The 60,948-nt window shown below is 41.4% G+C and overlaps 3 protein-coding genes across 7 annotated transcripts; all 3 read right to left on the bottom strand.

Annotated features, from left to right (window-relative positions):
- Positions 1–2,515: 2,515 nt before the first annotated feature.
- HSD17B3 (hydroxysteroid 17-beta dehydrogenase 3) lies at positions 2,516–25,619 on the bottom strand. The gene is made up of 11 exons (XM_076361750.1): positions 25,388–25,619; positions 23,249–23,295; positions 17,072–17,147; positions 10,511–10,618; positions 9,694–9,761; positions 8,486–8,521; positions 6,970–7,004; positions 5,847–5,928; positions 4,139–4,204; positions 3,671–3,820; positions 2,516–2,965 (listed from the first exon to the last, which is right to left on the bottom strand). Exons 1-11 carry the CDS (start codon positions 25,539–25,541, stop codon positions 2,855–2,857), a joined length of 933 nt encoding a protein of 310 aa, XP_076217865.1. The 5' UTR covers positions 25,542–25,619; the 3' UTR covers positions 2,516–2,854.
- A 2,681-nt stretch (positions 25,620–28,300) lies between these two features.
- Positions 28,301–50,776, bottom strand: SLC35D2 (solute carrier family 35 member D2). 4 transcript variants are annotated; one of them, XM_076361749.1, is made up of 13 exons: positions 50,733–50,776; positions 47,613–47,646; positions 45,900–45,986; positions 43,060–43,127; positions 40,982–41,053; positions 38,969–39,037; positions 37,836–37,938; positions 36,360–36,452; positions 36,139–36,193; positions 33,862–33,929; positions 33,058–33,136; positions 31,132–31,214; positions 28,301–30,511 (listed from the first exon to the last, which is right to left on the bottom strand). In XM_076361749.1, the coding sequence occupies exons 2-13, from the start codon at positions 47,631–47,633 to the stop codon at positions 30,440–30,442; spliced, it is 870 nt and encodes a 289-aa protein (XP_076217864.1). In that variant the 5' UTR covers positions 47,634–47,646; positions 50,733–50,776; the 3' UTR covers positions 28,301–30,439. The 4 variants fall into 4 exon arrangements, with proteins under 4 accessions (XP_076217864.1, XP_076217860.1, XP_076217861.1 ...); XM_076361745.1 differs by lacking the exon at positions 50,733–50,776 and adding an exon at positions 50,096–50,266; XM_076361746.1 differs by lacking the exons at positions 36,139–36,193; positions 50,733–50,776 and adding an exon at positions 50,096–50,266.
- A 300-nt stretch (positions 50,777–51,076) lies between these two features.
- On the bottom strand, positions 51,077–57,920 carry ZNF367 (zinc finger protein 367). Of its 2 annotated transcripts, XR_012997427.1 has the most exons (6): positions 57,548–57,920; positions 56,744–56,894; positions 54,840–54,959; positions 54,290–54,428; positions 52,892–53,726; positions 51,077–52,080 (listed from the first exon to the last, which is right to left on the bottom strand). XR_012997427.1 is itself a non-coding variant. In XM_076362737.1 (5 exons), exons 1-5 carry the CDS (start codon positions 57,890–57,892, stop codon positions 53,489–53,491), a joined length of 993 nt encoding a protein of 330 aa, XP_076218852.1. In that variant the 5' UTR covers positions 57,893–57,920; the 3' UTR covers positions 51,077–53,488. The 2 variants fall into 2 exon arrangements, 1 of the variants encoding a protein (XP_076218852.1); XM_076362737.1 differs by having other exon boundaries at positions 51,077–53,726.
- Positions 57,921–60,948: the final 3,028 nt, after the last annotated feature.

Consider the following 60,948-nt stretch of genomic DNA (forward strand, 5'->3'; position numbering starts at 1 on the left):
ATCCATGTTTGTTTGCGTTTTCCTGAAAGCACCAAATTCTAGAATCACACCATTATGTATTAATTGGAGCTTATCCTCTTAAATACATATAAAATTAATGTTTGTGGGTTTGTTTGGTTTTTTTGGGGGCAGAGGGCAGAGAAGCAGCATTGAAACTGTAAATTTCAAAGGTTAAAAAAAAAACCAAAACAGAAATATAAAATACTTACAGTATAGTAAAATTTCACCATTTTAGGTGTGAGCCAAACCTTTTTTAATGCTGGGGTTTAGCAATACTGATCTCTAAGTGACCTACTTTTCCATTCCCAATTCTGACATGAAAGAATGTAAGTGTATCAGCAGCTTCACTGAATTCAGTGGAAGGACCTGGGAACCCATGTGAATAAGGTGATTTTTTATGACTGTTTGCAGACCTGGATCAAATCTGATTTTACTGCGGGAAAGATACATACCATTTTACGTATCATAATTTTCATTATTTCAGTTCAGAGATCTCAGTGCAATTCTTAGTTGTTCTTTTTGAGAATCACAGCAACAAGTATAGGAGGCAAGTGCAGAAAGTTGGGCCCCTATGGTGCTGTATTATAAGCCTATGTGGTGTTGCCTATATATGTCACTAGCTTGAATGCAGCAGACAGGAATTTCTGGAGCCAGTAGGATACCTCCCCATCCTGTGTGGCAAAGATTACAGAGAATCTTCCTCACATTTGGCCAAAACCCACCAACATATACTTAATTTTATTAATAAGGTCTTTGCTATCTTAATGCAGCTTTACAAAAAAAACTTTTTGGAATGCAGAAGTAAAATAAACCTGCAAAATGAGAAGATGCATTAAAATTCCTGATTTTTAACAAACAGAAGTATATCTGAATAAATAGACTAGACCAGACTAGACTAGACGAGTTCAGTTGGAAGGGACCTACAACGATCATCTAGTCCAACTACCGGACCACTTCAGGGCTGACCAAAAGTTAAAGCATATTATGAAGGGCATTGTTCAAATGCCTTTCTTTAAGGCACTGACAGGCATGGGGCATCGACGACCTCTCTCGGAAGCCTGTTCCAGGGTTTGACCACCCTCTCGGTAAAGAAATGCTTCCTAATGTCCAGTCTAAACCTCCCCTGGCGCAGCTTTGAACCATTCCCACGCGCCCTGTCACTGGATCCCAGGGAGAAGAGATCAGCACCTCCCTCTCCACTTCCCCTCCTCAGGAAGCTGTAGAGATCAATGAGGTCGCCCCTCAGCCTCCTTCTCTCCAAGCTAGACAAACCCAGAGTCCTCAGCCGCTCCTCACAGGACATGCCTTCCAGCCCTTCCACCAGCTTTGTTGCCCTCCTCTGGACGCATTCAAGGACCTTCACATCCTTCTTAAACTGTGGGGCCCAGAACTGCACACAGTGCTCAAGGTGAGGCCGCACCAACGCTGAATACAGCGGGATAATCACCTCTTTTGACCGGCTGGTTATGCTGTGTTTGATGCACCCCAGGATGCGGTTTGCCCTCTTGGCTGCCAGGGCACACTGCTGGCTCATACTGAGCCTGCTGTCAGCCAGCACCCCCAGACCCCTTTCTGCAGGGCTGCTCTCCAGCCACTCCTCTCCCAGTTTATACTTGTGCCTGGCATTACTCCATCCCAAGTGCTGAACCCAGCATTTGTTCTTGTTAAATTTCATGCCACTGATGACTGCCCAATGCTCCAATCTATCCAGATCCCTCTGCAAGGCCTCTTGTCCCTCAAGAGAGTCAACAGCACCTCCCACTTTGGTATCATCAGCAGACTTGCTAATGGTGCATCCAACTCCTGCATCCAGATCATTGATAAACATGTTGAACAGAACTGGCCCTAGAATTGAGCCCTGAGGAACACCGCTAGTGACTGGTCACCAGCCAGATGTAGCCCCATTCACGACAACCCTTTGAGCCCTGCTGTTCAGCCAGTTCTTCACCCAGCACACCATATATCTGTTCGTCTCAGAGTTGGACAACTTGTCCGGAAAGATGCTGTGAAGGACAGTATCAAAAGCCTTACTAAAATCCAGAAAAACTACATCCACCACCTTCCCTTCATCAACTAGGTGAGTGACCTTATCGTAGAAGGATATCAAATTAGTTAGGCGGGACTTTCCCTTTGTGAACCCATGTTGACTGTGCCTGATGATCGCATTGTTCTTGAAATGCCTTTCAATAGCACCCAGTATGATCTTCATAGATACCTACAATCAAAAGGTTTGCCTTCTGGATTCATCCAGGAATGCAGAATTACTGCTTATCTTTTGCCTACGCTCCTGCTTCCTCCAGCCAATATCAGATATTGCAGAGGATGAAGTCATTCACAGGCTCTGGACAGAAATATGTTTTTTATGGTAGCAGACTTGCGAAGGCCCAGTGTATACTTTACACCCTGAAAGCTTTCTTTTTTTCTTCTTGCAAATTTCCTTGACTTTTCAGAAGAAAACAAAGACACAAAACACTCACTGAAAGCATCAAAATACACTGTGAACAAGTTTGGAAATAAAGCAAATTATTGTTTTATTCATGAACATCAAATAGGCATAAATATTTGTGGCCTCCAAGCTTATGTTAAAATAGTAATGTAAATTTCTTAGAACCTATCTAAGGCCCACGGGAGTCACTGGAACAGCTCTAGCAAATTTTACGGTCTTTGGAAAGGGACAGGAATGAATTTGCTTAATAGATTCATTGGATCAAAGCACTTATCACTCGATAGGTGATTTGGATGGAGCTATGGCTCAAACCGATTTCATTCCTTCCACATTCACACACACAGAGACACAGTAAAATGCATCCTGCTGGGGTTTTCCATCGTACGTCTTCTGAAAAAAATGTGTCTGTTAGGGGTTTCTCCACCTCTTCTTCAGATAACTGGTAAATGCATGCAGGACTGCTTCTTGAAGTCTGTCGCTGTGGAACACCCATAAAGGGATGAACTGCAGGACACATGCCTTCAGAATAATCAAGCAAAAACAATACAAAGGCAAAGAGTTATAGGAACTTCTTGAAAGAAATTAACTGAGTGTTCAGAAAGGTCATAGAAAACAGTAAATGCAAAAGGTTTTACTTTATACTTTCAGTATGTATGTTTCTCTTAGGGGGAAATGTTCATTCCTCTCAGTTTTCAGCAAATCTGTTCTCGTCCCTATACTTTCATGCTCATCGTTAACAGCTGCCATGTATAAATATTTATTCTATTTTGTTAGCTTGGTATCCTAAGGAAATTATGTTTATGTGATAGCACAGTCTGTTAATGTCCTTTCCCTTCCCCACTAATAACTTTTGAATCTGCTGGCCAATTTCTGTAAAGGAGTAGGTGTCGCAGAAATATTCCTAATAGGGTCATGAAAACAGGCAGCTGGAGAAAGGATGAAGACTAACCAGATATCAAACTGAGATCAGCTCAAGGCACAAAAGTGGAGAAAGCCACACTGTGCTGTACCACTGTGCTTTACTTGTGTATTCCTCCCTTCATAGTTCACTGGTGGCGTATTAGCCTTAATAACCTATTCACTGTTTCTCATTTGATGTCCAACCTTAAAGTCTCTGAAATCAGTCAAAAGAACCTGCTGAGCCCAGAGAGCCTTGGTTCAGCCTTTGGGACCCATTTACACACTATCAAATTGTGTGTATTACCAGCAATACTATTCAATTACCAGCATTTCATGGGCTAAACATCCAAAAATCTCATCTCCAAAGGTGACATAATCCAGTGATTCACTAACAAACTCTTCTGCCGTCTTCGTAATAAGACTAGGTTTTTGGTACATTGTCATTGGAGTAGAAACACCGTAAGGAGCCACTACCTAAAATAAGAAATCATAACAACAGTGTAATGTCATCTAACATTTAGATGACTCTGCAGAATCCTACAGCATCTGCCAAGTAGATGGCAATAACAGATATTTGCAATGGATTAAGGCACTGTGTGGAATAACTAATGGTACTACATTGGAATAAGGAAAAAAGCCTATAGCTGCATACAGGGAAGAGAGAAAGCTTTGACAGGGTCACCCAGCACTTCACCAAGGATGGCTACACTATACAGATTTAAGCATCTTTTAGGCATCTATTCTTGAAGAATTTGTTAAAATGAAGGCAAATATAGCAAGATATAGCATCACCTGTATAATAATTCCCTTTGCCTTATATTCTGCTTGTAGTGCTTTGGAGAAAGTGCTTATAAAAGCCTAGAATAAAATAAAACAATATAACATTAGCATAGGAAACTGAGTACTTTCACATATGCCCACAAATACGTGTGAACAAGTCCTTAACAAAAATGGCCAAACATCATACAACTTAAGGCACAGTGCAGTGGTGAAAAACATAGAAATGAACTTTTCAAGACACATTTTCTGCTGGTGCACATGAGCAATGGCAAGATTGACTGTTTATCTGCACCAGAAAAAATGGAGCCTCGTATTGGCCCAAGCCAGACATGAAACAAGTACTACTGCAGACTGGACTGAAAGCTTTGTCACATTTATGAAAATGCAGAGATATAAATGCCTGAGGCCCATTTATTCCAGCTGTTGTTCCATGTGGCTCTCATCTCTGGCTGACACCTACCCTCACAGTTCAAGGCTTACACTGCTGTTTCTCCAGCAATAAGAAGGGGAGTGAAATACAACTCATGCCTTCAGTGTACACCTATTAGCATAGCTTACAAATATGATTTTCAAAGTCATGTATTTGGGAATTTGGGAGTTTTGTAGCTTCAACATTTAGGGTTTATCTTTCTAAGTTTTTCTCCACACCATGAAGAGTACACATATACTAACTTCTTTGTGTAAGAGTTGGGCTTCTTTTAAGACTAATTTTAGGAGTTAGATCTTTAAGAAATATTCAGAAACTTGACAACATTGGATCAATACTCTGTAATTAGAAATAGAAAAGTCCTACTAGGGAGAAAAAATGACAGTGTTTCAAAGACATCATTTGACAGGTCTTACAATTTAAACACCAATAGTGTTGTGATATTACATGAAACACCAATATGCTGACAAGTAAAATAGTTTGCTTTCATGGCATTGCAAAAAAAGTCCATTTAAAAAGAAACAAAGGTAAAACACACCCAAGAATGAAAAAAAAGTCAAAATAATATGAGTGAACCGTATCACTTTGAAATAATGTTATCTAAACTTTTTTAAGGAACTAAAATTGTCTGGTTTGAATGTACTTCAAGTTTTCAGTAAGGAGAAACTTATGTTAAAAAGAGAAAAAGGAAATGGAAAACCAGAATTTTTTACCAAGAATAACTAGCTTTTTCTTACCAAGCTGAACTTTAGCTATGTTCAAGCAAATAATTTTAGAATTTTTAATTTGGAGCAAACCTGAACTAAGTTGCTTTTGGAGTTTCAATAAAAATCATTCACTCCTCATTTTTATGAGCTCTGGGGTTTTAATTCAGAGCAAAATTTCGAAGTGAAATCTATGAAGTCGGGCAACTCACCACCCACCTACCAGGAATTTTACTCTTGGTTCCATAAGCAAAATCAAGCACTTTTGTGCATCTACAGTTTTGAGTAAATGAGGTAAGCCAGCCTGGTAAAAATCATCACTTCCCAGAACGAGGACAGGTTGTGAGCACTGTATAATACTACTTAATCAAAGACAAAGATGTTCTGATGATCAGACATACCTTCAGCTGATTTCATTACACAGCTTCACTGGTTCGTAGTTCTCAGCTAGTGCTCATTTACATCGCTTCATTGTTTCAGTGGAGCAACACTGATTTATGTCCTGAAAAACTGGCCCTATATTGCTGATGCAAACGATTTGGTAAACACTCGATGGGCATTTCTTTATAAAGCAATGCGAATGACTTACCTTAGAAGCTGAGTACATTGTGTACAATGGACAAGGGAAAGTACCCAGACCAGAGGACATATTCAGAATAAGACCTTTTTGTCTGAAATTTAATTTAAACAGTTACATTCAGTTTACATTTGACAGTATTATAGTAAAAGCCTGCACAAGTTGAAAACAACCTTTCTCCCCCAGAAGGCATAGCTCCCCTATTATACTGTAGACTACACTTTCAAAAGACCCAATTTTTATGGTTTAGTTAGGTGCAATTAAGTCTAAAACAGCTAGGAATAATGTCATAAGTGAAATTTAAATGCCTAGTGCAATCAGAACCATGGGAACATTGTACATGCTATTGTACATCTAACAGAGCAAAAACTGCCATCAGAGGAAAGATTTTATGCTCCTAAGTAATTGGTAGGTCCCTTTTGCTCATTAGCTGGCTCATTCTTTTTCCTGCTCCATGCATCGGTTGTTTTAGCTTCCCTATTCACAACTCCCTGTGCAAATCACTAAAAACAAATCATTCAGCAACAACCAGGAAAAAACAAACCAAAACAATTAAACAGTAAGAGCTTATTTTGTTGCCAAAACAAAAAGCATGCACTGCTCTCTAAAATGCAGTAGTTAACGACGTTTTCTAGAAACTCCATCTGAAGACCTTAACTTCTGGTTTAAGGACCCCCATGTCTAAAATACACATTGTATCAAAAGGAGAAAAGGGTTTAATTAAGGGATTAATTGCATAGCTGAATTAATCTCTCTGATGTAGTACAGGTATTTCCAGAGTTTGAAAACTATTATTCCAAGTACAGCTACCAGTCTTAGAAGAATGACAATATATTCAAATGCCATTTCTTGCCTAATTAGACCCATCACATGCCATTTTATTTCTGCAACAACTGCATGTTTTTATTGGACACAGACTTATATTTTATATTTTCTGTCTTGTTCTACAGTTGACTGACAATTTGTGGCAGTTCCTATCATTCATTCACACAACACTAACAGCAACAGAAGAAAATCTTACTAATTGTCATACTGTAAAGTGCAGAAGTTAATCATGAAAAAGCACAGCTACCACTGAATAAACTGGAGGTAGCAGGTAAAACCTACTGAAATTTCTAGAAAAAATTATTTTTACCTTGGTTCCATTTGTTTCAAAATAATTTTTGTCATCTGTAAGACAAATATGTTAAAACCTATATGCATTCTCCCTCTTTCTGGTTGCATTTTTCAGCTGATCTTGTCTTATTCACAAGATTTCACTTGCTCAAGCCCCAGCCATATGTATACAGTTCAAATAGCTAAAATGTGGCACATTCAAAGTTTTGGAAAACATTTTAGAAATGCTAATGGCCTGCAAATCATCCGAATTGTCAAAAAATTCCAAAGGTTAGTCTTCTAAGTAGTGAAAGTCTTCTGCAGTGCTGGCGTCTGTGGGAGCCAGGAATACCTGGTGCTCAGGCATCCCACTGCAAGAAGTGGTGAGCGGGACCCTAGCAGGAATCAAGGCAGGGAGGGGAGGAAAAACCCCAAACAGCTTTAAAGATGATTTGGATGTAACCATGAGGAATGCTGGTTAGGAGCATGATTTCTTCTTTGTGTTTTGGAGAAAGGTGAATGTTCACGAAAGACTGAAAAAGATGTGGTTGCAGCAGTGGGGGAAAGGAATCCCCAGGCCCTGGTGAAGCAGAAGATGTTGATTCTGAGGTATGTGTAAGGTGAGAAATGATAAAGGGAGAACCCTTTTGTACCCAGGCTGAGAGGGTACAAAATGTTTGCCTGTTTTTTATGTGGCATCTATATATAGCATTCAGATATTGCAAATATTTCTCTTCTTTTGACATATAAACAGAATAAAACCTAGGAGCAGAAAGTTCACCAAACTACTTCATGGAAGAATTTGTTTCAATTGACTGATACTACATGATTTATTATTTGAAGTCATTAAGCAGCAGTACAAGTTTGGGATGTAAAGTTTGCTAGCCAAAGAAAGACGAACATCTGCTGATGATTTTCATGTCATGATTAGAAAGACATTAGCCAAGGTTGAGATGAACTACAAAGCTCTTGTTCTGCTTTTGTTCATGTTAACATGCTGCTTGCAAACAGCAGAGCAATACAAATCTTAATCAGAGGTGGAAAGCATGAAATACTAACTGTTCTTGTAAGGGAAGTAGCCAACCAAAATTAACACCAAGAGGTAACAATACAGAACTGGGAGTCAACTCCTTAAGTTTCTGTCCTGCACTGATACAAAAATATTTTTACAGAACAGAATTGTGTCAAAAATGCACATACACTACAAAAAGTCAAACTGTGGATCTTCCTGTCTGGAAAATGTTGATTCTGAAACAAATCTCCCTGTTTACTGAAACCAAAATGTTTTTGCAAAATGTTTCAGCTGCAGTGTAACAATGCGTCGCAACCAAGCAACTCTGTTAAAACATTTCCAGTCAGCCCTGATCAAAATATTTTATAGGCACTAGAAACAGATGGGGTCCTGAAAATAATGCTGACATTCCTGCTGAAAATTACTGTCTGCAGATAAATTAAATGAAAACACACAGGAAAGCTAGTTGGTCATTCTTGTGTGGGACTAATTTTTTCCAATAAAATAATTACAGATGTAACATAGATGCGAGTGTGTCACATACCTTTGTAACAGAAATAATATTGCAGTTGACAAGGTTCTGCAGGAAGCAAGAAAACAGTAAGTTCATCATTAACTTCAGAGAGTTTGTGGCTTATCCAGGTAACAAAGCTAGTAATTCCAACTGAAAAGCTTTCTAGCAAGGCAGTTGCCTTTAGAGCTGCTTTGCTCGACTCTGATTGTCACTGTCCCTATGATGTGGGATACTCAAAGGCAGGTGAGCCCTGATTCATTTTATTTTAAACATGGCATTCAAATCTGCTTTTCCCCGCTTTGACTCTGTGCCCTCTGTTTGGCCCAGCCACATCTTTGTACGTGCCGAAACCCGGAAGGCTGGTGTCCAGGCAGTGAGGGCACCAGCAAACCACGCTGGATGCAAAGAGACAACAAATTACAGAGGTGCCAGGTTGAGACTTAGTGGCTTTCAGTGACAAAGGTAGACTGCCTGTGCAGCAAAAGCACTCCCACACAGAGATATCCTCCCAAGACCAGCAAGCAAACACAAGTCATAGCAGCAGCAGAGGTGCCATCATGCGGCTGCAGCTCTGAGGGAAGCAGCCTGCTTGGGGATCTCTGATTTGTAGTGGATAATGATATATTGACTGAATGGATCCTGAGACAGGTGCTAGCAAGAATTTAGAAACTCTGGGTTTTTTTCATGGCTAATACTATAGAGGTAAATAACAATAAGGCAATGAAAAACTTGATCACATCCTTAATCCTGTCAAACTATTCTACATGTGTAAATTAATTCCCCCCCCAAAGTAAACTGTGTTTAAATGAGGTTTATTTTTTTCATTTTTTTCACATACTTAAGCAATGGTGTTCCAAAGAAAGTAAGTTTTAATAATACTAACAAGAACCTGACACTTCAGCTGTGGCTGTGACCAGGCTGGACCCCATTACATTACATGTGAGCAGTGAGCCAGAGGGGCTGCTGATCCCTGCTACAACCAGGCCAGCAGCGCTCTCCCCTCTATTGCTGAGTGCTTGCTGCAATTTAGCTGAAATCTACTGTTCTTTTTCTCTTGCAAGCTCTTCTGAGCATTAAAAACAAATCAAATTATGCTCCTTCAGGCCCGGTTCTTTTCCCACTCAGCTGAACAGTTATATATGTGCTGATTGTAGCAGGGGCAGAATCTGTCCCTTGTTAAGTGGAATTACAGTTCCTCATTGTTATATTGGAAGTAGAAACCCACAGAGTAATCCTACCTCATCTATGTCTGGTCCATTAAGGAAACGGCACGGAAGAGGATTATGAAGCATTCCAACATTGTTAACTAATCAAAGGAAACATAATGATAAGAACCAAATCTAGACAAAGTGCATAGCTCAGCTAGTTAAACAAATGGCTTCTCCTCGAGACTCAGAAGCTTTTGAGCTCTATGTGAAGAGCAATGCTGTTTAGCATCGAGTCTTGTTCTCACTGAAGTCATCGGTACTGATCAGTACTGACTTCAGGGAACAGAAAAACAGTCTGTTGCTACACTTTGGGGTTTTGTTTGTTTGTTTGTGTTTTGTTGTTGTTGTTTCATTTGTCTCACTATTAAAAGGATGATTTTCTTTACCAAAAAAAAACCCCAACCAACCCCAAACCCGAAAAACAATTTCCAAAAAAAAAATGTTTTCATTGTTGCTGTGTGGATCATACCAATTAGTGTTAGCCACAGGCTCATTTCAGCTTGAATATAAGAATTGCACACAGCTGTAAAACAATCAATAGTGAAAATTAATTCTTTGAGCCCAAACAGGGAAGAAGTCACCCCATAAGCTGGGTGCTGCTTATAAAGTGGCAGAAGAGGCTTCACAGTAAAGAAGCCACTGTACAGAGAAACAGGAAGCCTTTGGAGAACTTTAATTCACTTTTAAAACTTCTTCATGATAACTAATGCTCAGATGCATTAGGCAGCTCTATGCTTGGTTTTAAGTGTCGGCTAACAAGTTGTTACGACACATCATTTATACAATTCTCGGTTTAATACACTGCAGCTGTAAAATACTCTTCAATTAACAGACCTTAGTGACTCACCTAGAACACCAATATCCAAGCCTTGCAGACTTTTTTCGATGTTCTCGTACACTGAATTTTTGGTGAAATCAGCTTGTATAACCTTCACCTTTTGACCTGTGGCCTGCTCTGTAATTAAGAAAAAAAAATAGAAAACCCCTTTGCATCTAACCAGAGAGAGGGAGAGCCGTAATTAAGTAATGAGAGAAACAATCATATGTCTCATTTAGTAATGTCTGCTGTACAGTAAGCAATTGTTTCAACTTTCTTGCTTTAAGAAAGATCAAAACACAAGGAAAACGCTCTCACTGTACCCAGTGATTTTCAAGGAAATGGCCTGGCAAATATAGGATGAATTTATGCCCTGAAATCAATGGAAGTTCCCTCACAAAATCTAAACACCTTCAGTAAGAAAAATACCCCAGAAATAAACAACACAGGACTTCTTCCCCTGGTTGTCATAATATTTATAAATGAACGCTGTCAGCATACGTTACACAAGTGAATGTGGGTGCCAGATCCTCTACATAAGCACAGTTTTGCAGAATTGTTTTAAAGTGTTTTCATGTATAAGATGAATATTTTAACACGCAGAGCTTATCCTTTCATGTAGGAGGAAGGGAAAACAGAGCTGGATGTGATGCAGTATTTTCTGCATTATTTTCAAACAATTCCTCTCCTATTTTGACATTTGCACTCCCGTAGACTGAACCTTCCCCAGGATTTTTCAGGACTAAAAGGCATTTAAGGGATGGTATAGTTTAAATTTTACAAGGTCAATTTACACAGAAGGGAAAGGGAAATTTGTATGATTTTTCCAGTGTCATTGTTATGCAGGAGTGGAGCCCAGCTGTACATTACCATTTTTCTCAGCAGTTGATTTATTGCTGTTCATATTTTCAATGAAGTTTCATGAGGAAAAGAAGTAGAGGATCTTATTTACTCACTTTAAAGGCAATGTTCTCCTTTAAAGGGGCCCAGTAAGGCCTCTTCTAACTAGATGTTCACATTGTAAATTCTTGCTACTAAACCATCTTTCAAGTTTTATGGGCAACCTGAAATCCAGATGAAGTTTGCTGAAAAAGTGACAAGCGAAGCTTGGAAATGTCAGTAGACGATCAGATTGCAGACTCACTGCAAGCAGCAGGAATTCAGGTGCAAGTGGATGGCAGAACGTCTGCTTTCAGTCCTGTTTGGGAAACTGTCTCTGCTTGTTTGGAGCCTGATTCTATCATACAGGTGACAGGGAGCATTGCCTTGAATAGGAATCAGACTCGCTAATTTCTACCCAGAAATCTTGCCTCATCCCTTGTGTACATTCAGGATTTAGGAAGAGGCCTTGCACCAGCTGGAGAGCAAGGCTGACAGAAAGCTGGCTTTAGGTCCATCAGGCCAGTTTGCAACAAAACAGGGCCTGCGTTGGAGAGTGAGATGATGTTGTTCCCTCCTTGCCCCTCACTACACTGCAAGTCTCAACCACTTTACACTACCCAAGTAACACAAGTAGTCTGAGGAAACAGCAGGGGCTCTCACTCCGGATCTGAAACGTGGGCTGCATCTTGTGTGCAATTTTAGAGGACATCTGTCTCCATGACAGAAGAAAGGGGGAAGGAGTGCCCTTTTTCTTGCCCTTTTTCCAAGCTGCAGTTGTGTGTATGAAAGGGACAAAACACCCTTTGAACCTTCAACCTATAAAAGCAACTCTAGCGGCAAATGACCCCCTCGTGGTCCTCGGCCGGGGGAATGGTACAACTATAAAGAAAAGGACATTGTGAGTGTAAATGCAGTGAAGGGAAAGAACAGAGCAACAGCTGGAGCAGGCACCTACAGTGACCTTCTGATTGAAGAACTCTATAAACAAAACGAGATGGTCTTAAAAAGTGTAGTGATGTTGTGGCCATCTTTCTTGCGGGCAATGAGAAGGGCAGCCAAAACCAGAGCAACATAAAAATGAAGATCAAACAAACCATTTGGAATTTCTCTGCATCCCCTTGTCTGTACAGAACTGTACTGCTGCAACCAGCACCGTCAGCCAACAAACAAGTACTCCAGATGGCTTTCCTCTGTCTCATTTAAGAATAAAACAATATATTAAAAAACAATAAAACTATCATGCTGATAAATGAATTATCCAGGGATAGCTCTTCAGAAAATGATAACAATTCTGCAAAGGAGAGAGCCAAAAAATAATTTCCAATGTTTCTTATGTCTCTCTCCCTGTGACAAAGATTTATGACAGTCTTTGAAGACACAAGCCATTCCAACTCTTTTTAAAAGTCCTAAGTATGCCAGAAGCAAAAAGCCTAGGTTTTCAAATATCAGGACAGGTTACTGTCTTTTTTAAAAATGAAGAGAAAACTAATTTAAGGAAAACTAAAAACTTGAACTGAGTTGTTTAATCTGATGTGTTATAAAATGTATCATTAAGAAGGATACATCTAACTCCTTCTGTCCTCAGATCACTTGGGAATCCCACTTGTCAGATAGGATAATGTGCTGCCTTTTGAAATTTACCAAGAGGAGAATAAATCAGGATGAAGCATGAAGTTGGTTAGGACATGCAGTCTGCCAGAAACTCTCCTTTTCTGTTTAGAGAGTTATGAAGATCTTCTGAAAACCTGAGGTAGCAAAACGAATGCCTGAGCGACACAAGAACTGATCTTTGTAGAAAGAGGAGATCCTTTTGAAGTACTATAGCAAAATTTGAATATGGAGAGAGAAGCACTCAGGCTAAGATGGCATTCATATTCAGTGGAAATTTGCAGAGAGGAGAGCAAAATGAGAAGTTATTTTAACAACAGAAAGAGGTTTAAAAAAGATTTAAGGCTGGGGAGAAATATAAAAATTTCTGTTAGATTATAAAGCACAAGTTCTGGCTACATTTTGAAAGTCTTTCGGAGAGATATATCTCCTCAGAAATATAAGATAACTCAGTTTCAGAAATAACAGGAAAATGGAGAAGAAACCAAAAGAATGAGTGTAAAAGCAGAACTGCAAAACATGATAGAAGATACCAGAGACCACAAACACAGTCAACAAAAAAACATGGGAATTGCTAGTAGTTACCAGAGCACTCAGAACATCGGTCAAGGCCCTTAAGTGCTCTGTTATGTAGTAGCGCATACTGGGAAAACAGCCCTGAACGATAATGCTTTACCTCAAGTGATCAGCAAGACACAACAGGCATTTTTAACAGCCTTTGAGGATGAAGGAAAGGTGTGCCAAGTGAGTTGTTTTATGCTAGTCAGTGATCTCAGCTTGTTACCTGCTTAGCTCCCCCAGCTAGTTCTGGAAGGACAAGGGGCGGAGGACACAGTAGACCAGACTGGAAACTAAACCTGCAGCAGAGGGGACAGCTAAATGAATTAGTGCCTTTACAGGTCTTAGTGGGAGCGGAACACATTTGGTTCTTGACAATTCTGTGGGGTGATTTTTATGTTCACTGCTTTATTCTATACTAACAGGCATGATTTCACCAAATACGAATTCATTAACTGCATGCTCAGCTAGTCTAAACTGGTGTAGCTGTATTTCCTACTGCTTTCTGAAAATCGAACACCTTCTCTTTCCTTAAATACAGATTTGTTTCTTCTCAAAAAAACCCAAAAATCAAAACAAATAAAACCCAAAAAACCCTACTCTTGTTGTGAATATTTTTTACGTCTTACAGAAGTGGCTTTTATTTGTTTGGCATTAACAGCTAAACAGTACAGACCCTGGTCATATAAACAGACCCTAAAGTATAACTTTTCAGCCAGGACCTAGCTCCGTCTGTACAGCTTGCTTAGGAAGTGTAGGCAGAAGAAATAAAAAAGGAGTGCAGTTAGTAGCATTCCATCATTTCTAACCTCCTGGTTTTACAGTTTGATCAATGTTTCACAACCACAATACTAAATGTGTTAAATGAGCAGTATACCTGGTGTAATGGTCCTCTCTGTCTGCCCTCCACAAGACTTACTTTGTTATCTTTTATCTCATTCTAAAAGAGCTTTCCTGTCCCGAGTGGATGGAAACCTGGCTTTCAATTCCAGTGCTTCTTTAGAGAAATGTTTTTCTTATGGTGCATTTCTGCCTGCTACAGCTCTGAGAGCTGCTCCCAGGCACACCTGTGGCCCACAGGACTGTTTGAAAGCCAAACACTGAGGACTGTGGAATTATCCGCACTTTAGACTCCTTTCATTTACATTATTTGGTATCCAAACTGAATGTGACAGTATGACTAGGCAAATAATATTGTCAGGTTGAAAAGGGAGGCAAGTTTTTTAATTATGGTGTCCAACTGATTGGAAAAAGATATATGGTGTAGCTGTTAAGAAAAAGGAAATACAAGTAATGTGTCCAGTCCTACAACAAATATACGCAGCCTACAACAAACTTCTTGTCTCTCTCTCTCTGTGCCTTAATCTCCTTGCATGTTAGTTCAGGGTAATGATAACTGCTTGGAGCGAGACACTGCTTGTTTAAGCAGTTTAGAAAGAAAAAGTCAGTGAGAATTGGAAAATTTAGAAAACAGTAAAACCATTCTGGTTAAGTTTTTGCTTCATTTTTAGCTTCTGTTGTTTATTTACTCACATAAAATCACAGTAAGTTTAACTTTTCTTCCTTCCCAATAACTGCTCAGCTTAACTACAGTAAAGCCTGAGTCTGCAAATTGGAATCAGTGGAACGTTTCCAAAGCTTTAACATGAGCCCACATCCAGAGCTCCCTGCTGATTTTAGTGGCCTCCAGATCAGATACTCTGTGTTTTTCATCACTATATCTTCCTCTCCTTCCTTCTGTTTGTGCCATCTAGTTGTTGTTATGTACTCATTTCCAACCTGACACAATAAGTAACACATGAGTCACGCTGAGCTTCAGCCAAAACCCACTGAAAACAATGGAAAGATCTCACTGGGATTTGCCACCAATTTCAGCAAGCTTTGGGAAACCTCTTTATGCCCACAACCCAGCTGAACATGGCACAGAAACCTGATCGGTGTAGGCTGAGCTCCTGGGCTCACACCATCCACCTCCCCACACCTTGGATTACATGGATAGTGCTGCTGCAGTCAGGGAAGCTTCCTCACGTGTGAAAAGTCACGGGTCGCTTTTGCACAAGGCATAGGAGTGTTTGTAGACTATCTTAGCAATACCTTTCAGGACAGGGCAAGTCCTTCTTTATGTGTTGCTGCAGAAGTCAGCACAGTACGGCCTCAGTTAGGAAGGGGGCCCGTGGACAGCCTTATAATAAATCATAGTGCAAAGGAATTTACAGTATGTTATCTTTCTGGGCTCCACCACTTTTTTTCTTTACTTAGCTATGTTAGTCTCGGGAATCTTACTGTTTTCATTCTTTCCTTCTGATTATAATTTACAATGCAAAGAAACTATAAAAACTCCTCAGCCTTTTTTTTCCAGGTTTCTATTATTTTAATTCTTTAACATTTAGCTGCAAAGAAATGCAACAATGACACCAGAGCTGGCCTAATTCCCACAGAAGTTAATTTTTTATGGCTGTTTACTTAAGAGGGGCTAGTGTAGGCCATAGTCACATTGGTCTCATGGATACAGCTGCTTATAGAGACTATTCAGGGAGTTGGTGCTTTCCTCCTCTGATACCCCTTGCTTCCCAAAGGAAAACAAGTCTACCCCTGGAAAAAAAGGGAGGGAAATTGGACAGAAAATTTCAGAGTCCGATCCTTGATTTCGGTTGCTGCAGGTTCAGAAATTACAGCTTTTTTCACCCACTTCAAGTCTGCCACATCCCTGAGACATGCACTGCTCGCTCTGCAGATAAGGATCCTGGAACTGATAACTCTGTTGGAGCCAGCTGCCAAGCCTGCTTAAAGGCAAGTCTTTCTGACAGAGCTGTAGTCTTGGAGGGACACATGCTTAACACAGGAACCTGTGAGTCAAGGAATCTGGTGGATAGAAGCCATGAATAGAAAAAGAGACAGTGGGAAGAGTAACCTTGATTACAGCAATCTTTAACGTTAATGGAGGATATAAACTCACTTGACTCCTAAAGAAATCCTAACTGTCAATCTTAATGTATTTAAACAAGACATTCCCTGCAGTAAATGGCTAATTTCCTTTGAAAGGGAACATTAATCTAAAGACACACTATTTAATTGCTTTATCAAAAGCCAAATGTAACTTGAAAACCTTAAAAAAAGGTACATTGATTTCATTTTTACTCCTCTGCTATGTTCCAAGAACTAGCCTAAAGGTAAGCTTTCTATCCCAAGCATAAACTGTTTCATAGATTCCTCCAACAACTCTATTATTTTATGTCCTTTGTCTGTGTTTACAGATTTTAAGGGCAGCTGAAGCCAGTAAAGAACCCTCATTCACTTTTTTTATCCAACCTATTGCACTGTTTGAATTATAGCACATATTTTTAAAGTCATCCATGACCAGAAGGCTTCAAGCAACACAGTAATACCAGAAATTATTTTTAGTATTAGAGCAACACCTGGGGCTATATCTGTAGCAATATCTGTGGCCCTCCTGTACTAGATACTGTACCGAGGAAATAGACCTCCAGATCCCTGTAAAGTTAGCCTGCTAAACGGGAAGATAAGTTTGAGACAAAGACTTACCAACTTCAGAGGCTACTCTCTGCAGTTTTTCAAGAGTTCTGCTTATCATAACTATATTTAATCCACGTTTTGCCAGCTACAAGAGAGGAATAAAAAAGTTGTTAGCAAACAGTAAGGTGACAAGAATCTTTACAATTTTTCCAGTTTTGCAATAAAAACAATTTTTTTTTTTTAATTGCTTTCATTCACCTGCCACCCGCCTGATGGGAAAACAACAGATATTAAAACCAGGACAAACAATACTCAGGCTTCTTACAGTCTTCCAAAACATCCCCTCCACTGTATAATCTTGGACCCTTACAAGAAAAATATACTGGACAACGATCAAACCCCAATAATATGAACAAAAATAAATAATCGGAGCCAATTTCAAATGAATGAAAGTCTGCAGGGAGTGAAAGCAACGTGACATTTCCCAGAAACATATTTTTATTTCGACTGGGATTTGGGAGGCCAAATATGTTGATGACTTCCTATTCATTTTACAACATCACCTTCCACCCTCACGTTTTTTTATCCTGAGGAAGTAGATTAAGCATATTGAATTGAAGGCTAAAGAGTCTGAAAGGATTTGGACTTTATTCATATTTTTTTAATAGAAATAAAATCTCATGCAGGTCAGATGGATAAATTTTAATTGTTTTTTTATTAGATGCAAACTAAAAAAAAAAAGAAAGAAACCAAGGAAAATAGGTGAAGTCCATGCATAAAAATTCATAATACAGTCACACAAATGTACATCCACAGAGATGTTGGCAACAGTTGAAGTTTATAGCTGCAAACACTATTTAACGCAGCAGTCCGTTTATAGTCAGTTTGGTATTACCACGTGCAGAACAAATGCAGAACAAATAGAGAATGGTTTTCTCCTGTTTTCCCGAGGCCTGCCATTCCCATCAGTTAAAGAGTTTTAGGCAAAGCTTGAGAGAGAAACATGGCCCCAGCTTGTGAAACTAAGTTATTAACAAGCGGAAGCTGAACGGCATTGTGTGCATAAAGAAAGGAAAGATAAAGCTGAAACTAGAAAAATGCCCATGAGAGCAAGGAGGAAGAGAGCTAAATTAGCACAAAAGATAAAGCCAACGTCATCTGAAAGTTCCAGGTTTGCTTAGAAGAAGAAACTAACTGGTGAAGCCCACACACTGAAGACTCATTCATTTCCATAGCTGACTTCCTGCAACACTTTCTCCTTAAACCTATTTGAGGGAAACAGTTTGTTCTGTTGGGCTCTTCTGAAACAATGCAGAGAATGTTAAGGAATAGGGACCTTTGTTCAAAAATTCACTACATCGACAGCACAAGGGGTAGACTGTCTATTAAATGTATCAACCACAACCATTTGCATTTTCAGCACAAAGACCATGCTCACAATTCTGTGCTTTTGGAGACCCTCTCGCATAATTGACGGGTGCTCCAAAGAGACCTGCACAGACTTAGACACTCGGGAGTTTCGAAAGCTTATTTTAAGGGCTTCATTTTAAGTTCTCAGGAAGAGAATTGTAATTGCCTACATACTGGCAGATTTCCCTTTGTCCACAATGAGCTTGACTCAAGCCATTTCCAATCGGAGACATGGTCTCTGTTTCCATGGCCACTTGCTCCTTTCAGCCATTTGGGGGTGTTCAGGCGGGGATTATATTAATTTTTGTGCCTTCAGACCCAAACCCAAATATCAGCCATGTCATACACAGAATAAAAACAAAGTTCTGCTTCACTGGGCTTCTCAATATCATCTCAGCTATGTCTCCTAAAACCTAAGTAAAAAACTATTCCTGTGGCTAAGATTGCATTGTATTTCAGCAAAAAGCACATGTTTGTGGCAATCTTATAAAACTGTTAACCATCAGGTGAGAGGACTCTCCCTTGCTGCTGTATACCAGACTAGCCAGAAGTATAAGGCTACACACCTGACTACTCTTTTTTGCTTCCTCACCCACACAGAAACATGCATCCTTTTCAGAAATAGGTTTTGTAGGACCTTCAAGCAAACAAAAAGAACTGTGTGTAGAAAATAATTTCCCGTCCATCCACAGCAAAGATTAAATCAGGTTTACCACTATCGCATTTCAAATAAAGGTCACTTCTGGTGTAGAAGTCTTTAACACAAAGCATTTTCCTAAAATAAAAAGGCTTTGACGTTAGAGGATGGTATTTCCCCTGACCGTTAAGAATAAGCACTGGCTCCCAGCAGTGTAATGTGAAGCTGCTTGTGTTAGGAAATCCTGACTCCCAGTGGCAAAGGACTAAAATACTCCTGAACCTCTCAGACTGCTAAAATGTAAGATCAGTATTACCAACTCCAGCCATAACTAATAATGACAACTTAGCATTTAGAAATGGGGCTAATAATGAAGAAACGTCAAGCAGGATCTGCACTCTGTAATCTCACAAACTCGTTGTTAAAAATTTAAACCAACGTTAAATTATTATAAAGTCACTCTGCATTTTCTAGCATATTTTTGCAGCTCGGTCTGAGGTGAATTTTTAAAGAATAAAGCTTCATGAAAGGCAAGACACAGGTGTCAGATTCAAACCATGCGTGTAACTTCTACAGTTACACTGACAAATTGGTTATACTCTACACGGATCATTAGATATAATAATTTAAAATCCCTAATAATGCTTTATGGAAACTGTAGCTGCCTACTGTAGATTTCTACCTATTACAAAAGAGACTCTTCTCTCTTCTCCAGGATCGTGCTGATACAGCCTCAGTGCTTCACCCCTTTTCTTTCCTTGCCTGGGGTTCAGACCTGTAAGGTCTCTATGATTCAAATCTTTCAACCCTTTTTGGTCCAGCAGACCAGGACTGAGACAACAGGACAGAAGGATTCTGCAAGCTTTCTGCTAGCTCTGCATCTGTGCAACACAAGAAGAATAGCAGTATTTCCAGGCATAAATCCAGGAGCAAGTGGAGAAATTAGACTACATATGCAAATGGAGCAGGAAAACTCAGATCATATTTAGCTTGTATTATATTGCTGGTAATACTACTCACAATTTCAGGAAACGAAACAAAGGTTTAAGATTTGAGAAACTGTTGCATTAATAAATGAATGCAGTGCCTGTCTCAAAATGGTCTGCTAAAACATTGATTTAGACACAAGCACTGGCCTGACTTATGAGAGTTACGAACTATTGACGATAACAAAAATGGTGACCATGCGAGCCACCAATATCCTGCCCTGACATCAGATGAGAAGTGTGCAGAGGCTAAACCATAAGTCTCAGAGTATGGCATGGCCTCATCCACAAACGCAGTATGTTTGAGGTGCTAAGCCAGTAACTACCTCTGTAGTTACTACAGTAACTACTACAGTAACTACTACAGTAACTACATCTGTAGTTACTACATAAGAAAAAACAGAACAAACAAGACTGCACCAGTACCTGAAATGCTAACAGGTGAGTAGAGATGTGACAGCCTAGCAGCACACTCACAGTTGACTTATTTTTGTTCCTTGTTACAAGTCTGGCGAGTCTAAACCCCATCAGCCCAAGAACTAATGGACCAAATCTAACAGAAACCTGGCTTTTGAAATAAGTATAGCAAACTAGATCCAAAATCCCAGTACTCTGACATCACAGCAGACAATTAAAAGGTCGGGGTCTTTATGCTCAAGAAGGCCAGTTGTTCAAAATCACCCTGATGTGCTAGAAATACAGACAGAGACTTCATGGAAGCCTGGACTTTCATGCAGAAGAGGATAAGCTCAAGTTGTGTGTGTCCTTGCCTCTCAACGCAAGCTCAGAAAACAAAAGGGACGATAGTTTGCTCTGACAAATCTGTGTCCTGGCATCAACATAGTATTCTGAGACTTCACAGTTGCCAGGCTCTTCACACAGCCCTAGTCAGCTCTTGAGCTTAACAGATTTTGCAGAGACCTGTATTTAGCCATAAACCTTGGAAACAAGGGTACTGAACCAGTAAATAGTGTAATCTTTGCCTGGACCTCAGTCTGCTGGGTTTTACCCAATGAACCACCTACTGGGATTTCCACATAAAACACTGAACAGAGAAAGTCACATCACACTAGCCTTCCAAAACACAAGAACTGCTCTCCTTATTCTCCTATACCGTATACTACCAACAAGTGTGGAGCACTTACATTAGTTTGTGATTCGTTATCAGCCCATGCCTGAGCTCAGGATGTCAGAAAGAGATTCATCACCTGGTGTCAGAGCTCAAACTCTAGAAGAACAGACACTGTAGCCATCAAACAAGGCTTGCCTTCACATCAGCTCATAACACCAGAGGGATCTATGCCAGAAGAACATCAGAGAATTTTGTACCCTGACATCAGATCAGCAAGACAGTAGTGCTGAGCCAGAAACTCCAAAAGTACGCAGACATTAAAACAGCAGGGTCAGATTTATTTATCCACAAGCCACACACAAGTGTGTGCTTCGACCTCAGCCAGCAAGATGACGTGCCAAGCTATGAGCTCATGTGGTGTGGGCTTGGGATCTGCCCCACAGAGCAGTAGCTGAGCACAGCTTCAATCAAAGGGACCACCTGGGGAGGAAGGTATGTCTCAGCATGGATAAAGATGGCTCTCAGTCATCCCACAAAAGCCAAAAATAATGAACAAATGTTCCACAAAATCTAGCCAGTTGCAGCCAAGTTTAAAAAAATCCCAAACCCACAGTAGTTGTTTCATTTTTTCTCATGGTGCAAAGCAGCCATTCGCATGCTATAACTGGCCTCTTAAATGGGGTTTACTCTTGCATAACCCGTATAGCACAAAGGAAGCAAAACAATGACAGAGGCTCTGATCTAGACATTCACAGGTGCCTGCAGCCTTCACATGGATAAGATATCACCAGGTGCTCACACACAAAGTTAGTTCAGCAAGCTGCATGTGCATGTGACTACACCCAGAGGCATGGTGTTAAATAAATGTTTAAGCATTTCTGCTGTTTCCTCTCCCTGTCTTGATCCCATCCTATTCCCCCCGACCTAAGTATTCATCAGACCCCTTCCCGTTTGCTCATCACTACAGCAGCTCAGTGAGTAGACAGAAGGCAACATTTTTCCTTTTTTCTCACAGGAGAGCTTGTGAGCTTTATCACAACTACAGGAAATGTTAAACTATAATAGCTGGTATTTGTCTTTGTGCTTCCTATGTTCAATGCACTTTCAAAAGTAGTTATTGTATTGCCACTCCCAGTAAAGCAAATCATGAGGTAGGTGCTTAAACAATGCATACACTTAAAAAGACTAGCTTAAAAATCCTGTAAATTAATTCAAAAGAAACTCATTTTCCTTCTCTGTGAGATATATTTTATAATTTATGAGCAGAAGGCATCACATCTAAACTCTTGCATATTACAGGCTGCTAATTTGCACCTGGTCACCTCAGCTCTGAAGACAACAACTCATGTTTCATTGCTGTTTAGTTTCTAGAAAGGGAGCCAGTTTTGAATGAAGACACCAAAGAGACAATCTACTGTTCAGTCACTATCACTAATAGCAAGGCTGGTACAAGACGGTACAAGGCCACCCTGCCTTCAGCATTGATTATCACGGGTGAATAGAGAGGGACTGCTGTAGTGACTCTGCACAGCAGCAGCTACAGGGTCAGCACAGAGCTCCTCTCTCCTCCTGCAGGCTCCTAGAGCTACCGATTCTTAATTAAACCATTAGGCTTCCTTATAATTTCCATAACTTGTAGTTTATATTAATTTACACAGATTTCTCCTTTATTTGTTGTTTGAGATATATCTTTAAAAATCTGTTTGCAAGTGTAAAGGCTAGAAAATTGTATTTTGTGTGTTAATGCTGGACCACCCCACTGAAAGTCAAAAAGCAGATCAGCTGTGAAACTGGGTAAAAAACAACAACATAGGTGTCTTCCCACCCTGGACAGAAAATACGAAATCTTTTGATTACTCAATGTTTCCATTTTATTTCCTTGGTCTGACAAGACCATTGAAGCATGAATGACTTTCCTCTGAAATGCAGTACCAGTTTTATTTCAGAACTTGATTAATGTTATTCTGCACATACAGAGGAGAAGGACTAGTACGGTGTTTGCCACAGTGGCTTTGAATCCTAGTATAATTTTACTGACTTGCAGAGACTTGCAGGTTTTACTAACTTGCAAGACCCCTTGATGAAGGGGTAACAATTGCCATTTTGTTAAAATAAACTTAAGGGTAAGTAATCTTTCTTACCTCAAAGGAATATGCTTTTCCAAGCCCATCTCCTGCTCCTGTGACCACTGGAGAAAGTAAAAAGAAGAATCAGGATTACATTTGTAAGCTCTGCTTAACTTGTTCTTTCTTGAATTCTTTAATCTTCATCATCCGCGTTTCCTGAACATTGCAGCCTAAATGCTTCTACTAAAGCACAGAAACAATCTTTTTAAAAATTCACTTCCTTCTGACTTTTTAATCTTTTTGTTACTTCATTTAGCACATTTTGTCTTCAAAGCAAATCCCTCCCCACAGTAACCTATCTGATGCAGCAGGTAGTTATTGCTGCCATTTTCAATAGGGAGATGCTCAGCAACAAGTCAATTGCCTAAGAGGTGGTAGAATTTTCTTCCATATACATACTTTTACAAGTTCTGCTTTGCAAGTTTTTCACTTATATGCTGGTGGCAGAATGGTAGGTGATAAGGACTAACTGGTGACCGAAGCTGATATAACACTTTCTCATACAAGAAATCTGTATGTAAGGAAACATCACAGCAAACTTACCACCATCTATAAAACATTCTTCCTTCAGGGCTGTCCTATTCATTTTACCTTTAGATTCAGTGTTACTGGGAAAGTAAACAAGCTTCGGCATTTGTAAAGCACCCTGAACTTTAAATGTTACACAAAAAAATACTAAAGAGGAACTATAGAAAGCAAATCCTTATCACCTTAGAAATAAAGAAGAAATAAATAAAGTAGGAAAGCACTAAAGCAATTCCAAGGTAAACCTGGTAAGCTTTCAGAGCAAAATTGAGAATGAGTCAATATCTAAAAAATGCAGGTTAAGGACTTCTAAATAGCAAGACTCTGGGGAAGCAAGGCGATTTTGAATGGTTAGGTTTGTTGCCAACAGAAGAGCAATTACTCTCTCATTTCACAGAGAAAAGAGACCCCTCAGTGAAGCAGCAGTGGATCTTTAGCTCTCTAGCAGACCTGCAGATGAAAAGCATCAGTCTGCTGGAAAACAAGCTTCCACCTCCCAACTTTAATCGTCATGATTCTCAGGATCTCATGTGCAATGTGATACAGCAAATCATCCAAGCCTTATGAATTTTACTGGGCCCAGAAGACTTTATGTTTATGAAAGGACAGAGGATAAAAGGTCCACCGAAGGAGACAAGTCTCTCAGGCTTCAGTGGAAACAAGGATTTTACACAGAAATTTCCACGCGCTGCCCCTCACCTCACACACAGGACGGAGGTCCCTGCCCCACTTAAATCAAAATGAGACCTACGTATTGCTTCAGAAACAGCTGGTATTCAGGCAGGCCTTCTGCAAAGCAGTGGATTTCATTTCTTATTAATCCACTGTGAGATGTGCTTATTAAACACATACTCAATCCAGACCCATCAAGTCTCTAATGCGGGGGAAAGTAACGAAGCACAAAAGAGTACTGTTCACTTCTTAACAAGATGCCACCATCAGTGACATCTGTAGCCCAGGAACTGTAGTACTGTAGTACTACTACTACTGTAGTACCTGTTCATTCTTGCTTAATACTGATAATCTAGTATCAGTAGGAAGAAGAAGGTGTTTATTAAACATTTCTGTCATTTTATGAGAATGCATAATATCTTTAAAAAAGTACTGCCAAGTTGCAGCCTTTGAAGTTTTTAGGCTAGAGTAGATTCGGCTCGTTAATGATACCGTTAAGGATAGGTCACCAATTCAGAAAAAACAGACTGGAGGAAAGTCACCAGGAACAAAGAAAAGTTGCTTTGAAGAGTGGAAACTATATGCTAGACATAAACTAGTTGCTTCACATATCAGGAAACTGAGGATATAGGCAATGCTATTAAAACTAAAGCATTTGGAGTAGAGAAAAAACATCAGAAGTAGGAATGGGGAGAGAATTCGTATCTATACACCAGGTGCATGAGCTGTTAACAGTTTGACTATTTTTCTATTCTCCCCAAGTATGCAAAAACTTCAGGCTCATAAACCCGAAGTTACTAGGAGAAAACAAAAAGGAATTAAGCAAACCACACCTGGTGGAAACCATGTTTTGTTCTGAAGGGACAGGGTAAGAAAATGCAAGGAAAACCTCTCCCGATTAGTAATGTAACAATCCATCACTCAGTTACAAGAAGAAGGTGAGGAAGTTTCCTTTACCTGCCCATTCTCCCATCGATCGAAAGAAAGTCTGAGGCAAAGCACTCCAGATATGTGGGAAAATATATTTCATAAATCTGATGCATTTTACCAGAGTACAGAAACAGATCAGACCCCCAGTAAGAGTGAGTAGCTGATGCTGGAACGCTTCCATGGTGAGCGAAGGCAGTGAGCTAGTATGAATCAGTCGCTCTCTCCCCGGGAAATGCCTCTTTCCAGCACGCTGCTAGTCACTGAGCACTGGGAGAGAAGTGAGAAGTCTAATCAAATCACGTGATTTTCTTTTACCAAGGAATGTCCAGGGTTTAGATTAGAATAACATCTCTACATTACACCCAGATTTGTAAACTACTGAAAAAATCCAAACTAAACAATGATTTCTGGTGCTTGCTTTAGAGAAAATGTTTCACTCCTTTTCTGGAAACTACCCAAGAACAAAAAGAAAAAAAAAATATTTTTATTGTCATTGTTTAGGATTCACAGAGACTAAAGATGGGTCTAAAACAAAACCCTGGATAAGACTACTCCAAACCTTGGGGATAACACGCATCAGCACTACTTCTCAGAGCGCTGAAGAGTTAAACTCTAGCCCAGACACTGCCAGGGCAAGTTCACACCGAACTTGTGCAGAGGCCAGAAACATAGATTTATCTACAAATTCGAAGACAAAATAATGAAAGGTTACTAAAGTTATCTAATTATTTCTATACGGAAAAAGCAATATTATATAACTTTTCAAAGGGCTTTCTGAAAAGAGGTTAGTATCATTACACCCATTTTACAAATGGTGTGATTATGGCATGAACGAGTGCAGTAATCTATTAACAAGGGAATAGGACTTCCAGCTTTTCTGAACAAAGTATGTTTGAACTAGTATTAAAGTTGAGGACATGTATCAAAACCTTAAGGGGAAAAAACGCTTACAAGAACAGTACCCCACTGCAAGACAAAGATGAAATCAATGAAATTCAGACTTCAAGTGATTAAAAAATTTTAAAAAGTTAACATATGGAATTTCTCAGGGAAGGCACAGAAACAACCTTCAGTCTTCTTCGGAGTGGCAATTTGAAACTACCCATTTTTTAAAGATCAGTATAAACTGGAGAAGAGGAACACTGATGCACTTAAGATAAAGTAAAATAAAATTTGTCTATATATTTTAATGACATTCTTCCACATTTAACACGAATCATCTTGAAAATTTAACCTAAACCTGACACCCAGAAATCTCCAACTGAAGAGCAGCAATATATGTCATGTCACATTATTGACACCTTCAGCCAGAAAACCATAATAACTGTTTCCTATACCATAACACCTCGTTTTATCCCATAAGGCAGGCCAGTCAGATCAAAAAAGATTTGAATATTAAATTTAAAAAAATATTTACATATAATCACAAATTCCCCAAAGAATCACTCACTATTCAAGGAATACTTTAAATTTGAACAAGTTGCACTGTGTTCTTCAGATGCAACAATGATGCTGAATACCTCCTTTAAATGAAAAAGAAAAAAACCACTTCTACTTGATGATGGAGTCCAAGTGCACACTTCCATAGCTGCCAGTCTTTTCTTTTGCACTTCCAGTTCTGCCCATGCTCCCCTGACATTTTCTTTTCCGGAGGCCGGTAACGAGTCTGAGATATGCTTACAGTACTTCATGGGCCTAATACCTGTAAATCAGGCTGAGATACTGAGAGGAAAGATGATAAATTCTTATCAATGTGAAGATTTGTTCATCCAGCCCAGTCTAAGTTTTTTTCCTGAGGTATTGCTTCTCTGACTTTCACAGGAATCACTGCAAGAACCTTGCACATTGCATGGGTAGAAAGCTTCTTTGGGTGACCACTGTACTTTTTCACTATTAACCTCATTCCATTACAGCTAGCCCGCTGCTAAGCAATCCCTATAAAATTAAGAGTATGAATAGATCAATGCACCGTACAATATTCCTTTCCAACAGTTACCGGTTTTAAGTTTCTTTGTATGTTCCCTTGTAAATACACCTTGCCACCTGTAGAACTTAAAAAGTTTTTAAAATATTGGACTGACTTCTGAAAATCAAGTTCTGTAGCTAGTAGCATGTAACCACAAGACACGTCTGTGAGGAAATGTGACTTTCAGAAGTCAATCCAGTATTTCTTAAAACTAGTCTACTTAATAATTCTTTTAAATATGTATTCCGAAGACTAATGTTTTCTCTAACAATTTTTACCATTTTTCCAAAAGAAAGAAAAAAAAATGAAGCTTCACACAGCAAATAAGTCATCTAGTTTTACAACTGTTTTAATATGTCATTAAGCTAATATGAAATCTGTAGAAAAATAAAGTTAGGCCTATCTACAGATGTATACTAAGACAAACCAGTTTTAAATTACTACTTTATTAACTGAAAGACACGACTACCGAGGCTGTGAATGAAGTAGCCATTTCCATAATTGCCTAAATTCTAACATGACAGTTGTGCCTGGTTGAGCCCATATTCCCAGAGTTTCAACCAGCAAATTTACTGCAATCAGTATTATCTCTGCAGATACAGAGGAAAATAGTAAGTGGCTGAAGCTGAATTGCTTTGTGAAAGGATGCAAGCACTTGCAAGTTCTTCTAGATAATACCTACTTTTGGTTATTCCTAAATTTGTATTTTAAATTTTTCTGAGTAATACTATCACTAAGTCTTTGGGAATCAGATCTGTACTTTAGGTGAGAAGTCTAAGTCTGAAGGACTTCAAAAACATGACATGAACAATGAATTAAATAAAATCAGTTCTACTACAGTACAGAACGAACTAATGAAACTACTTCAAGTACAGTAAAGCAGCTGATCGTATAGAAAGCAAGGATTCGTGCTATCCATGTGTGCTTAAAAGCATTTTACGTGTCCATCCACACAAAAACAAAAAAACTTGTTAAAACTATAATCTGCATCTCTTTATTTATAAAAGGTACAGCAAAATAATGAATTAAATGCATACAGTAGCTGTTCCTTTGTGGGAACTACATCTTATTTAGCAGGTGCCATTATGTGTCCACTCGTATTGCAATCAAATGGCTCTCATAATCTTTTCATAATTAATGAAAACCTTCCAATGTATTGTCCCACTGCAGAGAGATGAGGTTCAATAATTAGGATTCTGGAGGTAGAGATGATCTGGAGAAAGAGGAGTCCTATAAAAGAATACACTCCAAAATATCAAAGGCTTTTTAAGGATAAAGGAAATCTTTAAAAACAGAAGATCTCTCTAAAATATTTGCAGTAACCCCTTCTCTTCCCAGCTCTTCAACAGGTAGAAAATGGAAGTCATAGAATCATAGAATCATTAAGGTTGGAAAAGACCTCTAAGATCATCGAGTCCAACCGTCAAGTCACATCTCTTAGCCAGCTATGAGAAACTAGATAGCCCAAACTTCTGTTTCCACTTTGACTGTGACCTTAAATTCTACTTCTAATATCTGCAGTCACTCTTCCTCTTGCCATTCAAATCCAGGCAGGCAGTGGGCAGCCCAGTCATTCCCTGAAGCTTCTGGTGTGAGCTACTCACATGTTTCTTAGATCTAATCCTGTCTGGTCATTCACGTGTTACACACAGAGTAATGCTTTACAGATTTAGCTGTATTTTAATTCAAGCAGGGATAAAACAAGTCATTAGACCACCTTGGTTCCATGTCACGGTCTTCCAAAATCTTCTTTTGATTTGATTATTTTAAAAAATCATGGCTCATGCTTACGGGGAGTTGAAAACTTCAACAAGATTAATTATTGTGCTGTGTTCCAGTGCTGCAATGCTTCTACGGTGTTTTCAAAGATTAACGCTGTATCCTCAGAGACACAGGTAAGCATTATCAACTGTACTTTCAGAGAAGGAAATAAAGATACAGAGCAGTGCCATTATTGTCCCAGATGATAACCCAAACAATCAGATTCCAGACCTTTTTTTTTAACCACTGGACCAGCCTTCCCCACCGTAGCAACCCCTTGGGCTTGTTATGATTCCTTATTCTGAATTTTAAGCATAAACTAGTACCAGATAAGCTTTCACTGCATATATAAGACACAACAAGACACTGATCCTTCCTCTCACTGAAACAAAAGTTAGTCTTCCATATATCAAACGATTTCTCCTCTCGTAGTTTGTATATAGTAGCATCACTTCTCTGCAGCATTAAAAGGTAATTATAGACAAAACATCAGAGGAGGGGACTGTGATATAAAAAGATGAATGTACCTAAACAAAAATCGATTGACGTTTGTTATCTCTCCTAATTACCTGTTTGGTATTGGCTCACACGCACAAAAAATCTTTTTAAATATAAAAAATCTTCTATTTCCTTCTCTCCTTGATCCTGCAGCGAAGTTACGAGGGTTCACTTGTGACAACAGTGACAACTGCAGCAGAATACCATGATGTGACTGAGGATGAGGAAAAGATTGAGAGAGAGAATGCCTACACAATGCATACCAAACACACTAGGCCATATCCTTAATTCTTCAGTCAAAACTTACACAGGGGACAATCTTGGGGCACATCTCCTCTTTGCCCCACACGCTGTACAGTCACTTACACAAGAGCAAATTTGTGTGTGTGAAATTCTGAACCACTAGCACCTTTCATCACTTCACTGACACCAAAGATTGCGTATGGCATAAGGCAATGGTGAATCAAGCCTCATGAGCTTTACAGGCAGTTTTGCCTCAGAGAGTACTGGCAGACATCGAAACAGAACAAACAGCACCAAAGTACAGGTAAATGAAGAAATTTACAACTTGAGATTTGTTCATGGCATTCCTTCCCATAAATTAGCTCGTGGTGTAAAAAAAAGCTAAAATTAAACTTGTCCACATGTAAAAAACATGGTGTGCAAGAATATTTCTGAACCAATGAGTTGCGTGCACATCTGTGGCAATTGAGGTAGATTTTTTTTTTCTTGTTCCAAATATGTTCCAGCATATACTTATTTAAGTTCTCAGCAATGCTAAACAAACTTGTATCTTCAGTCTCTTTCAAGGCAGGCATTTTGGCTAACTCTTTGACTCAGGAAGCGCGTTCTCTTCATCCCCAGGTTGTGTAGGCTTGCTGTTTCCTCTTAAGGTTAAAAATGAGTATCTCAGTCCTCCTGCCATACTAAAGAGAAGAGAATGAACAGAGGTGTCAGAGATACCTGATGTTGTATATACCATTTTATAGGTATGTACCTTTCCTTCCAAAGGATTAAAGAATGCCAGCTAGCATAAATTACGAGTGCCTCAGAGCTATGTAAGCCATCTGAGAGACGAACCCCAAGTAGACAAAGATCAACTACCAGTTGCTCCAACAGATTCATACAAACAGATGTAACAGTTCATCCAAACATAAAAAGTAACAACTCACAAGTCATAACTCACATTCAACGGGCACAACTCATTCAGTCAGTGTTCACTTCCCACACCACTTGGCTTTTACTTGGAAGCCTCACAGCTCAGAACTGCTGCTCATAAAAAAAGAATGAATTCAACTCCACATAGTAAAACTGCAGGCATGTTTCCACAGTTAAGATCTTACCATAGTAAGATTCAATATCTGAAAACAGTTATGAAAAGACATAACTAATTGTAATGAACTTTACATCCTGAGGCAGTGCGTCCTCAGGCCAGTAGTTTCAAAACTGCATCACCCAAGTGGGCCAAATCAAACAAAACATAAAACTGTATCTCACTGAGAAATCTTCAGCTTTAACAAATAAAAGATATTCAAGATCCACTCACCAAATATTTAGCCCTATAAAGTTTAACACGGAGAATATGTAATCTCCACCAATCAACATTCCGATGTAAGCAACGGATATATTCTGAAAGGAAACAAAAGCCGTGCATTTATTGAAGTCAGTTTTCATCTCCAAGAATAGAAATGGTATCAATTAATTTACTTTTCTAAGGAAACAGCTATACTCTGTTGCTGGCCACGCTAAAATCAGTGTTTAAATCAGTTTCATGGGATGTCAGCCTTATGGGTAATGTAACAGCGAAACAGAATAATAAAATCAATATGTTTTCTAAATGCACGCAATGCACTGAGTGACTTTCTGGGGAAAAAAAAGAAAAAAAAAGAAAATTAGCTATTTCATGTTAGGTAAAATGGAGCTATGGCCACCTTCTGAAAATATACTTCTTTTTAATCTTTGGAAGGCTCATTTCAAATCCTATTTCTTAAAAGCACGTTTTGGGTTCTCAAGCATAAAAATTATGCTTTCAAGTTACAATAAAAGCTCTTTACTATTACTTTAAAAGGGTTACCTCCTTACTTTGCCAACTAAAAAAGCATTTGCACTGAAAATGCATTTGGCTCAAGTTCAAGGCAGGCACAGTTTAAAGTTAAAGATTCTAACCCTCACCCCGCCCCCATCAACTTTTGGGAAAATTGTCCCCTATAGACAGAAGAAAAGCTATAGAACTCTGTGATCATTTTACCAACACTTCATTGGTTTCAAATGTTTCAGCAGTTAGCCTGGACAATGACATCATTTCTACCAATTTCTACTGGGGACTACTGCATCATAAAGTGCTTCTCAACTTTAAAGCTGTTCAAAATGTCTCAAAGACTCATTATTACTCAGAAAATAGAAATAGTGTTGCTCTATCTTAATAGTTCAATGCGGACATATAAAATTTGAAAGAATGCTTTCAGGACCACAGAATGAAAACTACTAGATTAATCTTGCCAGCTTTCAAAACAAAAAATGTAGAAAGAGAAGTACCATCTTCTTTTTGCAGATTTTGCCTTGCTGGAGGTATTGTTTTCCTTAGTCACCCATGGAAGGGATCACCCTGAGGACTGTTATTCCAGTGTCTACACTAGTTTGGATTCTGACAGTTGTTTGGCCCACAACTGCACAGATTTTATCTTTTGCTAAAACTCTTACAGCTTACAGCTCTGTGCTTCTCTCCAAACTGGTCTACAAACAGGTGCTGGTGCAGTCAGTGATCTTCCCAGCTCAGACACGCTGGCCTTATCAACACAAAGGAAGTTGCCCTGGTTTTAAATTAAACTGGGTTAGAGAAAACAGACTGTAAGGACACCAAGTTCAGTTTTAAGACAGGCATGTTTTGGTGTTGATCAAATTGACCAGAACTTATACAAACCAAAATGAAATAGTCCATTCAGCTAGAATACAAGTTCTCACACAGAGACAGAAGCAGTTAACCATAAAGCAATGAACTCCTTACTACAGCTTAGCCGTTATTCTGTATCTATGAATGCCCTATTTATCAGCAGCAATGGAAACTAGTTCAGCCCAAAGTGAAAGTGTGTCAGTCTGTATCAGTTTGCAATGGATTTGCACCAGGCTACCTTGACTAATTCACAGGAACTTGATAAGGAACAGAAGCAGATGACAGTACCTGATGAAACATGGTTAAATGTACACCTTTTAATTAAAGTGGTTCAAGTTTCTCATGTAAGAAAAATAAAAATAAATCAGTACTCACATCGCTTTCTAGAGTATACCTGAGCTTCAATGGAAGAAAACAAGGTCACTTTGTTGTATGGATCTCCAAAATGTATGGCACAAGCAGTATCTCAGTATTAGCCCTCATTTTGAGTTTCCAGCTCAAACCATAATCAGGATCACTGCTGAGTCAACACTCTTCCCTGTCTATTTGAGCAATCTCATCTCCCTCTTCTCCATAACTCACCTTGATGGCACCAACTACTGTCGTTGTAAGCGCAGAATTGTAATGACTGCATAGGACAGTAGAATACATCAAGAGAAACCTAAATAAAGCAATGGAGAAAATGTTATAAATTCCTTCCAGGGATCTCAGAAGTTTAGCAAGACTTTGAAATGTTCAACATTTTCTGGATCAGTATTTTGGTGGGATCTTCAACCCCACCTGTTCCAAACCCTAAAAAAAGATTCTGTGGATCTGTATTTTAAACTAATGATGTGCATACACAGAGTCCTCAAAATATACATTAAAATGTGCTGCTGGAACTCTAGCAGAGTCATCCCTATTTTCTGTGCTTCTTAAACGTCAGTATTTGAAGTTAGTTTGACCCCTTGTTTGGTGACGTGTGAAAGACCAGAACAGGATCCAACTCACTTTTCTATTCTTGCTTTGACTGCAGTTCCAACAGGAACAAAGCATTGTTTCATTATTTTTGAGTCTCCCATACTTTTCCATGTACTTTAAAGAACAAACACACTGAAACAGTTCCTATACTAAAGGTCTTACATGGCCAGCAGAGAGATACTGACTACAGAAGGTAAAAAGCTAAATGTCATGTTGTTGACCACTGTACTTGTGAAGTCACCAACATAGATAGTACTGAAACAGTTATTTACACTATTAGAAATAATTAAAAAACAAGACAGAAGCCTGGGGAAAAATATATTTTCTTTGAATTTTAATATGACTTATCAGTGAGTCTTACGTTTGAGATTTGCAATTTGAAACACTGTCATTAAAACGTCTTACTTGATTGCCCTGTGTCCTTACCCCAACAAGCAAGAAAGAAGAAATTGAAAGACAAATAAAACATTTGTCCAGTGCTGGAAATGTGTTGCCTATTAACAAAAAAAAGAGAGAGAGAGAAAGAATTATGTGCCATATAATCAACTGTAAACACATGTAAAATACAGTTAATATGAAAATGTGCAAAATCACAAAATGTATTTGATTCATATTTTATTTACAAAATGTTTATATTACTACTGGAAACAGTTTGATGCATTTAACTTCAAAGACAACAGGACAACAGCACCCATGATACCTACACACATTCTTGTAACATACATAGCAGTGCAGTTATAAAACTGCACACTGCAAGCAATGAATACAAATACAATACAAAGAATCTGTATTTTTATATTTATTGATACAGATACCAACACTGTAATTAATATTATATAATAAATAGTGTTGATATCAGACAGAGAGAAAAACAAATAAATAAATAATCTCCTTGAAATCTATTTCATACCATAGATTCATTCATGAACAGCTTTCAAGGTCCAAGTCTGCATTTTTGAGCTCAAAAGTAAGATTTAATAAGCATTACTAAATGGTGTCTCATCAGTAAAGGCCAATGGAAAAGGCTAAATCATCACTTTGAAGTCTGCTCCTTAGTGACAAGCAGCAAACAAAAACACAGTGCCACACAACAGTCACTAAGAAACACGTCACAGATTCTTTTCCATCTCTAGTAACTCCAGGATACGCCTCATTTTAATCTGGAAAGCCACCTGTATCAGTGCAAAACTCAGCAAAGGCTGAACACATGCCTGAGAAACAGAGTAAAGGCTGTTAGTCCATGCTGAGCTGTGGCTAGCTGAGCCTCCAGCACCTGAGGTAATAGATTAGAGGGATGTCGGGCAGCTCTGCCGTGCTAGAATTGTGCTGCTGTGCAACAACAGATTGCAAAGTATTACGAAGAGACATTCTGGGGCTTCATTTCTCTTCCATTGCATCATGTTTTCCTGTCCTCCTAGTCAGCCAGCTGGTGAAGGAGGAGTAACTGGGACACTCACACACTGCAGTCTCTATAAGATGTGATAGCTACCGCTCCAGAAAGAGCTAGAGGAGCAGAAGCAATCTCCCTATCACATAGACAGGGTACTGATACTTTGACTGGCAAAAGGTACATGCTGTGCATTGTCTGTGATGGATCAAGGCAAAAAAGTCTGCTAGGGTAAAAGCAAGCCAACTTCTATGGCCTGAAAATCTGCTAAATACAGGTGTTATCTACAATGATTTGATGACTTGTCATCAGTATTTTTCCATCTTCTACCTTTTTTAATCTCTGTGCATCACGTTGACACTAGTTATCCACATCTTTTCACTGGACTTAACATTAAGTGACCAAGCCAATGCATATGCACAACAGGCACTATGCATTTCTCTGATTTTTTTTTTTTTCAGGTAATTGAGCATTAAATTATTTGTGCCAAATCAACATGTGGGCACAATGCGTTCTTTATTTTTCCCATGTAATAAATCTAGCAACAAGGTAAATCTCCCTGTCCAGTTCTCCCAAAATGACTCCACCCATGCCTACTGGGAAAGCAGTTGAAACCTTACAGCCATACAAACTTGGCCTCCCCTAAGTCTGCCAAGAAGGGCATCAGCTACATTTTCATAAACTGGCACAAGGTCATGCTGGACTGATGTCACAAGAGGAGATTTCACACTCAGAGCAGATCAAAAGCCATCATTTTTCAGGGAATGACAATTTTTCCACTTAAAGTAGACTTGTAAGAACACAATGACAAAATCATGTGAGTCCAGGGCACAAAAACATACAACAAAGGACACTGGAATGATTTATGGCACCCACAAGCTCTGTAACAATTTCCAGTGGCAAATCTCAAATATTTCCAAAAGGGAATACGAGTCTCAAGACTTATTTTACTGGTAAGAAAAAGACAACTCAGCAAGTCTGTGAGGGAGCCAGAAAAACAACACAAACCTCCTGGTCTGATACTTTACGTACCAGGACATACTGCCTACAGTATTATACTGTATTACGAATAGCTATGGAGAGTCATGCTGTCGTTCTATAAGAATGTAAAATGTAGGTTACTAAACTAGACTGAGACTAAACAGGAATCTGTTCTGTGCATCAGAATGAGAGAAGGACTGGAAATTGTCTGGTTTTGGTATTTGCAATCTCATTTTAGAGCATGTGGCAGATCACACAGTGCAGCTGGATTCCCAACCAATTGCTCTAGCTGAGAGTCCCCAGTCATGCATTAGTTTTTAAACAAAGACTCGTACAAGGGCTATCACGCAGCTTCATCTTCTCCTCAGAGTGAATAATAAAAGTTCTTACCTGTGAAAAGAAGTCCAAGTCACATATTTCAAATACTAGTCACTAACATGGAGGTAGGATTACCTCTTTAAAAAAAAAAACAAACAAAAAAACCCACCCATCCCCCCAACTGAAAAAAATGAACAAAATACATTACCAGTCTGAGATATGGAATATTGCTCCTTACCTGATGAAAGTCTCCAGTAGAAAAGCTAATAATAACTGTTGGAACCACCATGAAACAAGCATTATAGAAAAGGACACCATATTTTCCCAACTCCTGTGAAAAATGAAACGTGGTGTTTGGAATTACAAGCCATTTGGGAGCAAAATACTAAATATTACTCTGGCAATCCTTCTGACATTATTGTCAATGAGCAGACAAAACATAATACACTTCGATTTAAAATACAAGCTTGCGATCATTGGATTCAGTGTTTAGTACTGACCTGAGTTTCCATTTCAGTGACTTTGTATGATCAGCAGAATACTACTGCTCTGCTATGCCTTGAAAAGTTTCTACACAACCCAGCTAGTCAGAAATTTCCCAAGGCACTGGTCCAGAACTGCTTTGTGTTAGACTGCAGGTAAGTCTCTGCCTGGCCAAGGGATTACCCATTCCATCTACTGCAAATCAACCACAAAAGCATAGGGCAGGGTGGCTCCCTGGGGCCAGCATAGCAGGAAAATTAATGAAGCCTGACTCCTAGATGGAGCATCTGTAATCACTGGTAACCGATGTAACTTCAAGCAACTTGAGGGATGCCATATATCCTGTTGGTTAACTTGCTTGACACAAACGCAGAAGATTAGGGGAATGAAAAGCAGCCTTCCCTTCCTCCAGATTCAGCCATGCTATGTAGCAAATCTCACCAGCTTATCTCTTGCTTTAAAATGAAACCCTGTATTTTGCAGAAACCTGTGAGTCCGTTAAGTGCTGCTCATAAAGAAAAATGTGGAGTCTGGATTCGATGTGACTCCTGAGATTATTAAAAGATATATATTTCCACTGTACAGACTGACCCACAAAAGTCAGTGACAAAACCTCTATCCAGCATCTCCAAGACTGCTTTTTGCTACGGCTTGGTATGTTTTCATGGCACTGTATTTGAAGAGCAGTCTGCTCAATGTTTACACAAAGTATAATGGATCAAGGTATGGCCTAATTCTTTGGCATACCTCGGTTTGGTGTAGACCTGCTTTTAGTATTGTTATTGACTCAAACTGGTCAGGTCTCTGTCCCTACCCACAAGTTTATTTTACATAAAATTCACTTGAAGTGTGTTTCCAGTCAAAAAGTCACCTTCCTTATATATGTATCTATATCTATATCTATATATATATCAGGTTTACAGGTAAACAATTTGCTTTTGGTTTGTATTTATTTTTTAGCCAAAACCAACATTTTAAAGCCACTACAAAGTCTGCCTAAAAGACCTGGGAAAAAATGAAATACACTGTTTATCTAAGCCTGGCTTGAAATACTAATAACAAGTTTTTCCCAGGGTGTTCTGTATTAAGGATGCATATATCAACTGAAATATGAAAGCAAATGAAACTATTTATTAGTTCATAATTGTATGTTCATAAAGTAATATAGTAAGTAACCCACTGTTACCATCTTGTCATAACCTTAAATTCAACCTAATCACCCCACAGTTACCTTTGGATCGATTTTCTGCTTTGTGTAAACTCCATTTGCTGCTGTGAAGAGATCATTTAGCAATACAAACGTGTAGCCCTCCAGATTAAAAGACAGATCAGACCTGGGAAAGAAGTATTACATTGTAAATAAGCGAACAGTATACAATGCATTGCACTACCCTGTTTACCTAGAGAAGTATCATAAATGAGGAAATGCAAATCCTGAGAACCCCAGCAAGTCACAGGTTTTGCTTCAAGCCTTCTTTCTACTTTACATTTCTCTAGTCACAGGACCCTCACAAATGAGTCATCAGAGAGTTCCCAGAACTCAGTGTGGAAGTGGCAGGAAATGTTCAGTTTTCATTCTGTGAAAAATTCCATCTCAGTCCTGACAAGCTGTCCAATTATTACTGAGTATACTTATCTATTTCTTTTAACACAAAAAGTAGCTAGGGAATAAAGTATGACTACTTGTTTTTTACAGTCAGACCAGACATATTGTCATCCTTTCTGTTTTTGACTAGTTACCTCATGGATATAGGGTAATTCATTTAATAGGACATGGCTCTATCCGAGTCACATCACATGGAAATTATTTACCTTTGTACATAGCAAAGCCAAGAAACAAAAAATAACATTACATTTCCAGTTAAGTAAAGGAATATCCAAACAGAAAAAGAAACAGAGAAGACTAACATACGAGTGCTTTGTGAACTTAATCTCACATTTGAACTTGCTAAAAGTGATTAAAAGAATAGATGTTGCCTAACTCAAAACAGTATTTGACAACCAAAAGATCAGTCTTTCTACCCAGAACAAGAATGTATTTTTCTAAGATTATTAAAATACACTGATACTATGAAATAAAAGCAGCATTCCTCACACAGTTTTAACTTGCTTCATTTATGATCCTGCAAACATGAAAAACCCAGGGGGGGGGAAAGAAAGACACAAATACTTCCAGCTGGAGTTCAATTTTTCCTTTTGTATTCCTGCACCTCCCAATGACGTCAGTAGAGAGATTTTCCAAATCAGCTTAATTCAGAGTAACTAATCTCAAACTTAGGTTTACTTGGCACTTAACAAGGAAGAAAATCCTCCTGTTGTCCCTCCTCTCATAACATGACTTTGTACAACAAATTAAAACCTTACCCAGCTGCTATGAAAGCCCCAAGAAGGATGGCAAATACGCTGACTATAATACTCAGTGGGTATCGTTTCCTGTAGACAAAAATTAGACAGTTCACATTTTCATTATTTGAAGAGGAGGTTAAATGGCTGTCTGCCTGAAAAGTTTCAAAGCAATTAGGAACTGCAGAACATTTAACAAGAGGGCATAGTCTTGATAACCTTAGAGAAGAAATGTGATTGACTATGTGCCACGCTGTCAGACTTTGGCCCTGAGAACAGAGATTGAAAAAGCATTGTGAGCATTCTGATACTAGATAATTTTAAGAGTAAAGATTAAAGGTTTAAAGTAACAGTACTGGAACAAACTGTAATTTACTGTGTATTGGTACTCATAATGGACATATTTCAGTGTCTTCCAGTAATCCAATAAAGGAAAATCACTACACATCTCTTGTGTAGTTTTTCATCTCACCTTTCTTGGGGAAGACGCTGTACAGCACACTATCTGGGCTATTTTTCAAATAGATACTTATTTTGAAGTCAAACTGAGACCTTGTGCTTGGAGGGGAAAGCACAGAAGCTTATTATATTCTTCAGTACGTCTACATCAGCACTGCCACAGAGCAGGGAAAAGCATACCATAAAACTATCCTGCTTCTTATACCTGTATTAGTTTATTTAGAAATGTCTTAAGTATTTTTGCACCATACTGCAATGTGACTTACAGACATTCTCCCAGTTATTCTCTCAGGCCAGCCCCCAGCTCTGAGCTGGCCTGTGAGAAAACATCTATCAAAACAAAACATACAATGCTCTTGGACAAATCCTGTGTGTCAAAGGAGCACAGATGTAGACCACTGTCCCAACAACAAAGCTGTGTGCAGTCTCTAGATATATTAGCCTTTGATCATAATGAGTCACAACAGTAACAACCCAAACCTTGACTACTTTTCAAATCCTGAGGTAAGCCAGCATAGACTCTCTGGAATCCTTTCATTTTCAGCCCTGAGGAAATACACTGTGACAGTCTGTACGAATACAGCGTTCCGCTCTTAAGCTTCCCTTAGGTTAGGATGGTGTTTGCACTCATACACCACATTGCTGTGGTCCAGCTGAGAACTGATGACAATCTCACTGACTCACATTTTCCTCACTTGCTTGTGGGAGGCCTCAGGCCAATGGGAGAAGACAGCAAGTTCTGCTTTCCCTGGGAGAACTTACAACTAGAAAAGAATCCTGGAGCATCCCCAAATATGAATCACATTGATCAACTGCTGCTTCAGCCAAAAGGAGATGCCAATCTACTTGGAGGCTTTTTGAAAAGCTTTTCCGCCGACTATCACTCTCATGTTGCCTGGCTTCAGCTTCAGCAAGCTGTTTTTCCCCTTGTGACCTTGCCTTATCTAAGCACAAGCCATCTTGATAGAACTATGACAGTGGCAAAGTATGACGTATTTATATTCCTGTTCTTCCAAATCGGTACAACTGAAACTAGTGACCCCAAGCTGCAATAGCATACACTTCTTAATTTCTCATTAAAAATAACTGACGTATCTATAATTAAGGAGTTTTATGATCTAACAGCACACTGCTAGATTCCATTTTGCTTCACTAAACTGGTACGTTTTTAGACTTGACTCAGAAAGCTACTCTACGTAAGCAAACTGCCACACTATCACCACTGTTTCAAGACATAAGGATCTGTCTGAAGCAGTTTGTAGCTTAGGGGCCTCCGAGACAAGACACAAACCGTAACTGCTAAAAGAAGTGTCTGAGTCATGCTCTGCCTACCTGAGTCCCATGCAACAGTCAAGAGAATGAGCTGTGTAAATGAGAGCAAGATGATTTTTTTTCCTGTATTCACTAAAGTGCATGTACCTATGTCTTCAAAAAAAGCTACATAAAACCACTTTCTTTGGTTTTCTCTATTTCTCAGTAAAAAGCACTGATTCAATATTCTGATGAGATGCCACAAGTAATCCATTTGATATGATCTAAAATGAAGGTATCTTAAATAACAAAAAAAAGGATCACCCAAGGATGATGATTTCCAGCAGTAAAGTAAGTGGAATGGTAAACTTCCTGAGCACTGTAAACATCGGCAAACTGTCAAAAAACAAAACAAAACAAAACAACCAACAAGCACAGCGTCAGATTAATAGCATTTTTATGTTCTCATTCTTATCCAATTTTACTAAGCAGAGGATGAAACCATTAGTCCAGCAATAAGTAACCAAAACAAATTCCCAGCCACTTAGCATACATAAAAGAAAAGTCAGTCTGACACTAGATGCAGATTAGATAACCAAATCATTGAAAATAACAAGATTTGCCAGTTTGTAAAACAATGCAACTGGCTACCTTCTAAAAGGCCCCTATGCATCAGTGAAATGAAACATAAAAGCTATTTTCTACCTAGCATAGCCCCTATGAAATAATTCTTCCTATAGAATTCACGGGCAGAGTAAGTAAAAATTATTTTTATTGTAAACTTAAAGGACACACAATAAACCTGTCTCTGAAAACATATGACAGAAATAAAATACAAAGCAAACATGCTTAGTAAACAAGCTGTACTTTCAAAAAAGTAAAATAAATCCGCAAGAACAAAAAAACAGAGAAAGTACAAGAAACATCAAAGATGGGACCAGCTGCAACTACCAAACAAACAGCTACTTTTGAACAGCATATTGTTGGTCTACACGAAGTTATGCAGTTGGAAACCTTTTTGATTACTTTGAGAAAACACTTGCATCTGACACTTTGGAAACCTTACAGCATGGCCATATGGACCAATTAATCCTCTGTTTAAGATAACTATTAGCAAATGCATTAATAAATGATACAAATCCTAACACAGAGTTTAATCACTTTACAACAGACATTTTGAAGTTATGCATAGGATCATCTACACCTTACAGACAACCCAAACAAGGTGGAAAATTCCATAATGTAAACAAATGTCACATAATGTAACAAAACGCAATGTAACAAAATGTTAATGATAGAAACACTGCAGCCATTCTTACTTTTCTGTTACAAAAATCAGTTATGAACAGTAAATCTAAAAGAACTATGTCAGTCATAGGAGGAGGAGATGGTGCACTTACATTTAAAATAACCTAATAAACTTTTTATTTTAAAATTACAGTTAGGGAAACAGGGGAAAGAAGAACCCATTAATCAAACTTTTACAGGATTGAAACGACTTCCATATTCACATTGGCTGAAGTGCTACTAGGGACAGTACTGCCGAAGTCCTTACGTCTGCCTGAATGGTCACTTCAGTGGAACAACTTCTGAATGCGTACAACAAAGAGCTGCAGAATCAGGCACTTAATGTTTCAAAGTTATGAAATGCTGAAAACCTGCAAAATTCTGTGTTTTGGTTTAGCTTACTATCAAATCCTCAGGAGCCTGTAATAACATACAAGAAATCACCGTAATGGTAGCACTGTATCCTCCAATCCTGGTGCAGCTGTCATGCTTCTGCACTCTTCTTCCATAGAAAATTTGGTCATTCAATCTATTACAGCAGGCCCTCTACATAGCTTACACCTTTTTAGCACTAGCATGGAAGCAACTCTCATGGACCTATGCTTACAGGCATACAGGAGCCAGTGAGCCCTTTAGCAACCTCCCCACAACCTCCTCTTGGTGCTCAGCAGGGCTACGGCGCCGCCACCACCCCACTACACAGTAGTTTTTCCATTTCTTGGTGTGTCCTACATAACCTGCACCAACATCATGGTACAAATCTTTCCCATATTCTTCTTCCTTCAAAAACGTCTTTCTTACAGCTTTCAAACTCCAGGAAAAGCTGGACGCTTGGTATGAAGGGAAAGTGAAAGTACTTTCACTGTCACAGGGAGCATTGTGATTTTGTCAGTACAGGCCTAGCTAAGCCCCCCTTAGAAGCAGCAGACAACTTGTAAACAGATTGAATGTTTGGATAAGAGTTTCGTAATAGTATCAGGGGTTTAGACAGACAGACAGACACCATATGCATTTAAGTCCCTATGCAATGCCTTTTTTTTAGTGTTTATTTTTTACCCCCGCAAAAGAAAAGGGTAAAATCCAAACAGTCTACTTATAACTTCCATTTACTGTACCTGAGTTTGCTGGTACTTGATAATCCACTTATGTGGTTTCCAACATAAATCAGAGGCAGAGGAAACAACTGTGATAAAATTAAAAGCACAACTCAGATTATTATGTTTTGAAGTACTGTTGAGAAACTTTATTTGATAGAATTTGATAACTGTAATATCAGATGTACTTTTAGCAAGAGAGAGGGCTTTTTTAAGGAAAAAAAATGTAACTATGCTGCAAACTGATCTGCAGCTCTCATTCATGTGACCATTCACAACCACAGCTTCACTGATTTCATTAGAAGAGTCACAATCTACCTCTAATGAGACTCAGGCTCCATTTAGTGTAAATGTTAATCAATTTCAATTACTATAATCCTCAGATTAATACTCATTCTAAGATTTGAATTTTAGGTATAAAAGTAATACTAATAACAGTAACTAAATAAGCAAGAGAACAGGTAGAATAAAAGAATGCATAAGCTGTAAGTATGCTATGCTTCTCTAGATACTCCACATATATTAGTATGCCTGGAAGACACGTCATTTTAGATCTACCTAACAAATTATGCTATGCAAGATACTAGAAAGGGAAGATAAGTATTTAGGGCTAAATTAAACTTATCATTTCCAGCTTCTAGCATAATGAGGCTGACTCCCATAGAAACATATGGGCCCTAACACAATACAGAAAAGCAATAACAGAACTTCAGAGCCTTAAGAAATGTACCAGAAGTCAGGGATCCCTACACAATATTCAGCTGCAGTTCAAAGCTGTTATTCTCCCACTACAGAAAAGTTGCAGAAGATTAAAACCAGCCAAAGTAATCACTGGGGACAAAGGTAGTGTGTACATCTAGTTCCATTCACTATCAGTCAAGCGGAGCTGAAATGGCAGAAAGACAAAACAGATCCTCTACCCTAACATGTGTAATACGGTGCTGCTGTTGTGCCTATACATGCTTCAGGAGACACTCTGTTTGTTAGAGGCTATGTATTCTCAAAGCATGGTGCGCTGGAAAAGGATACAGAGGAGTGGGCTGCATTTTATCAATGCTAAAAATTCTGCCTTTCTTTTACAGCAGAGGAGAGAGGAGAAAAGTACAGTAAAAGTTAACTATAGTTGACTAAAGTTAACTTTTAAGTGAAGGTAACAGTAAAAGTAAACTGGAGTATAAAGTAAGAGGAGTATAAGTAACAATAAATATTCAGCCTGTCAGCATAAGCTTGCAAAATTTTCTAACACACTATCTCTTCTGCAGATTTTTATTTAGAAAACTATCTTCATTCATAGCATGAAGACTGAGCTGACATTACATTCTCTTTCCTCTGAACTTCATCAATTGTAAAGGCAAAATCACAACATCCGGCATAACAGCAGAGATCAATGAAACATTTACTTAAAAAGGGTCAAGAACTCCAAAGCTTCCTCACTAAAATAAGCACTTTGCTACTTTAAAACTCTAGCTGAAAGCACTGAGAACATAAACCAGTCTGGGAGTGAAAAGCAATGATAATCTTAGTGTCAATGAAAGCAAAAGTTGTCAAAAGGATAAAGAGTCAATCAAACGGTGCTTTAAAAAGTAAAGAAATCAACAATGAGCAATCCAGACGATTCACTGTGACTAGTCAAATTCAGCACTACAAGCTATACACAAGTCCTGGATGCTGACTCTCCCAGCATATCCAGGAAAGTCTTCCAAACGATAAGATATTACTAGGACAATGAAAATGGGTGCTGTATTTTTTAGTGCCCTTGTACTGATTTTGAGGTGAAGGCCACAGCAGGGAGGGAGAGTAGTGTGACTGGAGGTGTGCAGAGGGAAGAAACCTCTTGAGGTCTGAACAAGTTGATTATATGCCAAACTCAAAACTACCCACTGGGAAACCTTCTTCATTCACGTTTTGGAAAAAATAAGGATTGTCCATTTCATAATCAATGCTATAGACATTCCTACAAGATTTCTACATGCAGAAATGCCAATGATTTCAGCATTCACCAATGGCTGTGAGACACTTGTAGTAAACCTCAAACTGATAGTAAGACAAGATTCTGCAATGAAGATGCTGGCCTGAAACGCTATGATATCAGGGCTCTGCAGCAGAGCTGGGAGCTAAATCTCTCTGGATCTCTGAGCAAACACTGACCAATACCTTGCAACAAGACATAAATACACAGGCTTATGCATCAAAGTAAGGCTCCAACAACACTGCACATAGATGCAAAAATCTACGAGGATCATTGCTATAGTCATTTCAGATCCTAGTTCCCAATCTGAGATAATAAAAGATCCTCTCTCGTATTCTCTCTGTCCTGCCTCTTTAGACCATAAATGCTTAAGGTCTGCATGATGCAGCTAGCCCCTACCTACAGTATCTTCGGTGGGCACTATGTTAGCCCCTCCTATGGAACATAAATCTTACATTTGGAATCAACTGTTATTCGGGTTTTTGGTCTACCACATATTCTTTTTCTACTGTTCCATCACATGTCCCATTCAAATTTCCAAACAGCCTTTCATGCTGTGATCAAAATTCTCCCATTGATCCCGCAGGGAGTTGTATACATCCAGAAAAATACTTGAGGAATCTAAAAGAGTTCATCCAGCTGTATGAAGGTATAGCATGCTTTCCCATGCACTGCATAACCAAATAGCATCAGATTTCTCTGCAAACAAAAGGCAAGAATACTGCAGTGAAATTAAAATGATCAAATCCAATACTAAATGAAACGAAGATACAAATAAACACATTTGACAAACAAATGCAAAATTGTTTTCTGTTCTTCTTTTATAACTTGTCTCCATAAGAAAGAATGCCATTACAAGAGGTAACATTTTCTTATTAATATCAATCCTTACCTTCACAGGTATACTTTTGTCAAAATCGGGGAAGTGAACAATCTTATTTAATTTTGACACATACAAGATAAGTATAGTCGCTGCCATCTAAACAGAAAGAAAAAACAAGAAGTCACGTAAGAGGCAAATTGTAATGTATGAATGAAAGAACTGCTTCAAAGACAAATCTTTATATGTATTTGACCAATGCTAGGTATTACGTATTCTTTTCAAAGAACAACACAGCACACAATGAATAAACTGAAATAACTTTATTCTTAACAATTTTGCCTGCTATTTATTTAAAAGTACAACATAGACATATGTTTTACTGGCTTGAGAAAATTAGTGGCACTCTGTGAAACAATGCATGCTGAGAAGGAACTGAGAAAATAAACCAGGAGATGATTCCGGAATAATTGTGCTATTTTCACTCAGAGTGTTGTTTAGTCTGCAGAATCACTCCTACAGCTTTTTTCATAATGTGAGACGGGGGTTGTGCATTGGTCAGTCCGTTAACAACATGAGGAATGAATAATAAAGACATGGACAGAATGAAGGAGGGTATCTGAGCAATCACACATCATAAGAGTTAATTCTGGCCCCAGGAAGGAAAAAAAAAAAAAAGTTAAATTTTCCTTATACAAAAATCCGTTCATTGTCTATCTAGAAAATGGGGTGCAGTCATGTTCTACAGACTAAAGCATTATACCATATTATATGCACTTTACAAACCATTCACGGAAATCTTGGAAGGATCAGTCAACAAAAAATGGAAATGCCATTGAGTCTTAGGTTCTGCAAAGAAACAAGGCCGTATCATTGCCCTTAACATGAAGTATTGAAGTATTGCCACATGTTCTAGCCTCTGACTTCCACTGAAACGTGATGTGTGGTTCCTTGAGCAGTCTGGATGTGTGAAACTCTTTCTCTCCCCCTCTCACACAGCGAAGACTTTACAAGACATTTTACTCTCTTCAGCACCAAAGAGCAGAGATATCAGACCTGCAGTACACTGTTTTCACCTCTTCCTTACTACCCCTTAGCTTGTAACCTTGGCAGACAATAAATCCTCTCTTTTAAGTGTATTTGCCTAAACAACACTTGCTTCAAGGCTCCATCTTTCCCAGCCATCCTTCTGCAGAGTCACAGGTTCTTCTTTATGGACCGTGTAGACAAGCATTAGAACTTTGGTTTTACTATGATGCCTACTAGCAACAAAAACAACAACAAAAAACGTATTTCCGCTGTAGTACTGCAAATTGCCCACAGGCAAATAAGGCAACAAAGAACCAAAACTGTGTGGCAGCCCTACTGGAAAACTGCTGGGAAAGGCAGAGAGATTTATGAGGAAATACACGGTTTGTCTACAAATAGAGGCGATGTCTCTGCACATAATCCACAAATGCTCAAGGACTCTCATAGGATCTATGCACTTGTTGGAACAAATCTTGGCAGCTTTGAAGGCCAGATCTCTTAATTACTGAACTCTACCAGGGGAAATAAATGGCATTTCCAGTCCTTTACGTGACTCTTCCCAAGCAATAGTTTTGACTTGAGCTGAAATATCCTTGATCTCACCAAAACCAACCACTCTTCCTTATGGTGTATCTAATCCAGAAGACGAGCAGGGCAGTATAACAGAGATTTCCCCCTAAAAGACATCTCTATGCTAACATTAGTTTAACTCACAAAATAATGAGTACATTTAGTGTGCTTTACTTCTGAACATACCTGTCCAATTCCAAGAAACATTGGTGATGGGAAGCTGAAAAGCATAAACAGATATTTAATATCAAAGGGGAAAAAAATTAAAACAAACAAACAAGCAAAACAAAACAACAAAAAAAGAAGAGTTTAAATTTAGCACCAAAGTCAACAACTGGACATGTGGATTGTGGATGACTGGCCAGTTGTTCGGAAGAGCTCAGGAACTGCTACAGTTATTGGAGTTCTAATATTTTATTTCTGCAGCAAAACATAAGCTGCGTCCAAATAATATAGCATATGCACAGCTGATCAATTCTAAAGAACTAACTGCTTTGGGTATATTTGTAAGTGAAGGTAACACACTTGGAGAACTCTAATAAAGCCTAATTTTTTGAGTGGCCTCACATATACACTATACATCCTGAGATGGTACAGTAAGTTAAATCTCTTGCACTTGCCCTAACTTGGAAGCTTATCTCCACAGCCCAAACCCACTAGCAGTATTTTTTTGTGAAAAGAAAGTACCTAGGTAAATGTTGTAGAAACATATATCGTCTGCTAAAATGGTTAAATTCCTACCATAGCCCTTCAGTTAGCTTTAGCTGAAAGCATGGATACTTGAATGTTAAGAAAGCAGAAACTTTAGCAGGACACCTGAAGAGCCTGAGCCCCTCCATTTTCCCCCCTAAATCTACATCAAGGTAAAACCAATAAAGGTGTGGCAGTTACTGCGAATTCCCTGTATGCATACTGAAACACAAGCAAAGCAGCAATTTACGATGGATGGCTGCTTTATGCCATCACCAGCAGTGTCTGGAGCCTCTCTGCCCAAAAGCCTTAGGTGTCAAGGAGCTCCCTGAACATGACAGCTCCTGCTGTCTCCCAGGAGTCACGCAGCATTTTGCTGGACTGCACTGTCAGGGATGGTCACAGACAAATCTGCATCCAAGGAATCTAAATAAAACCCACTTCATTCTCTGTGCACACCTGCACTAATGAAGGCCTAAGGAGGGTCCGTGTTCTCAACAAGCTTTGTAATTTTCCATTATCAAGGCTCCTTGAGGTTGCGTCTATTTATCACAGAAGCCACCAAGAACTGCTATACCACCACTCAGTGTGCTGAGAAATGTACATCTCAAGTAAGCACCACTGGGATGGCAACAGAGTATTAGCAAAAGAAAGAAATGCTCTGAACCAGCAGGAAGGCCATATGGATACCGGAGACATAACATAGATAAAGGGTTAGGAGCAGACAGTAGCAAAAATGATTCCAGGAAACAGAGGTATTAAAGGGAAAAAAAAGAAGAAAAAAAAAGAGCAGAAGAAACAGGACTTCCTGTCCTGTCCATATAATCATGCGACACCTAAACTGTGTTGTACTTAGAGCTACACAATACCAATATGAAGACTTCACTCATCTGTACTACACAGATTTCTACAGATTTTTTTGTTTTGCAGAGCCCTAAACATTCCCAGCACTGCTGTAAGCTTTTTATACAAAATTTAGGCTTACTGATGGGCATGCTGTCCTTGATTGTCTTTCATGGTCAGGGCACTTACAGGGAGCTGCAGACTGTATGACGAAAACCACTATAAAACAAAATCAGAGCTTGCCTCATGTATCGTTTCTGGGAGATGTTATATACAGCTCTTACTTGTTCAAATAGCACTGCATGTTAGAAAATAACGGCAAGTTTTGCCTTTTTTTTTTTACTTTTTTCGTTTCATTTTGTTGGGTTATTTTTCCTTTTCTGTTGTTAGTTCATAATGAGCTAAAACATAGCAAAACCAGAGCAAACCTTTTAAGCAAATATTAACAGTGAGAAGATCACAGCTACAGGACAGTGACTCCATATGGGACCCCCCGTCAAGTCAATAGACGTAGTTCTTCGGTGTTTTTATGATTAAGAGGTTTTCTGAGGTTCACGTTCTGGTTTTGGCTACCTCAGAAAGGAAAGATGCTCGCAAGAAGGTAACAAGATTGTTTAGCAGGAACAGTTACGGGAAACACTCCTTCCCTGACGTGTCTGAGCTGGTGCGACCAGCGAAACGCCAGCCTCGACGCCAGGAATAACGGAAGACCTTCCAGGAAAAGACTGGGGTGTTTCAAAAATACGCTCGCAAAGGACTCTGCCATCGGGCGGTGCTGCAGAAGCGGTACATGCTGGGCAGAAATCGTGTCTGAAACTGGAGAAACCGTCTCAACGCATTCCCCGACATCTCCGGTGTTAAAGGGCCTGTGCCGGCGCGCCAGCTGATTGCCCCGGGACCCGAGCTGCGCGGACGCCCCTGGGTCGTACTAACGGTAATGAAAACGCTTCCCCGACGAGCCATGCGGCCCCGCTCCGCTTCGGGAGCGAGGCACGACCTGCCCTCGCCGGGAGAAGCGCGGCACCGCCGCCAGCCCGCGGCATGGCCTGGCCGGGACAGGGCACGAACAGGCCCCGCCGCCCCGCGCTGTCCGGCGGCCGCTCTCCCGCGGCCCGGCCCGCGCCGCCGGCCCTCACCTGTAGGCGCTGAGCAGCGCCTTGTTGACCAGCACGATGAGGAAGGAGCACGTCCCGTAGAAGAGGGCTGAGAGCACCCTGGGCAGCGCAGAGGGCGCGCCGGCGCCCGCCGCCTCCCTCGCGGCCTGCCCGGCGCTCATGACGGCGAGGAGCAGCAGCGGCGGCGGGCAGGGCCCCACCCCGGGGCTGCACGACTGCGGCCGGCCGGGCCGCCGCCCCTCCTCCCCGGCCCGGCCCGGCTCGGCCCGGCCCGCCTCGGCCCCGAGCGGCGGGGGGCCGGCGGCGGCCGCAGGGCGCCCCCTGGCGGGGCGGGGCGAGCCGCTGTGCGGAGCCCGGCCGTGGGGGCCCTGCCGGCGGGGTCCCGCAGCCGCGCCGCGCCTCCAGGGGGCGCTGCCGCCCGGCCCGGCCCAGGCCCCGCGGGTCCCCGGCAGCGCCAGCCGACCGCCACCGTGGCTTTCCGGGGCTCGGCCGAGAGGGAAGGTGCTCGGGACACGCCGTGCCGCCGCCTACGGGGGACGCCACGCCAGCAGGGCAGCTCCCGAGGCTCACCGGTACCCTCTGCCGCCGGCCGGCACCAGCTTGCTTTGTTTTCAAACCCGTCTCACGGGAAAGGAGTTCGGCTTCCCTCAGCACTCACCCTCAGGGAAGGGAGAGGTTCAAACCGCCCGAAGGCAGGCGGCCGGCCAGGGCTGCCGCCCACCTCAGCCCGGCATGGCTTCCACAGGCCCTGGCTCCCTCCGTGCAGGGGCGAGGGCTGCCGCAGGACACCGGGCCTGGAGTTGGCTTCAAAGGAATTCCCACAAGTTTGTCAAACTGTAAAAAGAGCTCAAAAAAAATTGCTTTGGGTGGTTAACTTGTGTCAAATTTCAACAGACAGGGAAAATAAACACCTTTGTGCGCTGTGACAAGTCAGGCTGACAGGATTACAGAAGCGAGGAAGAGCCCGAGTACTGAACAATTACCAAACAGCACACACTAAACTTGAAAATTAAACCAAGTTTTTATTCAAAGCGTCTATTAAAATGACAGCACATCCACTCTTTTGCTGTTAGGTCATGCCAAACTACCACTTAATCTTTCAAAGCACCGAACACTTCAGGTTTTTTGTATGTAATCCCTTCTTAATAAAACAAAAAGCAGTCTTCCACATTTCAATTTTTTTTTTAACTTAGTATTTTACCCTAAACTTGTCATGACACAAAACTGCTTCAGCTGTCTGAACTTTGTCTACAGCCAAGTACAATTCACTGTACTTGTCATACTTGAAGAAATACTCTGTGGCTTGCCCGAAGCATTACAGCTGACTGGGAAAAAAAAAATTTTAAAAAAACCCCAAAACAATCCTAATGAATTAAGTGTCAACTCCAGTCTGCAACTGGCTGGTAATTAGTCTTGTGCCCTGTGAAATACTGCTCAGGAGCAATTCTGAGTTATGACTCAGAAGTACAACAGATTTACGCTCAGGGCTCATTTTGGGATCAGACTATTTGCATGCAGTCAACTGAACAGCCAAAACCATGTAACTTATTTGAGAAACTCCAAACCTACATACGCAAATTACCAGTTTTACATAGGCTAAGAAGCCTAGAACGACTACAGTGTTTCATATTTTTAAGCCTAAAAGACTTAAAACAAAACCAAATGAGCCTGATGTCAGCTAAGTTTAGGAGCTGAAAGCAAAAGTTAAACCGTATCACTGGTGCATTCAATGAAAGTGTTTTTTTGTTTGTTTTAATAATTCAATTACTCTTAAGTGCATCAATACATGATTTAAACAAACTGGGTTAATGAGATTTTCAACCACAACAGGTTATCAATTATCAGAGAACATAATCCAACACTTGTAGCTTCTGGTGTAAAATCACGCTACTTTTCTGGAACAGCTGTACACATCTGGTCAGTCTATATCAAGTGATTGATCAAATGATTTCTTCCTCATGTTTAAGTGAGAGGGAAAGTGGCTTCCCTCATCTGAACTTCCTGACCTTCAATGACAGGAAGGAGTTCAGTAAATACAAATTATTAATATCCCCTAAAGCAGTAGCTTAACAAAAAACAAACAAATCCACACAACAAAAAGTCCAATCTGAAAACAAATTTTCTTTAGCATATTAGGAATCTCTGGTTGCCTTCAAAGCAAAATACAGAAAAAGACCACCATGAGACAATGCTATTTGAAAGTATACAACACTCATGAAGTGACAAGATAGCCTGCTAAACATTTTATATCAGCATCTGAGTACTAGGCAGCGTTCTGTAACTTCACTTATTTGGGAAATACATGAAATCACACTGTTAACACACTTGTAACTATCTTTGGAAGCCTATTTTCTAGTTGTACGGTGGATACTTTTCTGCAGTGTTTAATTGATAGCTGTGCTACAGTTAGTGAACACAAAATTGGCATGTTATCCTGAAGTAAAGCAATAAGGTGGCTTTATGCATGGAAAGTACAGAGGCTTCTATTTGCTAATAATCATATAAAAGCAATACTTTAAAACTTAGTGTTTGCTAGTAGAAGATCTAGAATAGTTTACTACAAATCCATACCACCCTGTAAATACCCCCTTTATTAACAAAATCAAGTGCCAAATCACTACAGGGTCCAAAAATACCTGAAAAAAATATTACCAATTTTTTTGCCTTTGTCTAGACTTTGCAAGACTAATCATTTTCAGATAAACCCAACAATGTGCAAAAGTTCCTAACATCACATGTTAGGAATAACAAGTGCTACCAAGAGATTCTGCTGAAATCGAATCAGAAAACGTAAAACAGCAAAGTCAAGCCTCATACCTTGAGCAGTCACAGTGAAGATCCTGAACGATCTTACAGTTTCCTGCATGAAGCAGTTTCTTCCCCTCTACAAGTTGAGATAACTAAGCTTTGCCTTCCGCCTCAGTGATACTAGGTAGAGATATACTGACATTAGAAAAACACGGTTTCACTGCTGGTTAACAGTATCTTCACACCTACCACTTAATATAAATTTGCTTAAATAGTCAGGTAAATACTTTTCTTTTTGTCAGCCTTCTTTGGCCAAGTGTACCATTCTGCTAATTGCGAACACTTTGTTCAGAAAGTGCTTCCTGTGACAACTGCTTCAAATAAATGAGTTAACCTTGCAAAATCTAGCTTCCCACAACACATAAATTTATCAACCCTGCATTATGCAGTCCCGTATTTACAAAATACTTAGAAACTTTACATCTGTCTTTTACCCTACAAAAAGTGCAATTCTCTCACCCCATGTTATGGGGCAACAACATTCTTCATAAATTCTACAGAATAGCAGCCTATGATAAGCAAATAAGGTGCTTAGCTTATGCCCAGGATCTAACTGGTTAAGTACCACCAGGAAGTACATTTTGTATAGGCAGACTCTGTTCCTAACTACTGTCGCAGCGGTGCCACAGCTAGGTTTGCAAGCTCAATGAGAGCCAGTGCGCCATGCATGCGTTCACGCTGTTCCTGGAGGCGGCGGCGAGCAGCTGAATGAGCACTGTTTTTCTCTTCATCATCCTCTTCATCAGACTGAAGATATTCCATTGGGTCCTGCTGTTCCTGATCCGTTTTCTGGATTGTTTTAGTTTTCAAAGCAGGAGCACGCTGTTCTCTAGTCTCCCAGTATCTACAAAATCAAATGTGGGGAATGCTTTTAAAATACATACAACAGACTCGCACACCAACAATTCAAAGCTGGCAAAAACCTCCCAAGTACTAGCACTGCATTTGGCTTTATCTTTCAGCCCTTATATGGTAGTATTTAAGCAGTCAGAAACCTTCTTTATTCAGAATTTTAAGTGTAAAGCGCCCAAGCGAACATCTGTGACAGATTTCTCTTCTACATGGTGTTCCCAGCAGGCGTTTCTCCCTAAGCATGCACAATTGCTGCCACTCATACAGATGCAAATTCAGCAAGACTGTAGCACTAACTAACAAGGTATTAGCAGGTGTTGATCAAGCAAAGACACTCATTTAAGGGGGGGGGGGAGGGCGGGGTGGAATTTTCATGAGGAACTTTGTCTTGACCAGGAGTTCGCACTTGTTTAAGAAAAGCAAGGCCAGGCTGATTTGTACTGGAGGAACAGCTGGTTTTGGTTTGTTGGGGTTTTTTTGCCCCCAAGAATAAAATGCTTTCTTAAACCAACCTTATAAGTAGTGAGAGAAAGATGACACCATGAGGGAACTTACTTTGCTAGCCACTCAGCCACAGCTTTATTGTCAGCCGTCTGCTTCTTACTCAGCCTGTCTGTGAGCTCTTCCCTCTTCAGTCGGGCGTATGGATGTTTGGGGCAATGGCGGTTTGCATGCGTGAATCTGCTTAAACAGCCTTAAAAACACAAAGTAACAATGAAGAACCAGAAAGCAGCAGACTAACCAGTAAGCGTAATGTCTGTGGGATGAAGACGCTGCTGAATCCAACCTTCCTCACTCACAAAACCCTACGTTTGGTTGAAAATGGCAAGCTCTAGTTGCAAGGTTCATAACATGCCCCATCGTTTTATACGTTGGTATCAACTGACAGAATTACTGATAACCTAGGCACGTAATAACGTATGCAATCCTTAGATACATATTTGCATGATTATGCAGATACTGCATGGCTCCTCCCTTTCCTAGAAGCTCCTCCAAAACTAAAATCCGAAGCTTTTATGGATCTTTGCCACGTGAACATGCATACATTGCCAGTACTAGACTGACCCTAGTTCTGAAAGCTGCAAATCGTTCTCTGACGGCTCACCATTCTCTGAGCAGACGAAAGGTTTCTCCCCTGTGTGGAGACGCTGGTGAGTTTTGAGCTGTCCACTCTGAACAAAGGCTTTCCCGCAATCTGGGTAGTCACACAAATAAGGCCTTTCACCTTAAAAATAATAACAGAACAGATTTACAAAAGTTGAATATAAAAAGAAGAGTCATAGCATCCAGCGGTGGTCCCTGGCTTGAGGCTTACACAAGCAAGCTCTCCTTTTACCCGCTCAGACGCTTGCACCTACTTAAAAAGCCCCGGTGTACCAAATAGCAGAGATCCACTTTTACCCCAAACAGATCTTTACTTTGAAGTACATGCTCAATGCTACTGGATAATACAATTACTTCCGGGGGGGGAGACAACAACAAAATTGTGTTTTTCCTTGCCATATTTTCTGATTTAAGCCTCTTGCACAGTACTACATAAGCTTTGTCCCATGAAACTATGCACCTACAGAGCAAGAAATATATGGAGTGGAATGAGTAAATGGACAAGTAATGTAATACAAGTTGTAACCAGATACATTTTATTCTTAACATAGCCTGAACTAGGGTAAAATAGCTGTGGTCAACAGTATAGTAATATACAAAGCTGTAGAAATATCTCATTAGGGAAGACTATTTGAGAAAAGTTGTAATGGATAAATGGAGGTTGCAACAGAAACTTATTCCAGACTTAAGCCAAGAAAGTTTTCTTAGGCCAGTCATCAAGGAAGACTTTCCCATGCAAATCGCAACAAGAAGAACAGAGAGAGTGTCCATCTCCTCCTTCAAGAGGATCTGACTGTGTGCAACTGTGGAAAGGCATGCCATGCCGCTGCGCCTCAGGAAGGACAACAAAACGAGGGTGATGCTGACTTACTAAGTCGGAGGAATAACACCAGGGCAAGCTCTGCTCAGTTAAGTAGTTCATACAAGTTCAACACCCACACAATCAAGTGAAATAAAAACATCTTTTGACCAAAGAGCATGAGGAAACTGCTGTTTAATATTAGTGTCTAGATTAGTCTTGGTGACTTGAGTCAGAAAAAGAGACCATGGGAGCCCAAGGTTTTTCTGGGGTTTTGTTTGTTTGGTTTGGACGTTTGGGGGGAGTGTTGGTGGTCGTGTCTGTATTGTGAGCTACGTTAGTTCACACTTTATTGCAAATACAGAGTCCTGCTGGAACGTGAAGGGAAAAAAACCACACAGTTTGCTTAGTTTAAAAAACCAAACAAACGAACAGCATCTCCTGTTCAGTTCAAGTTCAGCTGGGTATGGAGTGAGTTGATCCTACATTTTCACTTAACTGCAGGTTGCCTTCTACATACATTTCAGTAAATTAGCATGACCACCTCCACCCCAGAAAATGAGTTCTAGGTGGTGGGAGAGACAACTGGATAGCAATTTTGAGCATTTGAACTCTTTCTCAACATTTAAGCTACACTTCTAGGGTGTTACACTGCCCAAGTTACCAGCCACTTTTTAAGTTACTGTCTCCTCTTACAGCTAAGCTGTAAGAGTGTGTGAAAGATACACCAGCAAGAAGGAAACAAATCACAGAGAAGAGGCAGTCAGAATGAAAAGTGCTGCCATGTACAGAGCACCAAGCTCAAGAAAAGTTCTCCCTCTTACAAAGTAAGCCTGTGACAGCAGCAGATAAAATATTTACACAATTTGCCTATACTACTACAGCCCGAATTGCTGCTACACTTTCCCATGACAAACACGGTTACAAAGACTTTGGTTGTACCAACAAGCATTGGAAGAAAGGTATGATTAATTTAACAGTTACAATAAAATATTAACAGGTCGAGTCTGTTGGGTTTTTTTTGTGGTTTGTTTGTGGGTTTTAATTCCTTCCCTGCTGCTTCCCAAGCCGCTCATGGCAGCTATTCTCACCTTCCCTTTACTCACCGGTATGAGTTCGTTTGTGGGCCTGCAGCGATTTCTCTCGTGGGAAGACCCTGTTGCAGATATTGCAACGTATTCTGCTGGAAGAGTGCTCTCCTTCATTGATCAGGTCACGGACAGTGTCTGCTCTCGGCCGGCCACGCCTTATCCCATCCTGCATTGAAGTAATTACCAAACTGAAATCCCGCGCGTTCCCACCTCTGCCGTCCAGCCAACAAACCTACAACTTTCCCTGAAGTGACTTTTAAGTCACGGGTGCGACCCAGGACCGGTGCCGTGACCGGTGCCGCGATGGCGATAGCGATTTAGCCGTTAACCAAACCAGAGGGTGCCAAGCCCTCACTTAACTCGCTCCTAACAGCGAGGCTACGGCCGGTGGGTGCAGGTGGGGAAACGTTAGGCACCGCCAGCGCTCTGGCGTGCGCCCAGTGAAATGGGGCGGAACTGACAAAATAGAAGACAACTTTTTTTTTGCCGCCCCCCTCCCCCCTTTTTTTTTTTTTTTTTTTTTTTTTTTTTACTTTAGTTGCTTCTTTTTTCTTTAATTAACGGAGGGAGGAGGGGCAGGAGCCCCGCCAGCACCGCTCCGACTGCAGGGCGGCTCCCGGCTCACCGCCGCGCCTTCTTCCCCGCCCCCCCCGCCGGACGGCACCGGGGCGCGCGCGCCGCTGCCGGAAGTGACTTCACTTTAAATCTCCGGGCGGAGGCGGGGGAGGGGCGCGCCGCGCGGAGTCACCCTTTAACTCCGCCGGCCGCCCGCCCGCCGCCCGTAGCCGCCGCCCCGCCCCGGCCCGGCCCCGCACTCACCTTCAGGTGCCGGTGCCTGCCGCCGCCGCCGCCCGGGCTCCCCGCCTCCTCCTCGTCCCCGGCGGGGGCTCTGCCCGCTCCCCCGCGGGGCGGCGGGAGGGCCGAGGGGACGGCGGGGCCGCCGGGGCTGAGGGTCACGTTGTGGGCGTTCTCGCCCCAGCGCCAGGGGTAGACCATGAAGTCGCTGAAGCCGGGGCTGGTGGGGACGGGCGGGGCGGGCGCCGGCTCCTCGCCGCCCCCCCGCGAGGGTTTGATCGGGGTGGTTTTGATAACGGAAACCAGGACGCGCTTCGGGGAGTCCTGGCAAAAAATCACCGGAGGGCCCGGCGGCATCCGCTCCGCCATCGCCGACCCCCCGCGGGCACCGGCGCGGGAAGGGGGGTGAGGGAGCGGGGCCGCTCCGCGGCGGCTCAGCCCCGCTGTCCGAACCCGCGTCCCGGGATGGGGCGGGGGGGGGGTGTGTGGAGCGGCACGGAGGTCCCGCGGCCGCCGCCACCTGTCGCCACCGGGGCCCGCCTCAGCCGCTCATCGCCGGAGACGGCGGCTCCCGGCGGGGTCTCGGTGCCTCCCCCCTTCGCGGCCACCCCCGAGCGGATCCGCAAAGTCAGCGGCGGCCCCCGGCCATAGCAACGGCCGGGATGAAGCAACCGCAGCCTCCCCGCACCTTTCCGAAGCGGCGCCGGCCCCGCTGGCAGCCCCGGTCCCCGCGATGCCTGAGGAGGAGCCGCCGCGACCCCTCCGCGCCCACAGCCCGGCCCGAGCTCCAGATTTTCCCGCGTTACATTTCGCGCCTGGGCGTAACCAATCACCCAACCCGGCGCGAGCGTCACGGAGCGGCGGTGCCCGCCGACCAACCGCTAGGCGGAGAAGTCAGCGGCCCCGCCCCCGGGGGCGGGGTCCGAGCGCGACGCGGCTTCCCTTCTGCCGCCCTATTGGACAGGCTCCCGGCTCACCGGCGGAATTCGAAACTGAGTGAGCTCGCGCGCCCCGCCCCGCCGCGGCTCCCTGCCTCGGAGGAGACGCCGATTGGGCCGGCGCGGCGGCTGGGGGAGGGGGGGGGAGGGGAGGAGGCGGGGCTGGCGCGCCCGGGCAGGCTTGGCGCGCGCTGGCGGCGGTCGGGCTGCCTGGGCCAATCGCCGCCGCGGCGGCGCGTCACGTGCGCGGTTTAGAGGGGCCGCCGGGCGGGGCGGCGCTGCCCGCCACGGCGCTGGGCCGCCCTCGGCGGCTTCGCTTTCCTGCGGCGGGGGAAGCCCTTTCCCTGCCTCTGCCCCCGCCGCGGCTCTGCCCTCGGCGACGGGCCGAGCCGGGAGCGCGCTTGCCGGCAGGGAGGGTTCCCCCGTGAGGGGGCGCGGCCGTTATGGCCGTTGCGGGGCGCTGGCGGGGGCTCGTGGAGAGACGCCCCTTCCAGCAGCGGCCCCCCGCGATGGTAAGGGGCGCGGGGCCCGGGCTGTGCCCCCCGCAGACGTTAGTCGCCGGTAGCAGGGCTGTCCGGCCGGGCGGCCCGACCGGTACCGCCGCCGCGTTGCTGCAGAGCAACGGGCGCCGGTCCCGGGAGCGTAAGGAGTGGGTAGGAGATGTGCCGAACGGCTGCGGGGGCTGTCCCGGGCCGCAGCCGCCTTCCCGGCTCACGCGGGCCGAGAGTCGGGAATTGTAGGAGGTTCTTCAGGCACGCGATATTAAAAGTTCGTGCAGGTTACCAATTTCAGTATATTACCGTTTGAGGGGCGGCTTTTTTGTTTTCCCCCTCCCAATCTGATACAGCTGTTCAGGTATTCATACTGCGATTACTAAAATGGTATCTTAAAATCTGGATTTCCAGCCTACATCCTTTGAAACAGACCCAGGCGACTCCTGCGGCCCGTTAGCACAAACGGCTGCCTGCAGGGAGTCTGCAGGTCGGCTTGGGTGCAAGGCTCCCAGGAAATTGGGATTTGTGTCGGCTTTAACTCATCTATGTGAGTAAGAGGCATGTGGCTGATCTGTGAAAGATTTGGTGGTAGCAAGGAATGATTTGGAAATCTGGTGGCATACACTGATCTGGCTTTAGCTGGTAAAAACATTAAACAGGTTTTATGTTCAGTTTTTAAATCTGCAAGTAGCCACTGTGCCTCATTTACTGAGTCCTTTGGAAATCTGGTTACTTGAAACTCAAAAGGCTTTAGCTTTATGTCGTGGTTTAACTCCAGTTGGCAGCTGAGCACCACACAGCTGCTCGCTCACCCTTTCCCCCCGCCCCAGTGGGATGGGGGAGAGAATCGGAAAAGCAAAAGTGAGAAAACTCATGGGTTGAGATAAAGACAGTTTAATACTTGAAACAAAATAATAATAATAATAATAATAATAATATATTGTAATGGAAAGTAAAATGAGAGCGAGAGAGAGGAACAAAACACAGGAAGGGGGGAAAAGAAACCCCCAAAAACGAGGTGATGGCGACCACTCAGCGCCCACCGAGTGATGCCAGTCCCCGAGCAGCAGTTGCTGCCCCCCGGCCAGCTCCCCCCAGCTTATATAAGGACTACAGAGCCCTGGGAGCGGCGGTAAGGGACTCGGGAGCACAGGTAGTCTTTTCATCAATCCTGCCGCTCAAAGGGAAGGGGTTTGAAAGGGCCAGTTGACTCTGGCTAGTCAAGAAATGGTTATGGGACTGGTGCCACAGCCAGGGGTTCGGCTACTTAGACCATGGGACTCGCTTTGAGAAACCTGGTCTGCTGGGGGCTGACGGGGTCCATCTGTCAGAGAAGGGGAAGAGCACCTTCGGTCACAGGCTTGCCAAGCTGGTGAAGAGGGCTTTAAACTAGAGATTTAGTTTAAAGATTTTAAATTTTAGATTTAAAGATTTAGTTTTAAAGATTTTAGATTTTAGTCCTCGCCGGGGGAGGGGAACCTCAATCCATCCCACTCCTACCGGTTTGATGCCAGGGCCAGCAAGAGATGCCCAGAGCCTGGAGAAGGAACACAGGTCAGCAGGAGAGCGCCTGAAGAGCAGCACAAAGGAACTCCAGCCAGTAAGACAGCTTCGTCGGGGGCCCAACTTAAATGCCTCTATGCAAACGCACGTAGCATGGGGAATAAACAAGAGGAGTTAGAGACGTGCACACGCCTGCAGGGCTACGACCTTATTGGCATCACGGAGACGTGGTGGGATTGCTCCTGTGACGGGAGTGTTGGGATGGAGGGATACAGGCTCTTTAGGAAGGAGAGGCAGGGGAGATGAGGAGGGGGTGTCGCCCTCTATGTCAATGACCAGCTGGAGTGCATGGAGCTCTGCCTGGGGGTGGATGAGGAGCCGACCGAGAGCTTGGGGGTCAGGATTAAAAGGAAGGCAGGGACAGGTGACATTACGGTGGGCGTCTGCTACAGGCCACCTGACCAGGAAGACCAAGCGGATGAGGCCCTCT

Source organism: Aptenodytes patagonicus, chromosome Z (assembly GCF_965638725.1).
Source record: "Aptenodytes patagonicus chromosome Z, bAptPat1.pri.cur, whole genome shotgun sequence".
In the NCBI taxonomy this organism is placed as follows: domain Eukaryota; kingdom Metazoa; phylum Chordata; class Aves; order Sphenisciformes; family Spheniscidae; genus Aptenodytes; species Aptenodytes patagonicus.

Bases quoted from the DNA above. Each gene is read 5' to 3' on its own strand.
- HSD17B3 (XM_076361750.1), bottom strand. From the start codon at position 25,541: ATGGAAGCGTTCCAGCATCAGCTACTCACTCTTACTGGGGGTCTGATC. The intron at 17,148-23,248 runs GTAAGAAAGATT...CCTCTCTTGTAG, and splicing joins GAAAAGCATATTCCTTTGAG to CTGGCAAAACGTGGATTAAA. The intron at 4,205-5,846 runs GTAAGTCATTCG...ATTTTATTCTAG, and splicing joins CAATGTACTCAGCTTCTAAG to GCTTTTATAAGCACTTTCTC.
- SLC35D2 (XM_076361745.1), bottom strand. From the start codon at position 50,235: ATGAGCGCCGGGCAGGCCGCGAGGGAGGCGGCGGGCGCCGGCGCGCCC. The intron at 36,453-37,835 runs GTAACTGTGGGG...CATTTTTCACAG, and splicing joins AGCAGAAAATCGATCCAAAG to GAGTTGGGAAAATATGGTGT. The intron at 30,512-31,131 runs GTGAGTGGATCT...TCTTCTCTTTAG, and splicing joins TTTATAGGGCTAAATATTTG to TATGGCAGGAGGACTGAGAT.
- ZNF367 (XM_076362737.1), bottom strand. From the start codon at position 57,892: ATGGCGGAGCGGATGCCGCCGGGCCCTCCGGTGATTTTTTGCCAGGAC. The intron at 56,895-57,547 runs GTGAGTGCGGGG...ACTTCAATGCAG, and splicing joins GCAGGCACCGGCACCTGAAG to GATGGGATAAGGCGTGGCCG. The intron at 53,727-54,289 runs GTAAGTTCCCTC...TTGATTTTGTAG, and splicing joins GTGGCTGAGTGGCTAGCAAA to ATACTGGGAGACTAGAGAAC.